Source organism: Macaca thibetana, chromosome 10 (assembly GCF_024542745.1).
Source record: "Macaca thibetana thibetana isolate TM-01 chromosome 10, ASM2454274v1, whole genome shotgun sequence".
Taxonomy (NCBI): domain Eukaryota; kingdom Metazoa; phylum Chordata; class Mammalia; order Primates; family Cercopithecidae; genus Macaca; species Macaca thibetana.
The window spans coordinates 59,711,614-59,783,702 of record NC_065587.1 but is presented as its reverse complement, the minus strand read 5'-3'; the positions used below and the strand labels follow the sequence as shown (position 1 = coordinate 59,783,702).

Below are 72,089 nucleotides of genomic sequence, written 5' to 3'. Positions count from 1 at the left end.
TGAAGCTGTCAACTTTAGGAACACTGCATTCAAACATTTTCTAAGTTATTTTATTACCATCTTCTTTAATACTATACTCCTTTAGAGAGAAATATCACTTTCTAATACTTTTTAAATTTTTCTATGTTTATGAAGTATTAGATAAATGTTGAATATATGCAAAACAAACACACAGCAAAAAGAACGGCCAAAGAAACCTTTTGGCTTGCTTCTGCTGCTGTTGTCTTCTTGCCTTTAAGCTTGTGTTCTCTTCCTAACTTCTTAAACTCAAAATAATTTTTTGTCAACTTTAAAAGTTTTCTGCTAAGTATTCTGAATATGTTTACTGGGGAAAATTTTTAAATAAAAATCATTGTTCAGATGTCACTCATATCAATCACTCTGCAACAGCTGTACAGTAGAAATAATTGCAATCTCATGCCCTGTACTTGAAGGATATGAGGAGAAAAGAAAAAACAAAATGCATTATTTTTAACAAGACTCTGCAAGCGTCCAGCATTTCCAAAGACTACCTTCTGCCCATCAGTTTTTCCAGAAATATCAGTGACTATTCTTCCAACAATGTTTTCCATTACACAACACCCACATCCCTTGTAATCGTCCCATCCTTTTATTACCATAAGCATTACCCACACAATTCCACACTCAACTCATTTTTACCACATCTATTGTTACACCAGACACCCAACCTGGCAGAAGGATCAGAAGGAAGGTTGACAGGATAATAAAATCAACAAAGTGCAGACCTGAGTCACATCAATGCCGGTGAGTAATGTGGGGCTGACCTGCTGTGACCGTGTGAAATTTACAAGTGTCTATATGGGCAGGTGTTCCCAGTAACATCTACCCATACAGACTTTGCCCATATAAATGTGAGGTCTGCTAGAAAAAAAAAATTAACAAAGGGTAAAAACAAAATAACTAAGTGGAAGATGGATTTCATGGGACTCCAATTGTGAGTGTCCCAGATTGAGAAAGCTGACATTTAGCCATCCAGAAGAATGCACTCAAAATCTTCGTTAACTTTTGGACCTTGTCACCTACTTAGAACTGTAGAACTTAAGGCTGTAAAAACTATATTCTCTTACCACTAAGCCATTTTCTTGGTAAGCATTTTACCAACGTAGGAAAGAAAAGCTAACATCTTTTCTCTATCATCTCCATCTCCTCCACGTACCCAGGAGCCTCAGGAGCACCAAGAAGCTCAAAACCCTTGTCCTTGTTCAACTACACTCTTTCCTTGCTAGTGGTGAAGTGCTCTGTGGCACTTCACTAGGAATTTGGAAGAATTAATATTAAACTTTGCATTGGGGGCCATTTTTATATTTTATCACACTGGCTGCAAGGTGATTTCAATAATCTAAGCCTATTGCTTCTCTAACAGGAACAAGTACCAGCTAGAGATTTTTCACATACGTGTCTAAACATAGTTTTACAATACCTCATTTTAAGAATGTAGAAATTGCTCAGAGAGCTTACTAAGGCTTGTATAAAGTTTTTTATCATCCACTTTTTTTGTTTTCTGTAGACACAAAATTGCCCCACTCATACCTCTTTAAGGAAACACATGCTGTCTAGCTGCAGAAAATACAGTCAGTGGAGGTGGAGGGCATCCAGTTGTCTGCTTCTTCAGAGCCTGCCTCACCTGTAGCAAGACATCTTGCCCAAGGTCCCTCTTTTTGCCAAGGCAGCTACATGCAGTAACTAAGCAAGATTGGAAAATAAAGGCTTGACCACTTGGATCCACAGTGTTACACTCTCAGGGCTGGTACTCACTCCAGAGCTCTCTGCTGGATTGGCTTGGCGTTGTCAATTCTCTCTAGTAGTTTGACTTCTCCCACTGTTTATTCCTTCTCAACCTCTTTTCCTTCATATGTGTTGATTTCTGATAAACATTTTGCATCCCACCCTTTATCTTGATGTCTGCTTCTGGATGCAAACTGCTAATACCAACACAACCATTTTACTCTTTTTCTTTATTCAGATAAAGCCTAGAATCTATAACTCAGTGTGGCCCTAGCAAGGAACATACAAACAGTACGCAGGTGAATTATTATTGCATCTAGCTTCAGCTGGTACTACTCAAACCCCGGTGTCCCAGATCTCTGGGCACAGGCTTCTACCCTAGAGAGTACATGTCTGCTTTCACCCCCAGGTTTTTCTCCCAGGTTTTCAGTGACTGGGCTACTGAATTCCCAGCTTCTAAACTCTTGATTTTCTCATAAATGAGTCCCAAGTATCTACTCAATATGATCTTTATAATGCTCATTATCTTTTTTCAGGGGTCCCAAAATCAAATGTCTGCTGGGGATTGTCCAATAAAATTAATTATCGAAGCTGTTTAGGTATAAGACAAGAGACAGTAAGCTGCTTGTTTTGCAACTGAGCATAACACCTCACTACTTCCCCATACACCGTGGTGTGATGGATATAGCCTTGAATGATCTAACCCTTGCCCACCTCTCACATATTCCCCCTCCCCTCATTCAATCTTCTGCAGCCACAGTGATCTTCCTGCTTCTCAAATAAGTCAAGCACGTTCCAGTTTCAATGCCTGTGTGTTTGCTGTTCTTTCTTCCTGCAATGTACTTACCCTCCTATTTCTCATCCATCAGATATTATCTTAACTATCACCCCCTCTGGGAGCATTTTCCAACCACCCTGTGTAAAATAGGCCACATACTTCCTTACCCTGCTATTTTTTATGACATGTCTATTACTTTATTTCATCAGACTTCTTCTAATTCATGATTAATGAACGTGTTTGTTTACTTAATTTCTGTCTCCTCCACTAGACTGTAAGTTCCAGAAGGGCAGACAACATTTTTTTTATTCAACATATATTCCTATGGCCTAGCACAGTGCCTTGTCCATAATTTTTGAATCAATGAATTTATTCCTGCTCAAACTCTCTTCTCCAGGCTCCCCATCAAACTTCATGGTGGCACCGCCATGTCCAATCCACTTTCCCAGGAAATGCAATTCCATCTTCTTCAAATTGTTGTATTCTGGCCCAGCACGGTGGCTCACACCTGTAATCCCAGCACTTTGGGAGGCCAAGGTGGGTGGATCACCTGAGGTCAGCAGTTCGAGACCAGCCTGGCAAACATGGCAAAATCCCGTCTCTACTAAAAATACAAAAATTAGCTGGTGGGATGGCTTGCGCCTGTAGTTCCAGCTACTTGGGAGGCTGAGGCAGAAGAATCGCTTGAACCTGAGAGGTGGAGGTTGCAGTGAGCTGAGACCATGCCAGTGCACTCCAGCCTGGGCTACAGAGTGAGACTCTGTCAAACATAAAATAAAATAAAATAAAGTTATCTTTAGCCCCTTCTCTCCATCTTTTATGCTACCACCTTAATTCAGACACTCGTCATTCCACACTTACACAACTACCTCACTCTCCTCATGGGTCTCCCTCGTTCTCCTTTCTTCCTCTCTATCCTCTGTACTCTGTCAGAGTGACCTTTCCAATATTCAAATCACTCCTAATCTTAAAACCTTTCTATGGCTCCCTGTTGCCTACAGAATAAAGTTCAAACTTCTTAGCATGACATGTGAGATACTCTGAGATCTTACCTTGTCTTCCCCTCTGGCTTGATTTCTCCATCTTCTCCAGCAGCCCCCACTGCACAACCTCTGAACATTTTCCCCTGCCTCTCATCATCCTGTCCATTCTACCTTCTAAATACCTCCCCTCAATTTATTCACTGACCTGCATCTTCACAGCTATCAATCTCATTCACCCTTGGCCTGAGCAACCACACATCCTTCTCTCCAACTGCACACTGCTGTGTCCAATCTATTTTTTAAACATCAGCGATGAGCTTTTAATCATAGAAATATGTGCCTCCTCTCCTCCTAGCCTAAAATCCCTCCATGGAAACAGGTTGAGGTTTCTGCATGATCTGGCCTGTAGGTATTCCTTTAACCTCTCCCAGGACCACTCCCTGCACTCAGACCCACTGTCAAGCTCTTTCTTATCCCAGAGTCTGTATTCCTACTTACCTGGGGACACTTTCTCCCTATGGCTTACCACCCCTTTCGTTTCATAGCTCAATATTCTTTCCTAGGCAAGGCCAAGATTCCCTGAATGATGTCTCAAAGCTCACTGGATTTTTCTTCTTCAAAGCCTTTATCCACCCATATATAAGTGTGGGATATGGGCGAAAGAACAAGTTCGTAGAAAGGATACAGTGAATTCTGGACCATCAGTTCGAGGAAAGAAGGGTAGGACTGCGTCGCTGGCTGTAGTATTCTGGAGGTTGGTCTTTGGGCTGTGATCACGCTTCATTCTAAAGGAGGTACTGCTGGGATGTTAACAACAAAACCATTGTTCTATTTTTTCATAATTTTTAGGGCTTTGATATATCAGAAGAAGGCTGTAGCATATGATCAACTCAAAGTCTGGAAATAATTTTGATCACGGGATTTTTGTTGTTTATTATTATGTTTTAAGTTTTGATATAAGCGTCATCTTTTTTTTAACCTGTTAAACAAAGGATTTTCTCATCAACTCCCCTAACCTTCCTAAACTACAGATGCAATTATTCATTCATCCATTCATTTGCTCAGCAAACACTCATTAGATGCCACATCCTTTCCTAGTTGTTGGAAAGGAGTCAGAGGCATGAAGTAGAGTGAGGTCTTAAGACACTTTGACTCTGGAGTGTGGAAGAAAAAACTGAATTTGCATCCTGGGTTTTAGAAAGATCATAAAGCAAAAGAAGGTCAAAATTTTCCAGTCCAGAGTAACAGATAACCAGTAAGAATCCCATCTGAAGTGGAAGGTTGGGCAGGGACCAAAGATGCGTTTCTGGGGGCAGAATGATTCAGCTGGAGAGAGCCTCTTGGAGCTATTTCAGCCATGCCAGTAATTTAAAAAGTGTCTCCTTTTGGGCTTGGCAGGTTCCTATAAAGAAAAGCATGAGATCTAGGCCCACTAGATAGTGGCATTTGCTTCTAGGTGAGTATCGTATTCCCAGCCTGATTAAAGTCAATAGCCAATAATATTGAGACTAGGCCACTGCCAAAGGAGAATGTGGGAAAGGATTAGGTAAGGTGTTAGAACCCCTGCAAAGGTCTAGCTGTGACAAAGGACTAGCCTACCAGACAGCGACACAGGGCAGATTCCCAGATCTGTGGACTTAACCAGCAGGACCTTTGTCTGCCAGCAATGCCTAAGACTCACCCCAAACTGGACTGATTATCATCCATCAATTCCAAGCTCCAAATAGCAAACTGAGACTGTGAATGAGACACTTAGCTTTGAGCCAAATGGGCTCCAGCTGAGGCAAACTGAGGCTGCAATGGAATGGCAGGGAAAATGGAGTTGGCACTGTCTATATCCTACTGTCCCCTGGCTTTCTCATCTTCCTGCATAACCCCTGGGGGGGGGAACCACCATCCCTGTGAATCACAGGGCTACTGCCTCCATCTGTTAAGGCCTTCATTCTGTCCTTTTTAAATATCGCTGTTAATACCCCCTCGTGACACTGTCTTGGTCCTTTACCCTTTTATCCAGATATTATTAAAAACTAGTGTCAAAAATGGAATTCTCTCAAGATCTCGTAAAAGTCAGCTGTGAGGCCCTGTTACAGAGGAGCGCGGCCCTGTGACTAGGAGTCACTTCCCGAGTCGTGATTTCTGCATCCCACAGTGTTGCTCTTCAACCCCATGATAGAAAAGCCTAGAGCTTACTCCCCTCACACCCTCACACTGCATCCTTCCTGGGCTTGAAACCATTCTTAAAAGAACTGCACTATTTTTTTTTAACATTCTATATGCTTCACACTTACTCGTTTCATATTTTTATACATAAAATCCTCCCACTCTCTCTCCATCCCAACCTCACTACCTCCCTCCACAAAATACTTCTTTTACAGACATTTTCAGAACATCAGGGACGTATCTTGCCCTGGGATGCTGATGAATGGCCCCTTTAAGACTCACTGAGACACTTTGGTGCATGGCTTAGAGTGCTCTGAAGGAGTAGTTTTAATTCAGCAGTTTTGATGTGGAAGCAAAAATATATAAAATGGCATTATATTGCTGGGTAATGTGTTGTAGCACTATGAATTTAATCCACAGCAGCCAGGCACACAAAAGCATTACATTTATTATTTTTTCTTTCTTTAACCTTTCTTTCTAAAAAAAAAAATCTTTTATTTTAGATGTAGGGGTACATGTGCAGGTTTGTTATATAGGTAACTCATGTTACAGGGGTTTGACGAACAGATTATTTTGTCACCAAGGTACTAAGCCTAGTACTCAACAGTTATTTTTTCTGTTCCTCTTCCTCCTCTCACCCTACAAATTAAATCTGATTCTAACATGGTTAAGTGAAAAATCAGTCTCTATTATATTTAGTGATCCTTTCATCTCCCCAAAGTCATGAAGTAATAATAATTATTTTAGCTATGTAATTATAGTCAGTTAAACATAGTTAACACATAGCACACTGTGGTTCAGACACCATCTAAGTGTTTCATCTTTACAAACTCACTTTTCACCTCAACTACCCTAGGAGGTACCATTTTTACCCATTTTATAGATGAAGATGTTGAGGCACAAAGGTCTTCAGTCCAAGCTCACAGGGTACACACAGAAGCTGACATTTGAACCCAGAAGGCTTGTTCTAGAATCTCTGCTCTTAATAACTGTGGAAAATAACAATCCTAGCACTTAGAGGTCACCTAGGAAAGGGAGAAGGGCCTTGTCCTTAATCAAATGTGTCTGCCATAGTTAACCTTAGTCTCCTGATCCATGGGGTGGCTGCTATGCCTGAATGCTCTTATGGCCTCTGGCCCCTCATGGGTCCTCCCCCTGATCACAGGCTCAACACAGGGGTTTGGCCCACTTCCCTCAAGGCTGTGGGTATCCAGGTTTCCTTGCATCCCATTGAAATCCTCCATCCAGGACACCATGTGCAGTTAGGGTATGGATCTCCTGCTCACATGAAAACCCCTCATTACCAAACTTTCCCTAATTCACATACCAGTCCTTTAAACTGAAGCTTCAGTTCCTCCCATCCTCACTTCTAAGCACCAGTCTCCAGATTCCTTCCCTTTGAGACAATCCAAAACAATCTCCTCGAGTGAACCTGAAGCATGAACTCTGTTTACTTCCTTTCTGCTAGTTGTGAGTTTGGGGAGTGGAGGGTAATGAGCTCTCTGTTTCCTGGAGTGAGATGGAGAAAATACCTGATTTATTCAGCCATGGTGAATGCACAGTACTTTTTCCTCATCATCTTTAACACTGATGTACATGGAACAGTCCTCTTCGACCCATAGCATACCCCTGATCCCCTCACTGAGCTCTTCCTCTACCTCTCACCTCCATCCTATGCCCATCCCATCCTCACCGAGCCTCCAATCACCCGCCACTGCCCCCTTTCTCCTCGGCTCTTCCCCAGCCCTCACATGCACCCTGTATATTTGAGAGAACTGCAAGCATAGCTTCTATCTTTTGAAAACTGAAATAAAGGAAAATGATTAAACAATATTCTGCTTTTTTTGATAAAAATTTTTATTTCAGTAACCAAATAGTTGAGGATAAGAAATATCCCTTTAGAGAAGTGTTACAGATTGTAAATGAAGGCAGGACGAGAAAATATCACCACTTTTGTGAACCCTAATGAATTAATCCATCTAAACAATGATCAGGAATGGTTGCCAAAACCACCAAAAAGAGAAAAGGAGATACAAGAAGGCATTCCCTGCTTCCTAGCCAAATCAAACCATTCCCTGCTTCTTGACCAAACCAAAACAAAACAAAAAAGCACACAAAACCCCTGAACCTTACAAGTCTCTAAATCGATGCTGTTCAATACAGGAGACCCCAGCCGCATGCAGCTATTGGTCACTCGAAATGTGGTTAATTCTGAGAGACGCTATAAGTTTAAAATTCATACTGGATTTCTAAGATTTCATACGAAAAATCCCAAACCTCAATGATTATCATGATTATATGTTAAAATGCTCACACTTTGGATATACTGAGTTAAATGAATTGTATTATTTGTAAAATTGGATCTCTCAACCACATCTCATGCCTCCCTTCTGCCTGATCCTGAAGCCTAATTCTGCTTCAGAAGCGTGAGTAAGGATCAAATCAAGAAACATTATTACTTAGGATTGGGGTAAAACTTGGCAGCAAGGTGAAGTTCAACATCAGGGTCAGGTTTGATTTTTTTTTTAAGTTAATAATGTATCAGGTTATTTCAAAATGTCCATGCTTCAGAGTGGCGATGGACAAATACCATGTGCTCATAGGCCTTATGATGGGTAGGAAGAAGTGGAGACAAAAGGAGAAATCTTGAAGAAAGGCTCCAGGCAGCATGAAAAGGCCAATAGGAATGATTTGGACTAGCCAGGCATGGTGGTTCATGCCTGTAATCCCAGCACTTTGGAAGGCTGAGGCGGGCAGATCACTTGAGGTCAGGAGTTTGAGAACAGCTTGGCCAACATGGTGAAACCCCATCTCTACTAAAAATACAAAAAAAAAATAGTCTGGCATGGTGGCGGGAGGCTGTAATCCCAGCTACTCGGGAGCCTGAGGCAATGGTGGAACCTGGGAGGCAGAGGTTGCAGTGAGCCAAGATTGCGCCACTGTACTCCACCCTGGGTGACAGAGGAAGACACTGCCTCAATTAAAAAAAAAAAAATGGAGTGGTTTAAACTGTTCAGGCTGTACTGGCATCTGGTCTTCCTGGTAGCCTCAGCTAGCTTTGGCCTTGATTTTATCTTCCCACTTCCTCAGCTGTGTTCTGCACCTCTGTCTCCTGCTCACCCTTGCCATAAGGAATGTTGCTTGGATATTCGTTTCAAGACAACTATAAAATTCAGAAGGGCCTACAGAGAATTATTGCTTGGTTTGAACATCACAGAGCTAAGCTCAGTAGTGGGGTGCAGCTGTCTAGGATTTGACTTTTAGTAGGGAGAGTGTGATGGATGTGCTGCAGCATCACCCAGCCTGGCTCTGGATTCCTTCTCCATCACTTACAGAGTTTCTAAATCAAGTCCTGCATCAGCTTGCCCAGACTTGTGCAGAGGGTAAGTGACAATGATGCCTACATAGTGCCTCCTATAGTTCCTGGCTCAGAGGTGGTTTTACTATGATGCTCATGAAAATTAAGGTTAAATTAAGGTTCAGGGACCCTCATAGTACAGTGACTCCTTCTTAGTGCCCTTGGAAAGTATTTTTAGCAAATTTTATTAATGATATGGTATCTTTCTCAGAGGGCTTTTAAAATGTGCTTAAGCTCAACTCCCCCACTCACAAAAAATGGATCTGCAACTACTCTGGCGCATTTGAGTTCTTAATAAATGTATCTGTGTATTCTGTCCTTGCTCGTACCCGCCCCTTTATCTTTCCATATTACTCTTTAGTGCACTTCTGCAGGGTCCAAATGTACCTTCGATTCCCATTGTCTGTCTTCCCTAGGTCCTGTTTATGTTAGTGGTAGGCAGAATAATGAACTGTCAAAGATGTCTACACCCTAATCCCCAGAAACTGAATATGTCACCTTACATGACAAGAGAGACACTGCAGATATGATTAAGTTAAGAATCTTAAGATGAGGTGCATTATTTTGGCTTATTCAGGTGGGCCCAACCTAATCACAAAACCCTAAAAACAGAATTTTCTTGGCTGCCTTTAAAGAAAAATGCTCTGTTGTTAGCTTGAAAGAGTGAGGAAGTGGCCACAAGCCAAGGAATGTGGGCAGCCTCAAGTAGCTGGGAAAGGAAAGGAAAGAGATTCTCCTGGACAGCCTGGAGAAGGAATGTAGCCCTGATGATAACTTTATTTCAGCCCATTAGGACCCATGCCAGACTTCTGACCTCCAGAACTGTAAGCTAATTCATTTGTGTTGTTTTACGCCACTACATTCCCAGTAATTTATTACATCAGTGATAAGAGACAAATACTGCGTGAAGATCTGTTGTTCTCTTTTCATTTTACTCTTTCTGCTACTTGTTTATTGATCTGCCTGGTGATCTTTTTATTCTTTTTACCTCATTTTATTCTTTTACCTCCTGGTAATTGTATCTTTTCTCTGTAAGTCATGCATAAAAAAACAAACAGGGCTTTCTCGCTGGCACTATCCCTTTCATATAATTTGTTAAGAGTCCTCCTCTGAAAGGGATTTGCTTAAAGTCCAATTTAATTAGATTTAGCACCCTGATATATTAAAAATCCTTTACCATGAGGCAGCTCTTGCTTATGGGAATACACCCTGAATACACCTGAGAAGCTCAAGGTGTTAGTCTCAAATTTTCTATTTTATACTCGTGTGACCTTTGGCAACTTAACTAACCTCTCTGAGTACAACTTAACTAACCTTTCCTAGAACAAAAGACTCACAATATATTCATTTCCATTCCCTTTATTGTGTTTTTGAAAGATATTCGTCCGCCCAATGCAAGTGGACACTTGACAAGACCCTGAATTGAAAGCTCTGTTTGTGTTTTCCTCCCTTGTTTATAGCTGGTTTTATGACTCCATCTTAAACGTGCATGTAAGGCTCGTGTAGATGCCGATGGTGAGTGATGGGGGTCTCTGCCTTTTAAGTAAAGCATGCTTTCCTAGAAGCTCAGAGTAAGATCTACTTAAAGTTTGATACCTCACAGCGATGGTGACCTGAGGGTTGCATAAGAATACCTATGTCACCAACTAGTTGCAAAAATTAAATGAGACTTATGGAAATTATAGGGTCTGCACATAGAAGGCTCTCAATGGTGAAATCACAAGTCGAGGAATAAGCATGTCACTCTTTTTTCTTTTTTCCAGAAACTTGAGTGTATTTGAATATTTACAAAATCATCCCTTTGCTTTTGCACTGGCAAACTGCATTATCTGAATCCACTTAGTGGATACTCTAAATGAGAGTCTGTATGCAAAAGCACTTTGGGAAGGTAACAAATGCTAGATGTTACTGTAAATTCAATTTTTAAATTATATATTCATTTTTATAAATCTTTCATTCCCAGAATAGAGGCACCCTATTAGTAGAGCATGAAATGAAATGGTATGACATGCTGGGAAGATAAATGTTTATTTGTGTTGATCAGTTCCCCCCCCCATGATATCTGAAGCTCACTCCTGAGATGCCAGGGAAGCTTTAAAGAAAGGTTGAATCAAACTTGCTTCTGTTTTTTGTCTTCCTAAATGAAAAGGAGATGAACAACAGTGAAGTGTTTTGTTATTTTTTTCATTGATGTGTCAGTGTCTCGAAGAGTTAATGGTGAGCAATTGTAAATATTGACATCCAGCAGGCCAGGAATCAAACCCCAGACCTATCTCTTGAGAGATAATGGGAACATGGGGTAACAACGCTAGAGCTAAACTTTCTTTAACATAAAATGAGAATAATAGCCTTAGATTTTCAAATGATGTTGAAAGAGTGAAACGAAATAATTTCTGTTAAAAAAGGTGTGTGGACTCTGCACAGGGTTGTTCTGTGGATATTATATTCTTCTTTACTTAAACCTCTCTAGTCAGACTATTCCAACCAATACATTATTTGCCAAGCATCATGGAGACAGGGGTGAAGACAGTGCACTTCTTCCAGCCAGTGACAATATAAGCTCAACGTCTAGTGGGAAAACACAATGAGTAAACCAACAAATATGGTCTAGTTATATGAACGTTTGATTTGAGGTTTCCTTTGTTATGTCCACCAGGAGATCATTTCCTAGGGAGAGGGCTTGGGGAGATCAGCAGATGAGAGACCAGGGAATCTGACCCCCCAGAAACAAACTGCAGGGTCATCAGAGATACAGTCTCTACAGAGTTTTCTCTGATTTTAGCATCATGATCCTTTCAGCAAGTTCAGAATCACTTGGAGGAAAGAGAAGAAGTTATTGTCCTCAAAACTAACACCATTCCCTGAATTAGTTCATCAAATCTTGTTGCACATTTGCTTCTCTGAAAGAGTTGTATTATAAATGCACTTCTCTGGGCCCCAAAGTGAAAGATCAGCTTTGGTAGTTCATAGTGGTATTCTAGCACCTGCATGTTAAACGCCCTCCCCAGGTGATAGTAATGTGCTAGAAAGTTCGAGAGGCTCTGTCTTGAATTCTGCAATATAGATGTGTCAGATTCTTTCATAATCCGCACAGACATGTGCCTCCTTTCAGCCATTTGTGAAAAAGCATCTTTGCCTTTGTTGAGCAGCACGTGGTACATCTTTGCTGAGTAGCCCTGTGTTTCTGCTCTTGGCTGTGGAGATTACCCAACTGCACTCAGAGTTCTCCAGGTTTACACAGTTTCTCCAACTGTGTTGAAGTTTCTGCAAGTACATGCGAAGTTACACAGAGATGTGCCAATTTCCCTGGTTGTATGCAAAGTCATACAGATGTGTACAGTTTTCACCACGTGTGGGTGAGGTTCTCCACCATCTGAATAGGCCCCCAACTGGCCTGTCTCTTCCTCATCAGGATCTTCTCTCACTTGGATTCAGGAACGCATGCAAAGGGTTCCCTTTTATCCTTGCTTTATTGTCTACACCTGCATTTCCCTGCCTAGTGTGTGCCCTTTGTGAAAATAGCTGTAGTTCTCACTAATTTCCTCCAGAAAATAAAAGCTAACCCATTGCCTTGCCCTGCCTCAACTGCAGATCAATTCACCTCTGAATTTCCCTGAGGATGCTGTTTTCAGATTGGTGTGCACAAAAGCAGAAAGGGGAGTGCTGAAATGGAGGGGAACCCCCTCCACATTGTTCTGTAGCTATTTGGGTTAGTCACAACCCACAACAAGAGGAAAATGAAAGTCCTGGCTGGGTCTGGGATGCCTCTGTTCACTAGTTTGAGGAGAAAGCAGCACTTACCCACCCTGCCAGTGAACTGGGAGGGAGAGCGGGTAGTTAAGCCATTGGTCTGGAAAAGCTCTCTGGAAAAGGCGATCACAGGCTATTAACCTGGCAATGGATTGGCAGCGCATGTTCCACCCACCAGCTAAAGTGCCAGAGCTTATTAAGGCCCACAATACTTTCCACTGGCTGAAGTAGGTAGTATTCCAACTGGAACAGGGGAGAATCTAAGCTTAGAAACAATAACAGCTAAAAACAATAAATTAAAACCAGAATAAATAAGACATCCTCCACAGATTGAGATCTGATGTTGGAGCCTCAATGCCCCCGCCTGCCGAGGACTCCTGGCTTCTCAATGAGGCAGACAGAGCTGAGTTTTCCCAGGAGTCTTAGGAGTTTGCACAGACATAAGGACAGAAGAGGAAAGCAATCGCCACCCTTAGGAGTGATCTACAAATAGTGTCCCAGGATAAGGACAGGGCAGGTTCTTCTGTTTAGCATCTAGAGTCCATAGGAACAGTAAAATGTTTAAATCGTGGATGCCATTTGTTTTTCTAGACAAAGCCTTTTGCTTTCATCCCAGGATTTCAAAGCCCCTCACAGCCATTAATTAGTTGTAAGCAATTCAGGCCTGTCAACGTTTCACACCTAATCAAGAGCTGATATATGTCACCCCAAGGGATCTAATCAATAATTCCTCTGCACGCTCTCCTTTCCTATACACTTCTCCCAGGTCAGTTATTTTTTATTTTTTATATATTTTTTAAACTTCAAGACTACCTCCCCCTTCTTTTTTTCTTTTTTTCTTTTTGCCCTTGCACTATCTGACTCCCTTTCCCTTTTCTTACCCTTCCTTTTCTGTCTCTTCTCCCAAGGTTTCTTTTTTTGCCTTCTTATTTTCCCTTAATGGAGTTGGGAGGAATCTGCAAACCAAGGGGCTTGAGACCGAGATATAGAAGCCCATGAGTCCCAGGTTTTCACAGAGAAAGCCCCAAATGAAGATGGGTTCCTGGCCATGAATTTCTATTTCTCATGGGACATGCTTATCTGTGACTAATTTGTCTCCCTTGGCAGACAAAACCACTGCCAACGTACTGGCTTTAGTAAAGCTGTTCAGGGCCCTGATTTCCAAGGAAAGTAAAAAAATCCAGCTCTGTGTTTTCAACAGGCTCGAGCCCTCCTCATGCCCTCAATAAGGACAAAATCCTGTTCCATTGAATAAATGACTTAGAGCAGGAATGATAAGCCTGCTGCACAGGTCTATTACTCTCATCTCCATGCCATGCAGACATCACTAATCAAGCATAGCACTTTCCCCCACCCCAATCCCACCTTCACGTCCCTTCCACAGCTATCTCAGACCCTGAATTCCCCTCAAGAGGAAATGTGAACCCTCCTTGCCATCTCTGATGCAGGGCCTCTCCTACCTTGCTACTTACCACATCCACAGTCCATCCTTCATTTTTTGTTTGTAAATTTTAAGCTTTATTATTTTTTGACTTTTTACTATATATAATTATTTAATATAATGTTTAATGTAAAATACTAATATACTAATATTTTATGTTATTAAGCATAATTATAAAACTAATACCTATTAACTTACTAACCTAAAATAAGAACAAGAATATTACTAATAATTTGCATTTATTGAAAGGTTTGTCCCCACCCATACCACTGCCTTCCATCCATGAATTAACACCTATCCTGAATTTTGTGTTTATCATACCCATGCTGGCATATGTGTGTGTGGGTGTGTGTGTGTATAATAGGTATACACCACAGGTAGGCACATAAGTATACCAGAAGTATCCATAGGTATACAAGCATATGAATATACAATTTTAGCACATGTACTTGTGTTATATTTTAGTTTAAGAAATTATTTTCTACACAATGGTAAACTAAATCAAAGTGATGTTGTCACTTCTGGAAGAAAGAACATAGTAATTGCCAGTGTTGAGCTCTCCAGCCTTGTTTTTCTGCTGCATGGAGAACCCTGAAGGCTTATGTCGAGATGTTAGTGTCAAAAAAAAGTTAAATCTTCCATCAACCTGTGACCCTGAGTGATATCTACAAAGACTAGAATCCAATCCACTTCCCAGCAACTCAGGTTGGACATATAGTCTGAGTAAGACTTTGTTTTTTTGTGCCACTGAAATGCGAGGGTTGTTTCCTAATCATAACCTATCCTATCCTGACAGGTATAGTAAATGTCTCAGCACACTTATTGAATTGCTCTTCTCTTTCTCAAGGGTACAGGATACGTCCTTTCTCACAAATCAACTTTCTATATGTGTGTGGGTCTGTTTCTGGAATCTTGTTTTGTTCGACCAGACAAATTGTCTGTCCCTGAACAAATATTATACTACCTTAATTACTATGGTTTCATATTTGTATTTGAAAAAGCAAACCCTCCTATCTTATTCTTCTTCAAGAATTTGCCTTGCTTTGACCCTTTGCTTTTCAAAATAAATCTCATAGTTTGCCAAATTCCATGACAAATCCCATTAGATTTAATAAGAGTATTTCTAGATTTACTTTAAGAAAAGTTGATATTTCTGACACTGGCTCTTCCGATCTAGAAACACAGTATGACTCTCCATCTTGTCTATTTTTAGCTATTTCAATAAGCTCCTAGACTTTTCCAGGCATAGTACACACATTTGTTGTATTTATTTCTATGTGACATATTTTGAGTTGACTTCTAATTTTAATGGTGAATGACAGTTTTAAAACTTACATATTCCAATGGTTTCCTGTTGGTGTATAGAGAAGAAAACAATTTTTATTTTTTATTTTAAAGCCAACTTTTTATCAACTCTCTTATTAGTTCTAATAATTTGTGGATTCTTTTGATTTTCTAAGTAAACAATGATATCATCTGCAGGTGATGCTAGCTTGGTACCTTCCTTTTGAGTTTTTATGTCTTAATTTCTCTTCCTTGTCTTACTGCCCTGGCTAGGACCCCGGAGCCATGTTGAATATAAGTGATGACATTGAACTCGTCTTTTCCTGGTCCAAAGAAAATGATTGTCAAACTTGACCATTAAGAAAGTTACTTCAACTAACAAAAGAAAATCCAAAGATGGAAGTAGAAAAGTTTTATTGCTCAATCTGTAATAAAGTAATGAATAAAGGCATGGGACATCTGTGACCTTTAACATCACAGTAAAGAGAGAACAGACATTATGTGACTCCCAGTAAAAAAATATATAACCCCCTAGAATCTTTCCTGCCAAAGAGATTGGACTTAAATCTCTGTATCCAGCTGCCAATATACAGGAAATGCAAAAGATAAGGAAAATGTTGAGCTACACCATGAGGATGCACTCAGCAAAATCCAGGCTTTGAATGATTCTATAGGTTAAAGGCCCTGGGTTCTTCTAGAGATAAGTTATAAAGAAAGGAAAAGATGCAGGGGGACCTAGAGATTTTAAAAAGTTAAATGATGTATTATATGCTTTCTTTAAACCAAAGTGTCCAGTATGAGATAACTGTAGCAAGAAGTAAAGATGTAGATAGTGATAAAAATTAGAATAAGGGTTATCATTGAGAGGAGAGCAAGGGTTGTTATAGAAACAGGGCACATGGTGGGGCTTCCATGATGGCTAGCAAAGTTATCTTTCTTGAACTAGGAGTGGTGATTGATTACAAGGATGTTTTCCTCATTAAAAAAAGGTCATTAAGTTGTACATCTTGGGTGGTTTTCAGTATTTTTATTTTATTCTAAAGTACAAAATAATTATTTAAACATAAAATTGCTATGAATAGATTACCTATATCAAGGTGAGGAAGTTCTATCTCTATTTGTAAAGGTTTTTTTCTTTAAATGAAGGATCTACATTTAATTTTTTCATATGTTCTTTGTGTATCTTTTGAAATGGCCATATGACAGGTTGTTTCTTCTTACATGTACTGATGGTACATGTAAGTACATGGCACTGATCCATGTACTTACATGGGTTACATGTACTGATATGCTAACATGTTAAACCATTTTACATTCCTAAAATAAGAAAACAGCCATTTTTTTCTATGAACTACATTATTTAACCACTGCTAGATTCTGTTTGCTAAAATCTGCATTCTTGTGCATGAATGAGGTTATCTTCTACTGGCTTTGGTATAAAGGTAATATCAGCTTTAAAAAATTAGCTAAGAAATCCTCCTCTGTTTCTAAGACTTTGCATAAGATTGGAATTATCTGTTCCTTGAAAGATTGGTGAATATCACTTCTAAAATCATCAGAGTCAGGGATTTTCATCATGAAAAGATTTTTAACTTATCTTCAAATACTTTAATAGTCTTATGTTAATAGTTATGGTCTAATTAAAGATTTCTTACTTCTTCTTAAGTCAATTTTGTTGTTATATTTTCCTAGGAATTTGTCTTTTGTATGTTTTTTGGTGTATTGGCATGTAGCTACTTACAGTATTTTATGACCTCTCTTTAATCTCTTCCGCGTCTATAGTGTTCTCCCCTCTACTATTTAATAATAGTGTTTCATTTGTGTTTTCTCTCTCTTTTTCTTTGTCTTTACCAGAAATGTGAATTCTTATTAGCTTTGTCATAGAGCAAATCTTTGGTTTTGTTATATTCTCAGTTCTGTATTTGTTTTCAGTTTCGTTTTTTTCTTCCATATGTTCATCTTCTTTCTGCTTCATTTAATTTGACTCTATTGTTTCTTTTGTAACTTGTTGAGCTAAATATTAAGGTTATTTATGTTGAATTTTTCTCATCAAAAAAATGTAATACTAGCAAATGTTGCTACATCTCACAATTTTGACATTTAGCATTCTAAGTAATTTCATATTTTTAAAATGATTTTCTTATTGATACATACATTAATAAGTGTGTTTTAAAGTTTATATCTTATTACTGCCTTTTAATGTGATTCTGTTTTGTCTAGAAAAATTATGTTAGATATCAATTTTTTGAAATGTTTTAAAATTGTCTTAGGGTACAGTACCTTTTAATAAATATTTCCTGTGGGCTTGAGAAAAATTCTTACTCCTTAGTTAGCTGTGAACATTAACAGATGTTTATTCTCCTAATTTTTTTAATTCTATATTTTTATTAAGGTTTTTGTTCATTTTATCTATCAAAAATTGAGTTGAAATCTTCCATTACAGTGATTGGCTTGACCATTTCTTTGTCAAATCTCATCAATTTTCTTGCATATATTTGGGGATCTTTTATTATGTATGCATTAGTTTAGAATTATTATACTTACTAGTGATTTGAATCATTTCTCATTATAGTATAAACTTCTCTGTTTTTCATAATATGTTTTGTTTTAAACTCTATTTTGTCTTATATTAATGTAAGTACTCTAGGTTTTTTTTTGGTGGGGGTCAGTCTACTTTACTTGAAACAATTATGTGTCGTCAAGTTTCAGTTGTGTCTCTTGGAAGTAGTACATAATTGGAGTTTTTCTTAAACATCCAATCTTAAAATGTCCATTTTAACATAAATGCTTAATATATTTAGTTTATTGAAATTCTTGTTATATTTGAATTTTTCTACCAGTTTGATTTCTTACTGATTCATTTTTTCTATTTTCCTTTGTTTTTTCGTCTTTTTCATTGTATTGGCTTTTATATCTTTTGCATTTTACTGTATGTTTTTTCTTCCTTCTATGTTTACCTACTGGTTTAGAATTTATGAACATTACCTATAGGGCTTTAATGGTTACCCTTGAAGTTTTACATTTCAAATATATTTAAATTATATTTAGTTAGATATATTTAAGTATATAAATATTAAAGATAATCAATATATTAAATCCTGTAACTAATAAAATAATATTAAAACAGTTAGAGTTCAGCTTTAGTTCTTTCAGATTAAATGCTATTCTTGCCCACTGTTTAAACCTTGTCTTTTTAAACCTCCAAATTGAGCATTATTTTATAGTTATTTCATGGGATAATCACATTTGTGTGCATATATTTTATTGGTTTATACTGGCATGCATATTTATAATTTTATTTGTTCAGTATTACTTCTTACTTCACAGACTATCCTCTGGAATACATATTTTTTTCTAAAGTACATTCTTTATCAGTCTCCTTATTGATAGCCTATCAGCACTAACCTTCCTTAGCAATGTTTAATGTGTGTGCTTGTTCTTAAAAGTGCCTTTATTTCATATTCATTAGTGGCTGGTGAAAATGCTCACACATGATCAAATTCTAAAGGCAAAAATCAAGGCAGAGCTTGATATTTAAACAAGATAATAGGTGCAATAAAAATAATGCAATTTTAAATATGAAGATAGAGGGACGGTTTAAGTTCTTCCTTTGGCCTTGGATAAATTATTCAGTAATATTCATTAATTTATGTGTGAAATAAACATATGGTGTGTATCTGCTAATTGCTTGGCTCTGTCCTAGGTGTTCATGATTAAAAACATAAGGCATGGTTTCTGGCTACAATGAGCTCAGTCTATAAGGAGATTCAGACACATTAATCATAAAGTTAAAAGATAATTTTGTAATGGGGATATCTATTTATAGTATCTTAAGAAAACGTCCTTGGGAACATCTACCTGGGTTTGGGATGGGGAAGGTTGGTGAGGGTTGGCTTCCTGGAGGTCATGTTAGTAGAAGAGAAAAACGTATGCCTAAAGAGGAAAAACAGAGAGAAGAAAAAGAAAAAAGGAAGAAAAGAGAAAAGTCCCAGTAACAAAAATCTGAATACCATGCATAGTTAATTAATAACATGAAGGTGGGGCATACATTTGAGGTTGTAAGATGTTAGAGGTTTAAGCATGGGCCAGGTTATGAAAGGTCATAAATGCTTTGCCAAACGTTTTGGACTTTATCTCGTAGGTCATGAAAACTCATTAAGGAGATGAAACGGTAATGACAGGGTCATATTTATGTTTCAGATTGTTGACTCCAGTGAGTGTGAAGAGGCCAGATGGGGGTTGGAGAGACAGGGCTTGTGTCCCATCTGGCTCTGAAACCATTTTATAGTCCAGGCAAGAGCTGATGAAGACTAAATGAATCAGTGATGTTATTGATGGACAACAAGAATATAAGAAACAAATTCTGCAGATGTTACTCACCACGTAAGAGGTGAGTAAAGGAGAGAAGAAGTAAAAAACAATTCATTGATTTCTAGCTCTGGTATTGGATAGATGGTATAGCCACTACCCCATCAACAAAAAGAATTTAAGAGGAAATGCAGTTTTAAAGAAAAAAAAGTTGAGTTTATTTTAGAATATTTTGGATTTTAGATGCCAATGTTCATTAACATTGAAGTCATTGAATCTGAAATTCTGATCTTCAAGCTTTAGCTTTCTAACACAGGAAGGCATTTATATAAGCCAACCCTAGGGCATAGCTATAGCATATAATTCTAATAGAAGATTGGGGTTCTAAATTTTTGGTAAAATATACCTCATAACAGACTCTAGAGTATCCAAAGCCAGGCCTCTCTGCACTCTGAATCCACAGGGCAAGGAGGGAAGCATCATGCTGGCCAATACACATGCAGTATTTTCTTTCTGTCATAGTCTCTGGTCTCTAAAAATTGAAGTTCATTTGGCTTAGATGGCCTAGTTTAAGGTTATTTCCTTTACATACACCAGAGTCTAAGGTGGCACATGCTTTATCAGGTGTTTGTGTAGGCAGGGACTTTACTTTAATCAGGCTTCATAATGAGTCTTTACCTATCTGCTTAGGAATTATGTGTGGCCCACAAAACATGGCCCAGGAATTATTTTAAATTCCTACTTTGACATTCTCTGCAATGACTATAAACCCTTGTCATCAGAACAAGTCAAGCCATTCTCTCTAAGACATGGAACATACTCTGTAAATCAATCCTACTCATTCATACACTGGAAGTTACCCAGACCCCTCTTAGTTATATCAGCTGTATGCTTATCAGAATTTACCCGAAAGTTTCTCCATGCAAAATTCCTCCCCATAGAGTTATCCAAGACCAAACGATATGAGTTCTATATTTCCCCTGGAGCTGGAATCCGAGTGAATTACCCTTAGATCTTCACTGTCATTGAATTCTCACCTCTGAAAAAAATCCCTATGTTTCCAAGGTCACCCATGGAAATGTTTTTCTAGAAGAACCAGATATGTGACTCTTTCACCTTTTACCTTTTGGAAACCAGAGCAATGCAATAGGAATGGTAATTTTGATGCTCTAACCAAAGTTTTATCAGACTGGCATTCAATCAAGGATTTAACCACTTAAATATTGTGCTTTGATAAAAGTTCTGCCGAGAATTTGTGATTATTGGAGTTCTTTTACATGGTACTTCATAAGCCATTACATAAGACACTAATTATCCAATATTTCTACCAGCAGGTTCTCTTGTACTAATTAAATTAACATTGAAAACTGCTAACATCATTGATTAAGGGTCCAAAGCAGTGTGTATCAGTAACAATTAGGACAACTTCATTTCGGGCAAAAATCAAATCTGCCTTTCCCTTTATCACAGGAGATTAATTATCATCTTTTCCTAAGAAACCAGGCTCTCAACTAACAACAAAAGCTCTTGTGATTTGTCTACATTTTGGCCTCTAATTATGGAGTTTGAGGATGGTAGTCATCAGGTTCATGGAGTGGTTAAGATCAAGAAATTTGACTTCAGATTTGGTTAAACGTATTCAAATCTCAGCCTTGACACATAGCAGATATATAATCCTGAGCCAAGTATGACCTTCCATTGGGCTCAGTTTCTTTTTCCACTGTACGGTGATAAAAATAGTCTTTACCTTAAAGGGCTGTGATGATCTCTAACTGAGGACAGCCTCGTAAAAGAGTTAATTATCAGCGTGACACATGAAAAGGGCTAAGTAAATGGTGGTTATTGCCATTATCAACTGTGTTTCTCATTCTCTTGTGCTAATGATTTAAGACACTTCCAATATCTCTTCCAAAAACCTTGAAGTTGGAAGGGGATGTTGAGAAGATCACCTTAACGAATCTTTAACTTTACTGAAAAGCAAAAGTGCTGACATTAATAGGATCCAAGAGAGACTCTAGTGGCTGATCATTATACCTGGCTATTTCCCTTTCTATAAAAATCACATGAATAACATTGAATAACAAATAACCATGGAAACTTTATGGTCAAAGATTTCAGAACTACTGTGAAAAGGAGGAAAAAACATGGAATTCCATATTTCCAGCCCAGTCACACTGTGGACAGTCTTCACCTTTCTTTAGAAGTTTTGCTCACAAATACAGAGAGCACCTGTGGGTGATTTGGACCCATTGTTTCTGAGAATTATTCTCATAACATCAATTTTTAAAAATATATATTTAATCTATCACTCTCTTTGTGCCAGACATCGTGCTAAACATACCTGCATTATCACATTCTGTCTTCATATGAAGGAGGTATTACCATTACCTCCAAGGAAGTGTAATTATTCTCATTCTATAGGCTTATAAACTGGACTCAAAGAGGGTAATGGTAATTAACTTTTCCAAGTTCACCCAGATAGTATATGATCAAGGTGGAACTTGAATCCACATTGTTCACTTTCCAGAACCCACAGCCGTAACCACCATGCACACCACCTCCATGGGTGAAGACCCTCTTCTTTCCTGTGGGCATCCTTAGGAGACAGAACACCCAGGAGCTCCTGAGTACCATTTTTTTTTTCTGGACACTCTGATGCCTGGGATTTTTGGTGGCAATTCAGCCACCTTTGGATCAGTTTGACATTTTCATAAAATTCCCAGTAGCCCTATTGCAAAACAGTATAAATGAGCCATCATCCAAATTCCCCAATCCATCCCTGTACCTCACTCCTTAGAATTTGACTGAGAAGGTAGCTGCTACTACTATGTACCCAGAAGTTTGCAAATTAATGTCTTCTTCTGATCCTCCCTCATTCTTTCAGAGACCCTCTCTCCCAAGCCCCAATTATCAAACTTCGTCTGAAGCCTCATTTCCAATTCTCTTTTCACTAGAAGTTCCGAGTGTCTCCTAACCCAGCCTTTTCCAAACTGACCTACCCTCTGTAATCCCCAAATCTCCCTTTTCTCTCCACTCTGCATCAGACCCTTTGTAGGGCCCACGTTCCTCAGATCCTCTTTCTCGGAGCCCACATTCCACACTTGCATTGCAGCTCAGCCTCTCCTTCTGTGCCTCCCCGTCCACCCCCTTACACTCTCAGGCCCTATAACTAAGCACTCCATCTAATGGACCTTCTTACTTAGCCTCAATGTTTGCTTTCCGATACATTGAATTTATAGAGTGTTTGCCTGAATTAAAATGAGAAAGTTTAGAGCAAACTGAGGCTTCTCAGCTGCTAAGCTCCATCATGTACTTTAAATAAGGAGGAGGGGGAGCATGTGTGGAGGGGTGCCTGATGCATTCACCTACCCCTGAATTACCATCTCGACCCAGGCTGCTCACCTTCCAACCCAGCTGGTGCCTACCTGTCCCTACTCACCTCCCCCAGCTAAATTAACAAAGCAGTTACTGCTCATCTGCAGAGCTCCCTCTAATCGACTCCCAGTGAAATAATATTTGCTTTTCATGCCTACTTTGAATCCCACTCACTTTGTTAAAAGATTGCCTCTGGCTGTCTCTGCTGGCTTAATCTAATAGTTTCTAGTTTATACAAGCAAAGCATTTTCAACCACCTATATAAATAACTTAAGCAGGAGAGGACACTTGTGCAACCCCAGCGCAGGGCTATAGGACATGACAGATCCCACAGTGACTTTTTGGCCAGTCTCCTCGGGCAGCACCACCCGCTGAGTGGGAGCAATTACTATATTGCAAGAGGCTGACAGGACAGTCTGTCTGTCTATAGAAAGTCTGATGGGGGAAAACTATTCCTGTCTGGTTGCTCCAGTGCAGGTGACCATCCTTAGTGCCTTGGTCGCCTCTATGCCCCTCCATACTACCTGAGCCATGGTCTCAGAGGACCTGTTCAAAGTAGAGAGGAACTAAATCAATCTATTAGTTTTCCTTTAAAAATCGTAATGCAATCAACTTTGCTTTTAAAAAATTGTGGTAACATATACATAAAAGATTACCATAAAAGCTTACCATCTTAGCCCTTTTTAAGTGCACAATTCAGTAATGTTAAGTATATTCATAATGTTGTTCAATCACGCTCCAGAACATTTTTCCTCTTGCAAAACTGAAACTGTGTACCTGTGAAACAACAGTTTCCCATTTTCCCCTCCCCCCAGCCCCTGAGAACTCCCATTTCACTTTCTGTCTGTATAAATTTGACTATTCTATGACCTCATATAGTAAGTCATACAGTCTTTGTAATTCTGTGACTGGCTAATTTCACTTAGTATAATGTCCTCCAAGGTCAACCATTTTGTCACAAATGGGGAATTTCCTTTGATTTTTCAGTTGAATAATATGTCACTGCATGTGTAGACCAATTTGAGCTTCTCATTCATCTGTTGATGGATACTTGAGTTGCTTCTACCTTTTAGCTATTGTGAGTAATGCTGCTATAAACATGTGAACATGGCTGAACACATATATCTTTGAGACTCTGCTTTCAAATCTTTTGAATATATACCCAGAAGTGAAATTTGTGAATCATATGGTCGTTCTATTTTTAATTGTTTGAGGAACCAATCTATGGTTTTTCCATAGCTGCACAATTTTACATTCCTACCAACAGTGCAAATGGGTTCCAATTTCTCCACATTTTCTCCAACATTTGTTATTCTCTTCCTCCTCCTCCTCCCTTCTCCCTCCTCCCTCCTCCCTCCTCCTTCTCCTTTCCTCCCTCCTCCTCCCTCCTCCTTCTCCTCTCCTCCTGCTCCTCCTACTCTTCCTGCTCCTCTTCTTCTTCTTCTTCCTCTTCTTCTTCCTCTTCTTCTTCTTCTTCTTCTTCTTCTTCTTCTTCTTCTTCTTCTTCTTCTTCTTCTTCTTCTTCTTCTTCTTCCCCTCCTCCTCCTCCTCCTCCTTTCTTCTTCTTCTTTTTTGATAGTAGTTATCCTGATGGGCATGAACAAGTTTTTTTTTTAAGTCTATTTTGAATTTAAGTAGATTTTTAAATTCAATTTGAAGTATATCAAGACTGAAATAAGAAAAATCAAAAGATGGTCAGGTTGAGGATGGGGTTTCTAATGGGGTTGGGTTGGGTGAAGGGATATTTCCCCTTTTGGGTAGCATCATCTTCTAAAACAGGGGTTGGTAAACTATGGACAGATGCAGGCTGTTTTGGTAAACAAAGTTTTACTGGCAACAACTCATTGTGTTTGTATTGACTGTAGCTATATTTACACTAATAGGGCAGAGTTGAAAAATTGCCATGGACACTATAGGTGGCCCATGAAGCCTAAAATATTGAATATGTGATCCTTTACAGAAAAAATCTTGCCAACATCTGTCCTCAAACATATAAAATTACATCTGGATCCCCGTATCAGGACTCCCATAATACAGTTTCTTAATGCCAGAGGATTAAAACCCAAGTACAACCTCAGAAGAATGGATCCCTCCACATTCATATGTGTGTGTGCAGGGAGTGGGAAGGTGGTGGGGGTGGTTGGGAGGGTACATCATTGCGTCCCATTTAGGATCAGAGGAAGTAGAATCAGAGATTTTAGGAAATGCAGAGAGGGGAAATTAGTCTTCAATTGAGGAAGTAGTAAAGATTTCTTGAGAGAGCTGGAGCATGGGCTGGGCTGGGGGAAATATCAGGTTTGGATGGGCAGAGAGAAGAAAGAAAGTCATTTCTGGTGGTATAGCAAAAGGAGATTGATGGTCTAGATCAACATGCAGAGGCAGCAGATCTCTCTATATGACAAAAAAAAACCGTAGAGAGCTTAGAGAGGGTGTATCTGGGACATGATGGGGAGAAAACTGCAAACACACAGGGGATCAGATCACAGAGGCCAAATCATGTAGCACTGGGCATTTGGCTTTAGCCTTGAGAGTAAGTGATCTGTAATATGACCTGATTTTAGCCCCCATCACCTTACCTTTGGAGACTAGAGAGAATGTGGTTTAGACTCCTAGCCATCATCCCTTTTAATTCTTCAGACACCCTTGGGTTAGGAGTTAAGGATGTCTTGATTTTTCCAAGCAGTTTGGACTCTCAGTTCCTGCTTCCACTGAATTAGCTCCTTAATGTTTAATCTATTTTTTCACACAACACCATTCCATTTGGGACACTGTCACGCACTCAATGCTTTCACTCCTCAAAATACCATGTGCCCAAGAGAAGTCTGGATGATGATGACAATAACAATAATATTAATATTAATACTGGTATATCTCAGAAATATTATGGGTTTGGTTCAGATCACCACAGTAAAGCAAGAATCACAACACTGTGAGTCACACAAATTCTTTGGTTTCCCAGTACTTTTAAATGTTATGTTTACCCTATACTGCAGTCTATTAAGTGTGCAATAGCATATGTCATAGATTATGTGATTCAAGTCCCATCTTCAGGCAACACTTATAAATCTAGTTATCTTGCTACTTCCCCTTCATCTGCAGTTACTTCCTCCACTGAAGCATTGTGTCTAAAAATACAATGTACGGTCGGGCATGGTGGCTCACGCTGTAATCCCAGCACTTTGGGAGGCTGAGGCGGGTGAATCACCTGAGGTCAGGAGTTCAAGACCAGCTTGGCCAACACGGCGAAACCCCATCTCTACTAAAAATACCAAAATTAGCCAGGTATGGTGGCAGGTGCCTGTAATCCCAGCTACTTAGGAGGCTGAGACAGGGAGAATTGCTTGAACCCGGAAGGTGGAGGTTGCAGTGAGCCGAGATCGTGCCACTGTACTCCAGCTTGGGTGAAAGAGTGAGACTGTCAGAAAAAAAAAAAAAAGTAATGATTATCTGGGCCTTCAGCAAGTTGTCATCTTTTTGCTAGTGCAGGGTCTTGCCTCAGTGTTGTTAGCTGTTGACTGATCAGAGTGATGGTTGCTAAAGGTTGGAGTGAGCGTGGCAATTCCTGAAGACAATGAAACTTGCTGCATGAATTGACTTCCTTTCATGGAAGATTTCTCTGCAACATGTGACACTGTTTGATAACATTTTACTCATAATAGAACTTCTTTTAAAAGTGGAGTCAATTCTCTCAAACCCTGCTGCTGCTTTATCAACTAAGTGTATGTAATAGTCTAAATCTTTTTTTATCATTTCAGCAATGTTCACAGCATCTATACCAGAAGTAGACTCCATCTCAAGAAATCACTTTCTTTGCTCATCTATAAGAAGCAACTTACTCCTTCAAGTTTTTTCATGATATTGTAACAATTCAAGTCACATCTTCATGCTTATATTCCAGTTATCTTGCTATTTCTACTACATCTGCAGTTACTTTCCCCCATAGAAGTCTTGAACCTCTCAAAGTCATTTATGAGAGTTGGGATCAACTTCTTCCAAATTTACATTAAAGTTGATGTTTTGACCTCCTCCATGAATCAGGAATGGAGATCTAGCATGGTGAATCCTCTCCAGAAGATGTTCAAATTACTTTGCCCAGATCCATCAGAGAAATCACTATTTGTGTCAGCTACAGTTTTGCAAAATGTATTTCTTAAATAATAAGACTTCAAAGTCAAAATTACTCCTTGGTCCGTGTGCTAAAGAATGAAGGCATGAAAACAACATTAGCCTTGTGCATCTCCATCAAAGCTCTTGGGTGACTAAGTACATTGTCAGTGAGCAGTGAGATTTTAAAAGGCATCTTTCTTTTTTCTGAACAGTAGGTCTCAATAGTGGGCTTAAAATATTCAGTAAATCATGCTGTAAACAGCTCTGCTGTCATCCAGGCTTTGCTTTTCCATTATAGAACACAAGCGGAACAGATCTAACATAATACTGAAGGTCTCTAGCATTTTCAGAATGGTAATGAGCATTGGCTTCAACTTAAAGTCACCAGCTCCATTAGTCTCTTATAGGAAAGTCAGCCTGTCCTTTGAAGCATTGAAGCCAGGCATTGACTTCTCCTCTCTATTAATGAAAGTCCTAGATGGCACTTTGTTCTAATGTATTTCACCTACATGAAAAATCTGTTTTTTAATGCAGCCACCTTCATCAATTATATTTCCTAGACTTTCTGAATCACTTGATGTAGCTTCTACATCAACTCTTGCTGCTTTGCCTTGCACTTTCATGTCATAAAGGCAGTTTCTTTCCTTAAACATCATGAACTACCTTCTGCTAGCTTCAGTCTTTTCTTCTGAAGCTTTCTCCTCTCTCTTAGTCTTCCTAGAATTGAAGAGAATTAGAGCCTTGCTCTGGATTAGGCTTTGGCTTAAGGAAATGTTGTAGCTGGTTTGATCTTCTATCCAGCCCACCACAACTTTCTCCATTTCAGCAATAAGCCTGTTTTGCTTTCTTATCATTTCTGTGTTCACCAGAGTAGGACTTTTAATTTCCTTCAGGAACTTTTCCTTTGCATTCACAACTTGGCTAACCATTTGGCAAAGAGGCCTAGCATTTAGCCTAATTCAGCTTTGGACAGGACTTCTGCACTTGGTTAAATCATTTCTAGCTTTTGATTTAAAATGAGAGATTTTTCCTTTCACTTGAACACTTAGAGGCCATTTAGGGCTATCAATTGACCTAATTTCAATATTATTGTGCCCCAAGGAATAGGGAGGCCTAAAAGAGAGACAGAGAGAGAGAGAGAGAGAGAGAGAGAGAGAGAGAGAGAGAGAGAGAGACGGGGCAATCGTCAGTTAGTGGAGCAGTCAGAATACACACAGCATTGGCCAATTAAGTTCACATGGGTGTAGTTTTGTGCCCTCAAACAGTTACAATAGTAACATCAAAGATGTCTGATCACAGATCACCACAACAGATATAATAATAATGAAAAAGTTTGAAATATTGCAAGAATTACCAAAATGTGACACAGAGACACAAAATGAGTGTATGCTATGTAAAAATGGCTCTGGTATGTTTGCTCAATGTAGGGTTGCTACAAAACTTCAATTTGTAATTTAATAATATGAAGCACAATAAAATGAGGTATGCCTATAATAATAATTGTAATAATATACTCCAGGAACTGTTCCAAGGATTTTGCATGCCAACTTACTTTCAACAAACTGGTGTGTGTTGCGTTTATTTAAACAGCGCTGAAAACCACTTAAAATTGGATATTAGACAGTTGGGTCACATTTTCAAGAAGAACTTTGCTTCATGCCTGGCAATTTTTCCTAGGTGTCTTCTTTTCTCTTACATTTTCCCCCTCTCCATCCCCCTGTCTCAGAGATTCCCGAAGTCCTGTTCACTTCTCATCGAGGGACTCTTAACCCTTTTTGTATATCACAGTCTTTTTTCAGCATCTTGCCTGTGGTCTTACCTTCTACATCTAAACCAAGATGTCAAATAATCTGTCCTAGATCTCCCAATGTCCCCCTCCATAGGGAAACTCAGAGCCAGCAGGATGATGACAAATATTTAAGCAAGGCATTAGGAGGCACATTTTCCAGGGTATGCAACATGGATTTCAGGGTAAAAGTAGGGCCACAGGATTCCTATGCCAAAACTGAGAAAGCAAGCACTCAGCTTCTGACAAATGGAGAGGGGTTGGGGAGAAGAAGAATGCAGCAGGTATTGACTGCTCACAGTGTGCTCCGGGCTGTGCTGTACTTTATATGATAATTTTGCCTTCAGGAAAACTCAATGAAGTTGGTACTACTATCCAAATAGCAGAGCTGAGTAAAATGAAGGTCACAGGAATTAAGCAACTTCCCCGAAGTCACACATTTGGCTAGTAACAGACAAGGGATTTTAAGTGTCTGCTCTTTCCACTGCATCATGCTGTTATACTTTGTCTAGATACATATGAAAGAAAAGATTGCTTAAACGCTCAATGAATGGACCTTAATTTGCTGTGGCTATCATTGTGACCTTTAGTGGCAAACACCACGATCTCTTATTCTCTGTGTCTGACTCATATTTTCACGCACCCTCATCCTCATAGGAGCATGTGCATCAACTCTCCAACAGGACTTAATAGCAACAATTTTCAACAACATTTTTTTCTAATTTCCCTTTGAAAATCAATAAATGGTTAGTGATGCCATTAATAGAGTGAAAGCAGATTTCTCTTTATTATGAGAGTTGACATTTGTAGCATTTATCACACACATACACACATACACACACACACACACACACACACACACACACACCCCAGAAACAATAAAAATAAAGACAAAGAAACCACTGAGTTTATGAGACCCTAAATACTTGGGTTGAAATTTTTGCAGCCCAAAGAGAGGGTAATGCAGTAAAGAGTTCTAGCTCATGGGTCAGAAAGTCCTGAGTTCAAGTTCCAGTGGCATGTCTTCCCACCTCAAAGGATTATATTGAATATTAATGTGCCAGGGCATTTAGCAAGCAGCACATAGCCCATGGTAGACAGGAGATGCTGTATCGGGGTTAGTCACAGATGCAGGTGAGCTGGTCTCCTGTGACACCTCCATTTTTGGGGGCCCAGGATGTCTCTCCCCTTCTATGCAGTTCAACTCCATTCCAGACCCAAGTTATCCCACTGCTACCCTCTGCCTGGTCAGCAGCCAGTCCCTGGCCCTGATTCTTCTTCCTCCAGTTTGTGACTCACTAGGTGACTTCAGTTCCATTCTCTCTAATATTCCTCTCCTTTCATATTTATTATAAAATTGTCAGATGTGTCCCAGAAGTGATTTTTAAATGCCCAAATCTAGCTTCTGATCTTTCTGAAACAACCCCTGATTGAATATGAGTGACTTTCTTTCTTTCTTTCCTTTCTTCCTTCCTTCCTTTCTTCCTTCCTTCCTTCCCTTCCTTCCTTCCCTCCCTCCCTCCCTCCCTTCCTTCCTTCCTTCCTTCCTTCCTTCCTTCCTTCCTTCCTTCCTTCCTTCCTTCCTTCCTTCCTTCCTTCCTTTCTTTCTTTCTTTCTTTCTTTCTTTCTTTCTTTCTTTCTTTCTTTCTTTCTTTCTTTCTTTCTCTCTTTCTTTCTGAGAAGTCTCACTCTGTCACTCAGGCTGGAGTGCAGTGATGGAATCTTGTCTCACTGCAACCTTCGCATCCTGGGTTCAAGCGATTATCCTGCCTCAGCCTCCCAAGTAGCTGGGATTAAAGGGGTGCATCACCACACTCAGCTAATTTTTGTATTTCTAGTAGGGATGGCATTTTACCATGTTGGCCAGGCTGGTCTCAAACTCCTGACCTCAAATAATCTGCTCACTTTGGCCTTCCAAAGTGCTGGGATTACAAGCCTGAGCCACCACACTCAACCTGAATATGAGAGGCTTTAATTTTAATGATGAGCAAAGAAACACTTTTGGAGAGATTATTTTTGCAGCCCGGTTCTGGGGAAATGCATGACTTCTGATGATATTTCAGATATACTGAGTATACAACAAATGTCAGATGACTTTGAAGGGCCAAGTTCTCCCTAGTAATAAAGAGCTTACTCAGCCACACCTGGAGAAGGCTACACAGATGTCAGAATTTGATCAAATAGTAAGATTATTACTGAATGATCAGATGTGGAGGGTTACTGGGAAAGAAGATCCAGGTGAGATCAGAAGCCACAAACTTTGAAGGACATGCACCACACTGGGGCAGAGAAATAAATAAGAGACAAAGTCAGCCCAGAGTAGAAGGGAGGAATGCAACAGCATTTACATCCTCTTGCTTGCTTTGATTAGAGTGAGGTCTGAGACTCTCCCTCAGCAGTTTCCCTTCTGCTACCCTAAAATCAGGACAGAATACTCCAGGAAAGGACCTAGTGACCTCCAGACACATGCTGAATGAATCTCCTTCCCTGGCTCATTCCCCAGCAATGAAGACACTTCTAAGTTAGAGTCTACATTCCCAGCTGGGACAAAGTCATGAGGTACCTGCCTTCTTCCCACTCAGAATCTACTATTTTATATGTGTGAGGGAAGGAAATGGGAAAATACCACCCCAGCCCTGCTGGGAGGGATGCTGAACTCACTGAGCTCATAGGATGTACCCATATTAAAGACAGTCAACTCCAGAAAACCCACCACCAAGTGTTAGCAAGGCCCCGTTCCCCAGCAGTGCCACCCCAAATTTCTAGCATTTAAGAGAACCTCCTTCTCCTATATCTTGGTTTCTTGGAAAAGAGTACCAACCTGCCAGATGCCTTTGGCAAGGGAAAAGGAAGAAAGAGGTGAACTCCGGGGGACAAACATGGGGAGGTTGGACCTTGGGTATTCGAAGGGCCACATGCAAATCTAATGCAAATGAAGTGGACCCCTAAGAGAGAGGGTGCTGTTGAAGACTTGCTGTGCACGTGTTGGAGTGGCACCCAGACATCTCAGCCTCCCCCTCTTTCTATACCTGAACAACTAATTGGAGACAAGTAATTCCAGCAAGACTGTGTCATAGTTCTACGACATGCGGACTAGAGAAAGGAGAGGTTTCCCTTTTCTCAGAAAACGCAGGTCAGTGATTTACTCAAAGAATTTTTATCAAGGAAACCTCTTGACCCGTCAGCTGATAGGGTACACTGAAAAGAGAAATCTTTCTGTTCTATGCATTAGCCCCTACCTTAATCCTTTCCACCAAGAATTTGGGTTTTATTAAAATGATTTACTCTGCTATTATTTATTTAGTTATTTAGTCATTTTTTGAGATGGAATCTCACTCTGTCACCAGGCTGGAGTGCAGTGGCGTGATCTCAGCTCACTGCAACCTCCGCCTCCTAGGTTCAAGCAATTCTCCTGCCTCAGCCTCCTGAGTAGCTGGGACCACAGGTGGGTGCCACCACCCCCAGCTAATTTTTGCAGTTTTAGTAGAGACGAGGTTTCACCATGTTGGCCAGGATGGTCTCAATCTCTTGATCTCAGGATCTGCCTGCCTTGGCCTCCCAAAGTGCTGGAATTACAAGCATGAGCCACCACACCTGGCCTAGCCTGCTATTTCATGAGCCCCTCTTACCAGTCTTCCTAGCCTCTAGAACAACAAGCACTGCAAGAAAGAACCCAGGCCTCACTCCATGTCCTGAGGCAAGAGCTGGCCAAGCTAAGACAAGACCAGCACAGCTCTTGCCCTAGAGCTCCCAGCATAAATGGAGGTGCTGATTCAATGGGTCACATGGTCCATTGAGGGTGACACTGGAGCTATGTATAAGGTATAAAGGACGATATCTGAATTAGACCATAAAGGAGCAACCATTTAGGTACCGGTAGAGGGGACAGTGGCAGCAGATGTCTGAATGTTTCAATAGAAGAATTGACCCCTGACTTGAGTATTCAATGATGAGTGTCAGCCAAGCAGAAATAGAGGATTAGTATTTCAGATGAAGCAGAAATATCACAGAATGACAGAACAGGCTGGGCACATGATGGGAATCCCCAGAAATCAGTCTGCCTAAGGCATGAGAGAGATGAAATTAGAGATGTCCCTGCAAGCTTGATCACACAGGGCCTTTTAACCCAAAGAAAATGATGTGATTCTTGGGACAGTAAAGAGCCACTGACAGTTTCAGTAGCAGAAGAACCTGGTAAGAATACTTCATTTGTGATTGCACAGGGACACATCTGGAAGCCAGGAGAACAATTAGGAAGGAACCGTTGGGTTCCAGGATAAAGATGTTTTGGGTCAGGACCAAGAGGATGGCAGTTATATTGCAGATGAGGAGATGGGTGAAGAAATGTGAGAAAGAAAAGAGGGGGATCAGTGATTGCTTTGGTATGGAGCTGAAGATGAGAGGGAGTTGGTGACTTCCAGATTTCTAGCTTGGAGGAAAGAGGATGAGGCAAGGAAGGGACATGGGTGCAGGCAAAGAAGGAAAAAAAAATCAAGAACTCATCATTATAGTGTCAAGTATTCCTTCTGCCACTCCTTCTCTTCCTCAATCTCTGTCTCCCTCCACACCAGTCTCTTTGCAGGGCTCCAGCCTGTGTGAGGGGCTCTGAATGCTGGTGCTTTCATAACTGATGAGGCTGAGTTAAAGGCAGCTTCTGGCTGAGATAGCTCCAGCTGTGGCCACAGAGACTCATAGGATTGTCCAGAAGGGAGAAGCTCCAGTGAAAGGCGGAAACTCTGCATGCGGTCTCTGACTTTCAGAATCTTCTGGTCCAGAAGTCCTTCTGTCAGGTGGCCTTGGCATGTGCCCAGAGATCCCAAGGTTTCCAGAAATCACAAGAAACATCCAAGAAACAGTTCTAGAGAAGTCTGTGGATTGCTGTTCTAGTGGTCAGATCCAGAAGTTGGCTACGAGAGACAAGAATAGGAAGAAAGAAAATTCCTCATCATCAAACCAACGTCATAATCCAGAGGACATGAGCACAGCAAGGAATGACACCTTCCTCTAGGATCCCTTAAAGGATCTCAGTGTCACTGAGCTGATCAGTGTCCTTGGGTGGTAAGAACAGATGTTGTGTAGCACTTTGGAGTCAGCAGTTTATATATATATATTTTCTCTTTTTTTTTTTTTTTTTTGAGATGGAGTTGTCCAAGCTGGAGATGCAATAGCACGATCTCGGCTCACTGGGACCTCCACTCCCAGGTCCAAGCAGTTCTCCTGCCTCAGCCTCCTGAGTAGCTGGGATTACAGGCGCCCGCCACCACACCCAGCTAAGGTTTTGTATTTTTAGTAGAGACAGGGTTTCATCATGTTGACCAGATGGTCTTGAACTCCTGACCTCAGGTGATCCACCTGCCTTGGCCTCCCATAGTGCTGGAATTACAGGTGTGAGCCACTGTGCCCCACCCAGTAGTATATATTTTTTAAATCTCATTTCAGACTAGCTCTGTGACTTTAAGCAAGTTGCTTTTCCTTTCTAGGACTAATTGTTTTTACATCTGCAAACTGGTGATGATGATCTTTATTTCACAGAGCAAAGGGTAGGTGAAATGACAATACAAGGCCTGGTCAATATTAGGTGCTCAGTAATTATTCATTCAATCATTCATTCATAACATATTTATTGATTTCTTCTACATGCCAGACATTGTGCTTGGTGCTTGGGAACAAAACAGAGAAATATTTTCACCTAAGTAGAGCTTTATTCTAACATGTGCATGTAGGGGAGGATGAAAGAAAGACAACATTCAATAAAGCATAGTATGTAAATTATTTAGTTTGTTAGAAAATGGCAATTGCTATAAAGTGAAGGAAAAGTCAAGCAAGGTAGTGGAAAGGGCAGCAGGAGTGACCTTGAACAAGTCATTTTATTTGCCTGAAAGTTTTGTTTCACTTGTAAGTCAAACACAATAGTACCTACCTCACAAGGCTATTGTGCAGAATAAGTGAGTGCAAGTCACCTAAAATTCTACCTAGACCTTGATAGATGCCCAATAGTGATAGTTATATCATTGTCACAATTATCATCATTAGGTTGCAATAATAATTGGGTAAATCAGACCTCATTTAGAAGGGGCCATTTGAGCAAAGACTGGAAAATGATGAGGGAGCTGCGGGGTGTAGGGTCTGCATCCCAGGCATGGGACCACTCAATATCAAGGCCCTAAGACAGGAGCAGGGATTTCAGGAAAGCTGTACCACCCGACTCCACCGGGGAAATTAGAAGGGGCTCAGAAAATCATCCCCTCTGAAAGACGTTGAGAAAGGGGAAGAAGCAGTTGGAGGTTGGGTGGCCCCAAGAGAAAAGAACTTTGGAGAACTTGGCTGTTGCTGAAGCAACAAAAATAAAGACATAGAAGTTTCTCCCAGCTGCTGTGAACTGACCCTGGAACTTAGAGCCAAATTGGTGGTGATAAAGTCAGCTTCATGTTTGTGTGCCTGGGTTTCTGCCTCCTTCATGACCACGTGCATCTTTGTGTACAACTACGTTTATTTGTTATCTTTCGTGTTCGTGGGAATAGGACTGTGTCTCTGACGTGTGTGCGTGTGTGTATGTGTGTGTTTGGTAATTTGGAACAAAAAAATTCTCCTCTTTCTAAAGAGATGTACATACAATAGAGGCAGTAGAGACAGAGTCGTCATGCTTCATTTCATATCCATATTTGACTTTCAACATTAAAGTTACTTACCTTTGAGGGCCTTAGGCTTTATCCCATCATCCTCTCACAGGTGCAATACTTGTCAAATGTCTAAATGCACCACAGTCTCAGGCCTGCCCAAAATTTAAATAATCATATGAGATGGCATTTATGGGGCATTGAGGATAATGAAATCACCCATTCACCCAAAGTTCATATTGTTATGTGTCTACAGTGCCAGACCCCAGGTTAGGTTCTGGGAATATAAAAGGGGGCCATTGAAGGTTATAGGCTTTGGAAACAGGTTGGAGTTTGAGTTTCAGCTAATTCCCCTTACTGCTTGTGTGACTGTGAGCAAGTCACCTTATTTCCTCTAAGGGTTTGCTTCATCTGCAAATCATATACAGCAATACCCACCTCCCATGAGCTATTGTAAAGAATAAATGAGTACAAATTACCTACAAGGTAGCTAAACCCTGATAGATGCTCAAGAGTAATACTGAAGATCATCATGGTCATCACCATTTCCATTATTACTGACCAAAGTTTCTGCCCTCATGTGGCGTGCATATTGGCAGAGATTACAATTCCACTGCCCCAGTCTCTAATCCTAGATCTTTCCATGGCTTGTTCTCTAGCTTCATTTAGGCTATTATTCATAAAACCCTCTTCAGAAGAGTTTCCCTGACCACCCACCAGCCTGCTTTTATTTCTTTACTGCACAAATCATTTCCTGTAATTCTGTTATATGTATTGTTTTTGCATACTTGTTTGTCTCCTTCAGTCAATTAAGCTTCATGGAAGAACAGTGACCTTATCTCTCTAGTTTGCTCTAGACTCAGATGTGAATTTATCTTCAGTACCTAGGACAGTATTTGGTACAAGAAGGTGTTCAATGGGCATGTGTTGAATGAATGAGTCTGTGAATGAATTAGTGAACCTGATTTGTGCCATTACAGAGCCCTGGAAAAAAATGCAACTCATTCTGCTGAAACCAAAGTATTCCTGTAAAAGGCTTCACAGAGCAGAGAGCATCTGAGCAGGGAGACTGGCAAGGGTTCTCTGGCAAATGTATGAAGGGGCATGAGAATAGCTACTAATTGTGACTATATCTTGTGAAACAAACCAAGATCATCAATTGTGTTCCCAGTCTCCCTGGAGAACACTGTTGAACCTTAACACTTGCCCTAGGAGTGTGTGGAAAAGAAGAAAAACCCCAAATTTATGACTGTGCATAATCCCCTTCAGTCTTCCAGAAGCATAGGTCCAAACTTCATTTGCATATAAATGGTCATAATTTTTTAATCATAGATAAATGCCATTCTGTTTGCTTGTCCTTGTGCCTTCCTTGATAGAGAAACAAGAGTGACTTATGATTCATGAGGAACAGCAATTAAAACACATATACATACAACACTTCCTTACTTCTTGCATCTCTTATCACTCCTTTTCCCTCCAAGTGACAGAAAATACCATCTCAGTTGAGAGGTAGTGGTTACACAGTGGATTCCCATGGTTTCTTTCCTAGGTTCTTCACTCACTTTCTGTGCAATTGTGGACAAGTCATTTCACCTTTCTAGACCTCAGCCACATCATTCATAATGAGTAAAACAAAATCATGAAGGTTTTTTGCATAGCTTACAAGAACTGGTGCACCTAAAATACTAACATAAAGCAAGCTCTCAAAATGAAAGTTGTGATCATTTTATTAGTATTATCATATTGTATGAAAATACATAGAGATAATTCATTTCAAATCAGCAAGAGAAACCCAAGGTCTTACTCTCAGCAGAGAAGAGAGAGAAATAAAGCCACCATATAGGAATGTTGATACGGATTGTACCTCGATGGTGGTCATTTTGAGAATCTCTGTATTTCATCTCAGAGAAATCTTAAGTTGGAAAATAGTGTAGGTACTACTCAAGAGAAGACCTGGTCCCTGAACCTTACTAACATCTGACATTAGGAAGAAGATCAGCACTAGAAAAATCAGTCGTTATCGGACAGACATCTATTTGATGCTTGTTTTAAAGACAACAGTGTTGGTTTCTGTTTCAAGACTTTTACTCTTGTTCTGAGATCATCTGTGGGAGAAAAAGGGCAAAGTGCAAGTGGGGGTGGAAGTGACACATATCGGGTCCTCCTGCAGATGTTTTCTTGCTTTATCTCATCCCATTTTCACACTACCCTCTGAGACAAGATTTATTATCCCAATTTGCAGATGAGGAATTTGAGGCTTAACAAGGTTAAGTAATTTGCTCACATCTGCTGAAGGAGAGCGTAGACTTGCAGTCAGACATCCAGAATACTTTCATTTATAACACATCCTGTTTTACATGGATATTGAAGATGTGGGGTTATTTTTTAGCCCCAGTTTATGGACCTCTCTTGCCAGAGTTATTTTCCTAAGAATCTAGAATAATTTGTTTGACTGTATATCAGGCTTCTGTGGATGCAAAGCCCACTAGCACCACGCACTCAACATTTCCAAAACTAAATCCAACATCTGCCCACTCCCTCATTTCCACGATCTCTCTTCCCAGAGATCGGCTCCTTTTACACTTTTTTCCAAATCATTGTCTTTCCCTATGCATCACTCTAGACTTCTTCTTCAACTCACCTCCCATCATCACATAAGTCACTAAGTCTTATCTAATATTCCTTTGAAGGTATGTCAAGTCCAACCCACCAGCTCCAGCTCCAGTTTCTCTATTAAGTCGATTTATATCTCACTTGAAGCCGGTAGGTGTAGCCTCCTCTCTGGTGTTCTTGTCCTGCTATTTATCACCCTGGCCCATCCTTTTTGTTTGGCCAAGTTTATTGTCATAAAAACAAATGTAATCATTGTGCCACTCCTCCACTGCTTCTAAACCTTTCTGTCTACATGTTGAAGATCAAACACCTTAGCAAGTCACCTGCAATATAACTCAACATTATGCTCTCGTCTCATCTCTTACCAGCCCCTACAGAAAGGTCTAATTATTCCTCTTAAATGTAATGCACTTTTACTCTCTTGTATTTTTCCCATTTTAAGGAAAATCCTACTCTGATTTCTTGTCTGTTAACAACTATTTAATCTCCAAAGCCTACGGTGAATGTCCTATCAATCTCACCAAACTCCCCCAGTCAAACTCAGCTCCCTCCCTTGTCAGTACTTCATGCACACTGCTGTCATTGGCCCTACCCTGTGATCATTTTTACATACACCTGCCTCCCTCAGCATAGCAGGAGCTTCTTAGAGATAAATTTTTTTCACATTTTTCTTTGTCTCCTTAGTATCTAGCCTGAGAAGTTTCTGACAGTGAGAATTATAATGCAGGTATCATTTTGCATGTTAACACTAAACATATCATAAACATATTCCCACTGAGCTACTCAGTCTTCCTAATTATCCTTTTAATTGCTACATAATATTTCTTCCTGTTTATGTTCTATAATTACCTAAACATTCAATTCAAGTCATTAAATTCAACAAACATTACTAAGTACTTAACATGTGGCAGGTACTATGCTAGATGCTGGAGACACCAAGAGGAGGAAGACATGACCTCTTCCCCCCAAAGATTGTGCATTCCAGTGATCATGTGATAAGGGCTATACTAGAGATATATCAATGAATGGATTGAGAACACTGGGTAGGAGGAGTTTTACTTTTCCTGAAGAAGTTGAGGAATGTAAATTTATAAGTGATATTTTCTTTGAGTTTTAAAAGTTGAATACAAACCTAAGAGAAGTGGTAAGAAAACAAAGAGGGAGGACAAGAGAAAAGATAAATTACTAAGACCTCACAGTTTTTAAGGGGCAGGGCTAGGATTTCAATACAAACGGTCTGATTCTAGGACCCCACTGTTATCCCTTATCTGCTGGTAGATTCCTACCCATCCAACAATGCTTTGCTTTAACCAGCTCCACACTCTTTCTCAGTTGTTATTTATTTATTTATTTATTTATTTATTTATTTAGCTACAGAGTCTCACTCTGTCGCCCAGGCTGGAGTGCAGTGGCGTGATCTCAGCTCACTCCATCTGCCAGGTTCAAGCAATTCTCCTGCCTCAGCCTCCCGAGTAGCTAGACTACAGGTGCACGCTACCATGCCAAACTAATTTTTTTGTGCCACCACACCAAACTAAATGTTTGTATTTTTAGTAGAGACGGAGTTTCACTATGTTGGCCAGGCTGATCTCTAACTCCTGTCCTCAGGTGATCCGCCCACCTTAGCCTCCCAAAGTGTTGGGATTACAGGTGTGAGTCACCACGCCCAGCCTCAGTTCTCTTTTTATTCAGCCTTTATGCATTGCACAGAGCTGGGGCATAATAGCAAATTTTCTCCAACCCACATTTTCCTTAAGTTTGATAACTAGAATTTTGCAAAATATTTTTTTTTGTTTTACAAAAGGAGTTCACTAATATGATGCATTCTCATCCTTTGTTCCTGTTTTCTATAGGAATTGCAATGTTACCAAGGAAACAAGATTCTAGAGCAAATTCCTGGTAAATATTAGGTTCTCAAAAGATATTAAATGAAAAAATGATCAACCAATGGCTAAATGTATGAGTTTGGCTGTGTGGAAAGTAGAGAAGAATTAGTAGAATGTGAAAGGCTCATATATAATGTACTTAATTTACTTAAAGCATAATGTAGGTTACATTATGAGATTTGCAGAAGTAAAATAATAACAAGAATAACAACAACAATAACAATAAACAGACATCCTTTAGTATCTTGGTACCTTATCAGAAGCATTCCTGCTTATGGAATCAGAAGATCAAAGAGTATTAAGAGCTATGATATCATCCCTACCCTGTGACTCACTATTTAATCTAAGAAACTCATTTAAAAAGGGGAAAACAGCAGATACTATACGAACCATTTTCTGTATTATTAAAAGTCTGGAAACAATCTAAAATGTCCACCAATAGGGAGTGGTTAAATAAATTACAATATGTGAACTGGAAGGAGTATTATAAAGTCATTAAAATGGTAATTAGAAAGATTATACAGCCACATGGAAAAACATTTACTGTGTAATATTAAGGGGGTGGGGGAAGCTGAATATAAAATTGAAGCTAGGCCATCAATGCAGTTATGGAAAATGTATGCACATGAATTAAGACACCAGGGGAAGAGGCATGCATGTGACCAGCTGTTCTATACTTGCGTGTTTTTCCTTGAAACATGTCCTTTAATTTACTGTGATGTGTATTTTCTGGCCTGGCTTATGCTCTCCAACCTCTAGGGGGAGCTCAAGGCTTCCCCTACTCAAGCCTCTTCTATCCACCCCTGGGAAGATAGAGGAGCTCTCCAGAAGCCTGAGGCAGTGAGGTACCCAGGGCTGGGCGGCCATGGAGGACTTGAAGGTATTACGAATAGAACTGAACTGAAGCAAATCTTCCCTGGGCCTTTTTCTCCTGCTCCTTTCTGTGTGTAGTCCTTGACCCCTCTTTTAGAATCAGTTGCTTTCTTGGCGTTTTCCTCTTCAATGCATGTACGTATTTCTGTTGCTACTCTCCTTGTCCGCTACATTAAGAAGGATCTAGACAGTCTTTCATCTGGGAAGTAAGGATCGCTCATAGCCTGCTTTTTTAAAGAAAAGCAGAAATTATTCTATACATTTATTTGCACGAGCAAAATGATAATAGTAAAGATATATTTTTATGGACCCATAATTTCTAATTTATTTTTTTAAAAATGAAACTACCTACGTTTCCATCAATAGTGTACTGGTTAAATAAGTTAAGGTACATCTTTGTAATTAAATACTAGGAAGATATTTTAAAAATAAAACATGCGTATGGATTGATAAAGTTCTTCAAAATATAGTGTTCAGAAGAGAGAAAAGGCAAGATGCAAAATAACCTCTGTGTGTGTGTGTGTGTGTGTGTCTGTATGTGTGTGAATAAATTACCCGAATGATCATAATGAAAAACATTTGTCTACATATCCTAGAGTGGATAGGTACTTAATATGTAATAATATGTGAGAAAATGATAAAAATAGTTACCTAAGTGGAATAAAAATTGAGAGAATGACAGAAACTTTTGCTTTTTACCCCATATTATGTTATATTATTTTATTTATTTTCCATGTGTACATATTAGTTTTTTATTTATTTTTTTATGGAATTAAGGTAGGACTTAAGGGTAAGGAGGCTGAGATAGGTGACTCTGAATCAGCAGATTCTTTATCTCCCAAATATATCACAGTGAGCTGGGCTAGAATATATGTGTGTGTGTGTGTGTGTGTGTGTGTGTGTGTGTGTGTGTGTATATATATATATATAAAGAAATCAGATAGGGATTTGGGCCCAAAGCTAGAACATACACCTACCACTATTAGCACTATTATTAATACTACTAATATTACTGATGAAGTAACAGCAATAAATTTAAAACAATAAATGTATTTAATACTGATAAATTAATGTAAAGCAAAAGAAACAAACATTTAAGGTTGAATACTTAAACAAAAATGTATAAAATACTTTACTGCTTATTTTTAATTGTGAAAGGAGAAATTTCACAAACAAGTCCATTTTAACCAAGTTGCATTTTGACCATTACAAAGGAAATGGAAAGTCCATTTAAAGTAGGACAGGGCTAGTCCCTGCCTGTGGTTTCATACTGGCTTCCTAATAAACTGTGACCCATTACAAATGAGATTGAGCTGGCCTTGTGCTTTGAATTTTTTTTTTTTTTTTTTCCTCAAATGTCTGGTCTCCTTAGATTTTTGAGCCCTGTTTTTCTTTTGCTCTCCATGAGGTTTTGAAGTTCATTGATTTTGCTGTTTTAAAATATTGCTTCTGGATAGGGGTGCTTGGGGAGTGAGGACTGACTATGGAAGCCAAAGGCAGAGAGATGAGTGCAGAGACATTTACAGTCAAGGCCAGAGTCCTGATGTGGCCTTGCCCTAAAGCTGTGCCCAGCCTAATCTCTTCCATGTGTAGTCTCACTGGGGAACTGTAGCTTCTCAGGCTTTCTGAGGAAGCAGAAACTACAATGAGAACCCAAATCCTATTCTTCCAGCAGAACTCAATCATTAGAAGAAAATGGAATGTGGAAAGCATGTCACATACCAAACAGGTTTGCTTTGCTTAGGCAGCCACAGCCAAAAGAGTCACATCTTCACATCAGTTTATCTCCTGCATGTGTGGCCCAGGAGTTGCTACTCAATACCACCCCTGGAGAAGAGCATGGCATGGAACCAGAGCTAATCTAGGTCTTTTATTTCTTTATTGCCTGCAGATTCCTTCCGTACCCAGGCCTGAGACAGAGTCTGTAGGGATGGAACACAGATGTGAGGGCAAGGGCTCCCATATCCTGGTATACAAAGCTCAGCCTAATGGTCTACATACCATTATTACTCAGTGGTTCCCAGGGCTCCCTCCATAGATGCCATGACAAATGGTTTAGTGTAGAGTGATGAATGGTGATATTCCTCTCCATTGGGTTAGTGTTTGAATCTCTTTGTTCAAAAACAAAGTTGGTTCTAACCATATACCAGAAGTCTTCATCGTTCAACATTTCTTATTTGGAATTTAGACCATCTCTTTCCATAAAATTTACACTATTACAAAAAAGGGGTTAGAACCACAGTATAACCCAGAAAAGCAGTTTGAGTTACCGTATTTTATAAATGCATAGCTAGGCATAAACTGCAAGCCTGCAATCAAACAGCCAGCTTCAGAAGGTCTAATAATCCCTGTGGTCTAGAACAAAATATTGAATTTTAATGTTCTTTCTGCAAAAATGGGGTTAGTAACATCAACCCTCTGAAACCACTGAGGCAATTAAATCAGTGGATGTACATGAAAGTACTTGGCCTAGTGCTGGGAGATTGTACCCGAAGTATGCTTCCCTGTTGCTTCCAAAAATTCCTAATATACTGAAATGTCATACATACGTTTAACTCTAGCTGCTTCTTAAGTCACCAACAAAAAGGCAGTGTTAAGAACACTTTTTGTGCTTGAACCAATTTGCCATAAGTAATGTCTCGCAAGCCTCCAGTGCCAACTGACTTATCACTAAGCTTATCCCAGATGAGACTTTGCAAATCTCTATTTATAAAATGAATACCTTGCTGCTAATTTATTTTGGGAGGGAACTTCATTTGCCTTCAAATAAATATGCTGTGGGTAATTGCTGTATTTCCATCATTCTGCAAGTCTCTAGCCAAAAGGCCACATGCTAACCTGGTACCTATATGTTGGGTGGAATACTTGCCCCAGATGATACTAGCACTGGATCTTGGGGCATTTATCTGATGTCTCTGAGCCTCAATTTTCTTACATGAAAAATAACAGTTATTATATTTACTGCAAAGTTCTGTGGAAAGATTAACTCATATGATGCACATACATGCCTGGGCCATATGGCAATTATTACTGTTATTCTTGTTATCTACTATTTCATGAGACTTTATTTTCAGCATCATGAAAGATGTGACTGACTCCTACTTCTATTTGATCATTCTCCTTTGCCATGCATACCACAGTTAATTGAATAGTGCAATTATGAACATTTAAGGTAGATCTTTAAACCCGTACAATATTCAACACAGAGCATTGCGTGTAGTAGAATTAATGAACATTCGATGACAAGTCCATACGATTCAGTCCATACACCCCTCAGTGTGTCCAGTTTTTTCTAGAACATCATTGACAAGGAGTCTTCAGACCCATGTCTGAATACCCCCAGCCTCCAGAAACTTAAAACTACTTCAATTGCAATTGCATTTATAGTGGGTTTACCAAATGTGTGACTTGTGAAGCCATCTTCTAACCCTACACCTATGGCAGTTTACATGCATTGATAAAGGCACCAAAACAGTACCACAGAATCCTTAGCTCCAGCTAGATTACCAAAAAAAATCAGAGTACTCTTCATATTAGAGAAGTCTGCCTTTCAGTGAGTCATCATCTGTTTCTTTCTACTTCTTTTCTTGTGGCCCTAAAAGCTAGACAGAAATAGTCTGATTGTTCTCCTGCATGAGGTTGCTTCAAAGAGCTGCAGGCAGCTTCTCGGTGTTTCAGATCCACCCTCAGCAGGAAATACTCTTCTGCAGCCACCACACACGTATTCCAGAGATGTGAATAAGAAATAGGGGAATTCTTCACAATTTGTTCATGAAGAGGGAAAAGGAGAGGCCTCTTGGTCTCTGAGCTGTTATTAAAATAAATATCATTGGCTAAAAGGCCAGCAAAAGTTTCAGGACCACCCAGGCAAATGACACTTTTCCAACTCTACCATATCATCACTAATTGGATATGCTAACACTTTCTGTAGCATTTCATAAAAAAATGTTTCAAGACCAAGTGATAAGATGTCTAAACAAGCTTATCTTTGGATGCTTGCTCCGGTTAGTTCTGAGGAAATACCTACAACAAAATAGCAAAGGATTTTTCTCTCCTTTAGTCCCGGGTGGGTAATTTTCTCTCTCCACCCACTTCTCTGTGTGTGTGTGTGTGTGTGTGTGTGTGTGTGTCTCCCTGCCCCTCAACGGGAACACAGTCAGATTTTGCTATACTTCAGAATCATGAAACCTCTTGAAATAGCCATAGTTCAGGGCTGAAGTGTCAAATTCAGACAGTTTCACTTGAATTTGCCTTGGACTGAACACTTCCCCAGAGAGATACAAAATTACAAAGATCATGTTTTGTGGATTTACTTCGGGTTCAGTCAGAATGTGTTGTAAAAGGTTAAACTTTTTTTTTTAATAGCAATAGTACCCATCTTTCAGAGTCCAGAGACGCCCTCTATTTCTGCCTCGAGATTTGCCTTCTTGGGGCAGAAATAGAGGGTGTCTCTGGACTTCTGAAAGGCAGACAGAAAGAAGTCACATTTGCTCAAATCTGAAAAAACAAAATGGACATTTTAATGAAATTGCCGAAGAAAAAATAAAAGTGCCTACATATTTTGTCTACATCAAACTATGTGCTCTGTTCTGGAAAACTCAGCTTTCTTGCCTGTAAAAGAGAAACTGTCCATTGCATTTATTGTTCCATCAACTTCATCTTACCTATCTAAGGAGATAAACAACCAATGTTTACACCTTCCATAGCTACTCAAAGCATTTGGCCCTGAAAAGGTGCTGTGTTCATTTCCTGTTTCTGTTCCAACAAATTAACTCAAACTTCATGGCTTAAAGCAACATAACTTGATTATTTTACTGTTCTGGAGGTCACGAGCCTGAAATGGATCTCACAGGGCTAACACCATGGTGTCGGTAGTGCTGCATTTCTTCTAGAGGTTTTAAGGGAGAATTGATTTCATTGCCTATTCCAGCATCTAGAGGTCTCCTATATTCCTTGGCTTGAGACCCCTTGCTTCATCTTCAAAGCCAACAGAACAGCATCTCCAGGTGCTGCTGTGTAACCTCCTCCTTCCACTTATAAGGACTCTTGAGATTATGTTGGACCCACTGTGATAATCCAGGGAAATCTTCCATCTCAAGATTCTTAATCACCTCTGCAATGTCTCTTTGGCCATGTAAGATAATATACTCAGGTATATTTGGGGGACAGGTTTAGGGGACTGAGACATGGACATCGTTGAAGGACAGCATTGCCACAAATGCTAAGGTAAGATCATGGGCTGGACCTAGATTTAGAAAATAAGGCAGGCAGATGAAGGAGAGAGCCCTTGGCACTGGTGGAGAACTTGCCTTTTGCCTGACTCGTTATTTTGTCATCATAGAGTCCAAGTAAAGTGGGGAGAGGAGTCCCATTTCTAAGATATGGAAACTGAAACTGAGAGAGTTTGCATGGTATTTCCAAGACTCACGGTTATTCCAAAGAGATCAAAATTGAAGCTCTTTCCATAGCACTATGCCCCTGGCTACACCACAAATATTACATGGCAGATGTGTTTAGCAAGGTTTTATGATGCAGAGCCAGGGCTGTGCACAAATATTAACTTAGAGTTGGTGACTTCTCACAGCTAAAGGTTATTCCTCAAAGGTGAAACTTACTTCACAAAATAGCTTTGCTCTTTAGTGGGAAGTAAGCGAAAACATTTTTGTATTTTTGGCTGAGCCAAAAGAAATGCTGTTTTCAAAGAGTAAGTAGTTTTCACCTGTGCACACTATATTACATTTCAGTACTTTAGAGGTGGTTTCTAAGGAATATCCAAAAAAATCAAAAGGTAAAACGTTTTCTATATGGAAAATTATTTTAAATCTTTTAAGTAAGAGGTTAGTCAGGGGTGAGAGAAGCCGTGTAGAGTTAAATAACTGGTATCCTATTCCCCGTGCCTTGCGTTTCTGAGCCAAATTGTATTGAGTTTTAAAAGAAAGAGTCTTGGCATTTCCGCAAAATTTGGAAGAAGGGAAAAACATCTCATAGAAATGCTGCTAGAATAAATCATACTTGGAGACTTCTGGCCAGAGAGAGCAGCCCTCTCCATCCACCCCAAATTAGGCTAAGAGGTTTTCTTTGAAATAAAATGGACCTTTGAAATTCTGAATTATTAGAGTAACTGAAACTACATATTTAGAATTCTGAGTAAGGCCAACAATCATTTCAGGCTTTTTCTTCATTTTTGTATTATACAATATGGTCTTCTGCATCATTCTGGGAAGAGGTGTGGTAGGCAACATTTTATAAAAACTTATTTTGCTTTAAAAGCTTTACATTTTGTTTCAATGCCAAATTCAAATTTGAGCATCTGAGAAAAGCATCTCACTTCTGAAAGTTATTGATGATTTTACAAATAAGTCAATATTTCACTGATTTCAATAATAAGGCTGAAAGCTTGATTACCACCTGGCCCATTTGCTACACAACATTCAGCGCATTCAAAGGCCAACTACAAATTTCATTAATAAGGAAGAATGCATATTTTAGGTGAACTATTTTAGGTTAGAATAAACTTATGAAAGCATTAGAAAGATTAAACCTGAGGGGCTTATGATCACAATCTATTATGGGAAGGATGAGAGAGAAATTAACATTTAAAAGTATCTTCTAATTTCTCTTATTATTTCTGTGATCCTTACAATAATGCTTTGAGATAGACAAAAATAACCCTTTACGTAAAGAAAGTGAGGCTAAGAAAGCTTAAGTGACGTTGCCAAAGACACTTTTGTAAGGAGATGGTCAACTTTAGGAGACCTCAGCTTCCAAAAATATCAAGAAATATTTTTCACTGCCCCTAGCACAGATATATTCACTCTACCCTCATCAGAGCTGTGAGGTTAAAATCCATGAAAGTACAAAAGCCTTTTATCAGTTTCTTTCTTTTTTTTTTTTTTTTGAGACAGAATCTCGCTCTGTCGCCCAGGCTGGAGTGCAGTGGCCGGATCTCAGCTCACTGCAAGCTCCGCCTCCCGGGTTCAGCCATTCTCCTGCCTCAGCCTCCCGAGTAGCTGGAACTACAGGCGCCCGCCACCTCGCCCTGCTAGTTTTTTGTATTTTTTAGTAGAGACAGGGTTTCACCGGGTTAGCCAGGATGGTCTCGATCTGATCCGCCCGTCTCCTCCTCCCAAAGTGCTGGGATTACAGGCTTGAGCCACCGTGTCCGGCCTTATCAGTTTCTTTACTTGTTACATTGGAATATTCCATTTGGATCAGGTATGTTTCCAGGCTGGACGTGAAGATGATGTGAAAATACAATGATCCGCAGGTCCCCTATGCAAGGGTTCAGCACTCGGCTGGTAGTTAAAATGCTGTCACTCTGAAATCTCGTGTGGCTTTCCCACATGTACCCATGATTTCTCCAACACTCTCAGATGGTCCATCTCTAGCATTTGAACTAATATGTTCAAATTAATTGGCCATATGTAATGATCAATTTAGTTAATGTCGAGAACATCAACTGAGAGATTATTTCTATCTGGTGCAGGTCAACCTTTGAGCATGCTGATGAAAACAAGGAAGGTCCTTCTGTGGAGAGAAAGTAGATCCCAGAATCAGAAACCAGGAACACACATTCCTACATTCCTTATCCCTACAGACCAATGCTATCTCATCATATACATACTAAACTGTAATGCATTAGTATTAGGTTATTATGCATAAACAATATATTTTTAAATTAATTATACTTTTTAAAACTTCTTTAAGCCTTATTATACCTATAGACAGTATATTTGGGCTGCCGTAACAAAATACCAGACTAAGTGGCTTAAACAACAACTTTTTTTCTTTTTTTCCCCACAATTTTGGAGGATGGAAGTCCAAGATCAAGTTAACCTCAAGGCTGGCTTCTGGTGAGGCCACTGTTTCTGGCTTGTCAATAACCATTTCACCTCTGTGTCCCCACATGACTTGTCGGCTTGTCCTCTCTGCATGTGAAGAGAGAGAGATCTCTGATTATTTCTTCCTCTTCTTACAAAGCTACCAGTCCTATTGGGTTAGGGCTCCACCTTTATGATTTAATTTAACCTTAATTAATTCCTTAAAGACCTTACCTTCAGTCACATTGAGGGTTAGGACTTCAACATACAAATTGATAAATTTTTGGGTCGGGGAAGGACAATTCGGTCCAAGACAGATAGATAACTAATCCTTATTTGGCTAGCTAGGATGGATGTCCTCCTACAAAATTTGCTCCATGACATTTGCTCCATGCCTGGACATTTTACTTTAAAGGGTACGTGAAATGTGACTAATAACCCCTATTTCTTGGAGTTGTTATGAAGATAAATAGATGTGTTTAAATTACTCTTTTTCTGACTGACTGCTACTAATAATTATGATTCAGATAAAGTATCACCTCTTCCAATAAGTTTCTCTTGGTTCTTGCCCCTACCAAACTGGACAAAACACCTTTTCTTTTATTTTTTATATTTTATTTATTGAGACAGTCTCAAGCAATTGTCCTGCCTCAGTCTCCCGAGTAGCTGGGATTACAGCCACATGCCACCATGCCCAGCTACAAAGCACCTTTTCTGTGCACCCCTCCTCAATACTTACACTACATCATACATCAATTATATCATTAAACTATAAGCTCTTTGAAAGCAGGAATAGTATGTAATTAATCTCCAGTTCTTCAGCAATCATTACAGTCTCTAGCACACAGTCCACGTTGAATGAATAAATGCAAAAAAATACCTACTACTGTATCTTGAATGCAATATTAATGCAATTTTATGTTCGGAAAGCACTAATAATTCAGCGAGTATTAACTACTAAAACTATTTTAGTTACCTCAAGTTATAGAAGGTTTAAAAATGATTAAAACAGTGGGTGTGAAGAATCTTATGTTTCACTTTTATAATGACTTGTTATTTTTGAAATTCACAGCTTGGATAGTAAAAGAAATGAAAGAGTTTCAGTTCCAGTACTTTCCAGGCTCTACCACAACATTGCCTAATGCAGAATTCATTTCAGACAATTCTCCTTTTCGAGAGTTTTCTTGACCTCCCCCCCTGGGCAAAAAAAGTAAAGGTTTTTTTTTCCTATTGTCACTGCTTACTAGTCTTGAAACATTAAACATTATTTTTGGAAATCTAAATGGGAGGTTTTGGCCCACAAAGGCAATGTCCACTGTCCAGCAAGACTGGCTCTAGGAGGTGAGGCTCATGGCTGTGTTCAAATCAGCAATCCAAGCCCAGAAATATTCTCAGCAAAGGGGCAGCTCTGGGCGTACCTTCTTAACAATCTGTGTCTTTTCATGGAAAAATCGCCTTTGGATCTTATGATATATTTATTGAATTTTTCTTTCCCTGTGAAGGGATTCCAAATCTTTCAAAGGAATCTGATGGCCTTAAAGGATGTATTCCTACCTGATTTTCCAGAAAGTTCCATAGACTCACTCTTAATAGATATACCCAGGGAGATTAGGTAACTGACAAGTTCCGAATGTAGTCAGGTTAGCATTTATCCCAGTTGCAAGTCTAGGATCCCATATTCAGAAAAGTTTGTGCCATTTAGCAATGAGAAAATACACCTGCTAGGTTCACTGTGGAATTCTACAGCTTTAAAGGGCAGAAGGCGGAGATTCCCAATCTGGGCTCTAAATTGGTATCATCCAGAGAGATGTGAAAAATATTGATACCACTCCAGAGATTCCTGTTTAATTAGACTAGCAGCCTGGGCATCAAGACGGTAACAACTTTCCAGGTGTTTCTAATCTGCAGCCTAGCCTAATAACCTCCGCTCTGAGGTCTGAAACTCTGTTTTTCATCCCTGGATAAACATTGGAATCTGGGGAACATCCCAATTCTTATCCCTTCCATCTAAGTCAGTGATGCTTATACTTTATGTCAGAATCATCTGGAGGGATTCTTTTATTTTGTTTTGTTTTGTTTTTGTTTTTTTGAGACGGAGTCTCACTCTGTCGCCCCGGCTGGAGTGCAGTGGCGCGATCTCGGCTCACTGCCAGCTCCGCCTCCCGGGTTCACGCCATTCTCGTGCCTCAGCCTCCCAAGTAGCTGGGACTACAGGCGCCCACCACCTCGCCCGGCTAATTTTTTGTATTTTTAGTAGAGACGGGGTTTCACCGTGTTGACCAGGATGGTCTCAATATCCTGACCTCGTGATCCGCCTGCCTCAGCCTCCCAAAGTGCTGGGATTACAGGCGTGAGCCGCCGCGCCCAGCCTGGAGGTATTCTTAAATAGAGATTGCGGGCCCCAACCCCAAAGTTTGTAATTTGGTATATCTGGGGTAGGGCCTGGGAATTTGCATTTTTAACAAGTTTGCTTGTGGATCTATGGTTACAGGTCCTAGGACCCACTTCCAGAACCGCAGCCGAAGATATGATGTATTTGGTTCAGGGAACTTTGTCTTCCTAGACTGAAAAATATCCGAAATCTATACCTAAGTGCTATTACCAATTACTCAACCCTGGCATTGCAATGGAGATTCGCCATCACTCCAGTTCGAGTAGTGCCCTCCCCCAGGGCTACCCAGGGTGGTGTTGTAGAGTGGGCAGAACACAGTACAAACTTGCTTTCCACTCCTGTCTGTGCCCCTTAGTAATACATAACTGTGAGCACGTTGTCAGCCTTGGGTGATCAATTTGTACTGGTTTATGTAGACCTTTACCAGTTTAAGCACTAAAAGTCTCACATCCTGGGAAATCCCTCAGTTCAGGGAAAACCTAAATGGTTAGTCATTCTATGCTGTTTCAACTGTTGTTTAACCAGTGGTAAGAAAAGCCAAGTTGACTTTGAAGAGTCCCTTCAAGCATTTGAGATAGTACATGCAAACCACCTTGTGTAGAGCAGGTGCTTCATAAAAAAAAACAAAAAAACATGATTATGCCTATGACATATTTTAAGATGGATTGTGTAGGGAAGGGAACGACATGTTTAATTACCAGTATACATTTGTAGTGAAGATCATGCAAAGCCTTTGGTTTGGCTAATGCTTTTAGAGCAGTGGGTCTCAACTTTGGCTGCACATTTAGATTACCTGGGGAGATTTCAAACAACCTCTTCCAAATACCCAAACCACAGCCCAGATGATTAAATCAGAATATTGGGTGTTGTAACTCAGACATGAGTATTTTTATGAGCTCCCTAGTGATTTCAACTTGCAGCCAAAGTTGAGACCTTCTCAAGGTGTGGTCCCTGACTGGCAGCATCAACATGACCTGGGAACTTGCTAGACATGCACATTTTCAACACTCTCCCCTCCCTACTAGTATAATTGGGATCTTTGGGGCTGAGGCCCAGAAATCAGTGTTTATCAAGTTCTACCTTGCACACTAGAGATCACACTTTGAGTAACACTGAAATGACACTTTCTGTTGCTCTACTAATGTGCTTATATTTATTATTGGCAAATATTATCTCTTTCTAGCAGTACTAGATAAACTTTTTTATAGAATTATTTTAATATACTATTCGGTTCTATTTCAAATTTTTTTACTTAGGATTTTTGTATCAATATTTAAAAGTTGTTTTGACGTCTAGTTTTGATTTTGTGCAATCTTTCCCACATCTTAATGTCTATGATATCCTAACTTGATAAACTAATTGGAAAGCTTTTCTTCTTATTTTATGTTTTGAACCAGTTTGTATAACTAAAATGATCTGTTCCTCAAAAATTTGGAATTAACTGGTGAAAACACACTTGGCTCCATCACCATTGTTGGAAGTAGATTTCTTTTCACAGTTTTTGGTCCATAAACATTATTTCTAATGTTATTTTTGGCCACCTATATTACCTGGAAAACCATCCACCTTGAAATCTTTTTTTTCAAACTGTTAGTTTGGGAAATAATACAACATTTTCTTAAATTTTTAAAAATTATTTCAATATGTGTGTCTACATCTTTTTCCAAACTCTAGAACTGGATGTTTAGTGCATGAATTTAAGTTATGTACTAAATTTATTAGTTTATATGTAAATACCTGAATATATGAATTTTCCTAGGAGAATAGCTATGGCTGACATCCATAAATTTTCATGTTTTATCATTATGAATTTTTGCTTTTTAGAAGGTGCTGTGATAGATTAGCAAGTTCTAAAGGTTCTTTGGGCAATGGAAAATAAGACATTTCTTTGTTTTCACTGCACAAGAGATTTACATATGAATATACTTCATGTTTATAAATGAATATATGTATATCGACCTACAAGAAATCCTCTTTCCTTGTCTAATGCTCTAATTTTTAATGTATTTTATTAGTAGAAAAATGATTAGCAAAATTTCTAAACTACAATAAAAATAAAATGATCCTTTTTTCAATTAAAAATTTTAAAACCTTTGTTATTTATGTTGCAGAAACACTTGCTTTTTAATTTTAATTTGCATATGTCTGACATGTTGAACTCAAACATCTTGTTATTTACTATTTTAGATAATTGTTTTTCCCAAAATTTATGCATGCTATTTGTAGAAAATTTTACAAGTTATATTTGTCTGTTTTCATGCTGCTTATAAAGACATACCAAAGACTGGATAATTTGTAAAGAAAAAGAGGTTTAATGGACTCACAGTTCCACATGCCTCGGAAGGCCTCACAATCATGGCAGAAGGCAAAGGAGGGGCAAAATCACATCTTACATGGCAGCAGGCAAGACAGCGTGTGCAGGGGATCTGCCCTTTATAAAACCATCAGATCTTGTGAGACTTACTCATTATCACTAGAACAGCATGGGAAAGACCCACCCCCGTGATTCAATTACTTCCCACGGAGTCCCTCCCATGATGTGTGGGAATTATGGGAGCTACAATTCAAGATGAAATTTGGGTGGGGACACAGCCAAACCATATCACAAGTATTTAAAACTATTTTTTTAAAACACCATGGTCCCCACCCATTGATGCCACTACTGTTTGGGATAAACTCTATTTATACTTCTGTAATCTAGGTATTTCTATTTGACTGAACAATGACTCAAGAAAAATTCAGAATATTAAGTAAATTTCTCATCACATATTTTTAATCACTTCAGTGCATTTTATATTATGGTTGTTGACATTTTAATCCTGCACATATCATATATATTGTTTTTAATTTTTTTAATATTTTAAATAATGCTGCAATGAGTGTTCTTATGTATTCACATCTGTGTACACACATAATTGTTCTCTTAGAAAAAAATGTCCAAAATGGACAATCACTGGGTTAATGAATACAAAACATATTGATAAATTACTGTACTGAAATATCTTTATTTTAGCTACGTTTCTTTTAAATAGCAAAGAGTTGCAGTTTTATATTGCCCCAGGTTGAAAAACAGTAATTTGCTTTGTAAATATTTTTCCAAAGTACATTTTTCCTTTTTCCTTTTGTTGTTATTGGTTTCTGACTTTGTTTTCATTTTAGTGTTTGGTGTTTGCCCATTTTGCATTTTGTTACCTTTCCTTTTTGATTCTGTATTGTTAATTAGACCCTAGATCCTTTTATCCCCTCAAAATTCAGAATATATTTTATTTCAAGTATTTATACATTTAAACTACAGCACTTTACCAGCTCCTAGTCCATACAAGGACCAAGACAGCTGCTGCCCTAGTTCTCAATCTGGCCATGAACTTCTTGCATCACAATCATTTTGGAGGGATTATTAAAAATTCAGGTTCCTAAGCCCAACCATCAAACCAGATGAATCATAGACACTTAGGGAATGTGGCCCAAGAACCTGCATTTTTATAAGTATCCCAAATAAATCTTAGACACATGGAAGTTTTAGAATTTCCATTTAGGTTTTTTTCTTTTTTTTTCTGGCAGAACAGACAAAGATCACACCGAGGAATTACAGATAAACCCCACTCTAATGGTAAGCAGCATTTTCAGTGATTCTATTGTGCTCCGATTACTTATCTGAATTAAAATTAGACGGATATTTGGGGGATGGCTAAATGGAAACTCTGAGCACTGTTTCTTTAGTGGCTTTTAAGGATATTCTGTGTCTTCTTAATGAACCTCTGTGAATGACCTCAGTCCTGAGGAGAATTAGGCTGTTTCAAACCAACCACTTTCCTTACTTTTCCCAAGGACTAAGTAACTATTAGAGCAGACATTAAACCATAACCACCACCAGCTATACCCAATGACTCAACTCAGGTTATAATTAGGGGAAGGAAACGCCAGTGGGAGGCTGGTGGGGCTCAGAGGAAGGCAGTTTGCTGGAAGGAGGAATGTTCCAGGTCTTCCTGCAAAGGACAGCTGGCCCTCCTCAGCAGTCAGCACAGGTCAGTGTCCACAGGCACTGCTGACATCCTTAAGCCACCTGGGCCCCTAAGTATCCAGAAATACCTGAGTCTTAGAAGGACAAACAGAAAGACACCCAGATACTACAGAATATTTTTAAACTGGATGATTGAGACTTGTTCCATAGGTAACATCAAAAGGGAGAAGTGATAGACCCAGGATATCCAATATTTGAGGAGATTCAGGAAGAATTAGTGGGTTTTAGAGCTAGGAGTAGCCCTGGATAAGAAGCCTCCAGGTATAGCAGGAACAATTATGGAGTCAAAAACTAGAAAGTGTCTAACTTCTAAGATATTTCACGTTAAATAATGTTAACATAAAGTTAACTCATCAGAGATGGGAAGATTGGGAATTTGGTGTGGGGGATGGTGCAAAAGAAAAGTCCTGGAAAGCCCTTAGTGAAATGAAAGGCTTCCATCATCCAACCTCTGCTCATTTCTCCAACTTCAAGTCCCTACAGGCTCTCTCCTCTATAGGGAGAGATCTCTCCCTGTAGGATCTCTGTCTCTAGAAGTTTTCTTGCTATAGGTTCTCTCCCTAGAAGGTCTTTCTCTATACAACCTCCCCCTATAGGGTCACTCCCTATAGACTGTCTCCCAATAGGATCTCTCGCTATAGGTTCTCTCATAGACTCTCTCCCTATGGACTCTCTTCCTAGATATCTCTCTATAAAGTTTCCCCCTATAGAGTCTCTCCCTGTAGACTGTCTCCCTGGAAGCTCTCTCACTGTTGGCTTTCTTCCTAGAGGCTCGCTCCCTCAAAGGTTTCACTCTAGAGGGTCTCTCCCCATAAGGTCTTTGCCACAGCCACACTTCCTTAAAGTCCCTGACAACACCTGCTCCCTCTAGTATTGTACTCTTTGTTGTACTATTCCTTCAACCTAGGTTGTTCTGAGTTTACTTACCATTGTCTCTACCCTGCTTTGAAGACCAACTCTATTATGTATGGAATGCACATGAATGGACACTTCCATCTAGTGTGATGAATATCAGACTCATTAACAAAAAGGTGCACAATGTCTCATCATTATATATATGTTTTTGAGACCCAACAAGGATTTTAGTTTGTATCAAGCCATAAAATCCAGTTTTTCCTTTAATCAAAGAGGATGTCCTATCCTCAAATATTATTCTAGGTTTGAATAAGTTCCCCATCACTTTCAGGGGAATGCAGTGGTAATACATTCCCAATGTGAGCTGCCTTGGATGCTGTCGTGAGGAAAGAGCCCTGTGCCTTTTAAGGGAGGAGCCAGGATGGACTGGGGACAGTGAACACACAGAGCCGTCTGCCTGGAGTTGGGGCCAAAGCACAGGACCTTCCTTTGTAAATGTGTCTTTATGAATTTGTGTCAACTGTTCCCTGACCCAGAATCACCCAGTTAAACAAACCAGGGATTACCAAAAACCTCACACAAAACCAAACCTGCCAGGCCCTTTATCATCTTTGAGACAGTCTCTACCTGTTTACATTCATTTAGGTCCTGATAAAATGGTAGTGAAAAAAGCCTTCCTTCCAGGACTCTCAGGATGCAGGGATTAGCTCAGTTTTCCCTTCAAAATGATGCTTTCCAAACCATATGAGCAAAGTTTCCTTTTCAGCAGCCCATTGAATTGCAAAAGAAACCAACCAATGGTCCATGTCACTCATAAGCTATTCTAACCTCAAATACTTGCCCCAAAAATCATGGCTGGACAAATTTGAAATACCCAAACCTGGATTAAGCCTGTAAGCTTCAATTGACTCCAATTCAAGCCCAGCTCCTTAGTTTTATCATGGATGACATTACATCACTGCATTGCAATGAAACATATAATCAGAAAGCCAGACTCTACTTTCCTCTGGGCTTTTGGAAGAGTAATTCCTTTTTAGGGACAAAAATGTGAGCTGTGACCTTCTTTATATTGTAGGTCAAGTATCAAACCAAGCACTCATCCTTTTAAAGAGAGTTTGCCAGGGAACCAAGTCAATGCCTCACTTGCTGACTTATTCCCCACCACCCAAATAAGTACTTGGGCAGGGTCGCTTTGCAGAAACTACCTTGGTGAGCAAACCCCTTTCTTTTCCCATTTAACCTTATTGGAAAGCTCAGGCATGAAGAGACAGACATTGAGAGATCAAGTTTCAGGGACTGTCAAGGTAAATAAAGCATCAGAGGTTGGGAATATAAGAACCCAGTGCCTGGGCAACAAAGGGAATCAGAAATTACCTTCGGGACATACAACCTGGGAACACAGCACAAGTCTCAGATTAGAATATGGACACAGAGAAACCTGTAAGCACAGTACAACAGAACTGAAGTTGGAGGACACAGAGTGAGACCATAATTGGGGAAGAATCAGGTGTTCTAAGGAATGACATGAACCACAAACAGACCCTGGGAGATCCAAGCTCTTCTGGATGTGAATCAGCCAACTCCTTCCAGAATCCCAGCTCAGGGCCAAAGCTGGGGTGTGTGCCTGGGCAGGTCTGAGACCACAGGCTTGAGCATGTAGACCCATGCACAAGGAAGACAGGACTCTAGGGCAGGAAGCCAGGCTCCCAATACAAGCTCAGGCAACAACTGCTCCCTTCCCAAAATGGGCATCATAAAGCCAGGTGAAAACCTGTCATCCCAATAATCCTTCATGATTTGCAAGGAGAGACTGTGTTTCTACGATTTAATATGAAAAGAATGTTTTAAAATATGCAAATAATTCCACTCACAAACAGTTAATAATTTATTATAATCTTTATTTGCTAATAATTTGAATATTATGAACTGCAGCATACTGCAAAGCATACTGATACTCTTCTCTAAGAACTATAGATTTATTCCTCTTGGAGTTGTATTTTATTTTACTTCCCAGAAAAGGAGCAACTCAATTAAAGGATGAGAAACCAGCAGCTCCATGTCACAGTTTTTCATGTCAACAGGAGCTGGCAGAGGTTTTCTTATCTGTGAATCTAGTTTAGTTTAGGTCAATAATTAGAGACATATATAATTTAGACCAGGTACTGTGGAGCTGCTAGAAATGTAAGGATGAACTGACGCATTCTCCAGTTGGCAAATCATAGCCACTGGCTTGGGCGAATCATTGTTGAACATCTGTGGCCTCCATTGTACCTGCCCTCCCTTTGAGAAAAATAGGCATCTTTCCTCACATTGAGACAGGAGCACATTAGCAAGGGAAAACGCTGACATGTATTTACTACATGCCAGGCTCTGTGTTAAGTGCTGTACACACATACTGCCCCACTTCACCTTCATCGCTGTGAAGTAGGTTGCCTTCTGTTTACCATGTTTTTGTCATTGGTGCCTAGCAGAGAACCTGATCCATAGAAGAGTCAAGAACTATTTTTGCAATAATAAATGAATGAGTAAAATCATAGCATGCCAAACTATTTCTATATGAAATTTTCAGTCTCTCTCTAACACAGCAAAATTTAACTACTGATTTCCCTATTCAGAAATTTTAGGACCAGGCATGGTGGCTCACACCTGTAATCCCAGTACTTTGGGAGGCAAAAGCTGGAGAATCACTTGAAGCCAGGTGTTTAACACCAGCCTGGCCAACATGGTGAAAACCCATCTCTACAAAAAAATACAAAATATTAGCTGGGTGTTTGGCACGTGTCTGTAATCCCAGCTACTCGAGAGGCTGAGGCACAAGAATCGCTTGAACCTTGGAGGTGGAGGTTGCAGTAAGCAGAGATCACACCACTGCAGTCCATCCTGAGCAACAGAATGAAACTCTGTCTCACCAAGAAAAAAAAATTATTTCAAAAGAAATTTTAGTTTGGAGAGAGTGAAAATCTCCACTAAAATTATATATATATGTGTGTGTATATATATGTCTATATATAAAATTATATATGTGTATATATAAAATTATATATATAATTATATATAAAATTATATATATAATTGTATATAAAATTATATATATATATTTATTAGACAGTAGGAGTAGAAGTCCTAGTCAGCTTTCCCTCTGTCACCAGGTAAACAAGGCAGTGTATGTGAAGGATTGGAAGTGGAAAACATTGTGTTGCCATCTGTCCTCTTTCTCAGTCCAAATGCAAGCTCATTTGAACTCATTAGACCTACCACTCAATCCAGCAATGCCATTAGTGGGTATCTACCCAAAGGAAAAAAAGATACCTGCACTCCTATGTTATTATTACAGCAATATTCACAATAGCAAAGATATGGAATCAAAGTAAGTTTCCATCAGTGAATAAATGGATAAAGAAAATTGGCATATATACATGATAGAATACTAGTCAGGCATAAAAAAGAATAAAAATATGTTTTCTGCAGCAACATGGCTGGAATTGGAGGATCATTATCTTAAGTGAAACAAACCAGGCCTACAGCGACAGACATTGCATGTTCTCACTCATAAGCAGATACTAAAAAAATAAAAAAGTGTTTTCATGGATGTAGAGTGGAATGACAGATAATGGAGACTCAGAAGGGTGAGGAGGTGGGAGGGAGAAGGATGGGTTAATGTAGTACAAGGTATATTATTTGGGTGATAGATATCCTAAAAGCCCTGACTTGAAAACTACACAGTCTATGCATGTAACAAAATTGCATATGTACCCCATAAATTTGTAGAAATAAAAAGGAAAAGAAAAACACATAAAGTTCATTCTAGTAACTGCTACCTGTTTGGCACTGTTCTAGGAATTTCACATACTTTCAGAAAAACTAGTAGTTTTGTCTTCCTTATATATATCAGGAACCAGATAGATCTATGTTTCCTTTTTCCTTGAGTCCAAAAAAAAAACCATTTATTCCAGCTGCCTTATACATTAAAGAACTTCTTTTGAAAACATTGGCAGGATACATTAGAAGGGGCCAGTCCTCAGCCCATATAACAGTGAAAGATGATGCATGCCTACAGCAGTGCACCATAGGAAAATATAATTAGTACATGCAGGGCACAGAAAATAATAGCGTACAGTGTGCAGATCAATCAGTGAAATGAAGAGGTACCTAGAAGTATTGCTGGGCTGTGATTAGGAATGCAGAGTGTGGGGGTAACCTTTGATGAGGTAAGATCAAGAGGACATATAGCATATGATTGCAGCTATGTTTTATGAAATGTAGGAATTATATTTTACCCTAGATCTCAAAACATACATAAACCAACCACAGAGCTTTCTTGAACATGGTAGAGCCCACAGCCTCTCTATGTTCCCATCTTCCAGCTAGAGGATAGCAATAGCTAAGTTTAAGTCATAGGAGTGTTCTAGCAGAGTTTCCTGGAGGCCAAACCTGGAGAATATGCAGTTTATTTAATTTTTTTAAAATGGATATTCAAGGAATCTCTTATTTGAGCAATTTAATGTCATATCTTCCACAGAAATTGATATTTGTAATTCTTACACATCATCAAGAGAATAACTCATCAATGTGTTGGCTGAATAACTCAAATTATAATATAATTCACTTATATGTTAACAACTGTTAGATGCCAGGCACTGTTCTAGATGCTTTGCACGCATTGGGGTAAGCTAATGACTCTGGCTTTCTTACATGTTGAGTTTGAAGTACCTGTGGATTTCCAGATAAAGATTAATTTGCTATTTTAGCACATACTAATTGTAAACCTAAAATGAGCCAGGCACTATTCTAGGCACCGGAGAAAAGAGGTAAAAAAAAGATGGTTCCTGTAAAAACATGCAATCTAGTAGGAAAGAGAGACCCAAAGCTTTTTGGAATAACATGGGGTAAGCTCCACTATAATAATAAAAATGACAATGGTGATAACAATTATAAATGCTGTAATTTATTTAGCACTTACTCTAAGATAGACATTTTATGCAAATGAGCTCATTAAATATTATTTAAAACTCTGTGACGTCCACATTCATATTTCCAAATGTATAAATGGAGAAACTGAGGCTTAGATAAAATAAACAACTCCATAAAATCCCTACTGGTCAGTAACGGAACTTGGATCCATTTGACCCCAAGGCTTGTGCTCCCTCTTGCCATCCTGTATTACCCCACCATTCCCACCCCCTTTTGATTTTCCAGAGTTATGAATGCAGTACAGTTAGGGTGCAGAGGATCTGGGGGCCAGACGGGTAGGAATAGAAAGGCTTCCTAGGAGGGCAAAATCTGAATCAAGCCTTAAAAAAATAACTTGGCATTTGCATTTGCTAAGCTGTGAAAGATGGGTACAGGTTGCAATGAAATAGTACAGTAAAGATTTGGGATCAAAAAAATTTCTGCTTTGTTTAAGAAACAGGGATTAGCGCAGATGGAATATAGGGTATGTTGAAAGAAATGAGAGAGATGTGACCAGAGAAACACATCAGAACCATGTCACCATTGTCCCAGAGGACCAGCTGTGTTAAAGAGCTGTGATTTTATTTCATAGAGATGATCCACTGGCCCCTCCCCTCTGCTCCCCTCCCCTCCCCTTCCTCCCCTCCCCTTCCTCCCCTCCCCTCCCCTCTCCTGTCCTCTCTTTTTGAGACGGAGTTTCGCTCTTGTCGCCCAGGCTGAAGTGCAATGGCACGATCTCGGCTTAGCGCAACCTCCCCCTCCCAAGTTCAAGCAATTCTTCTGCCTCAGCCTCCCAAGTAGCTGGGATTACAGGCATGCGCCACCACCACACCTGTCTAATTTTGTATTTTTAGTAGAGACAGAGTTTCTCTCCCTGTTGGTCAGGCTGGTCTGAAACTCCAGACCTCAGGGGATCCGCCCACCTCTGCCTCCCAGAGTGCTGGGATTACAGGCATGAGCCACCGCACCCGGCCAAACCATTGGCTCTTTCTAAGCAGTGGAATAACAATGGTTCATAACTTTTAGAAGATGGGGTTATACACTCATCAAATCGATTTCCCTAGAGCCTATTTCAGTATCTGGTACAGCGTAGATGTTTAATAACCGTTGTCTACTAATAAATATATATTTTTAAATTCATTGTCAGCAATGTGGAAGATACACTAAAGAAGGAAAAGACTGGTGGCAAGATATAAGCCAGGTGGTAAAATCTAAAAGAAAAGTCAGAGATAGAAAAGAAGTTGATATGGGAGAGACATTTGAGGTAGAATTGACAGGTCTTGGAGACAGCATGACTGTGTGATCTCAGAGAGAGAAAGTAGTTGAGAACAACTCCCAGAATTCCTATTTGTGTGTGATCCTCCATGGGGCATACAGAAGGTGGAGTCTAGTTGGGGATTTTGAGTTCGAGTTGCCTTCGGAACATGACTGCGCAGATTGCGTCCTGAAAGGAAGTGGCAGAGAAGAAAAATTCAAAATGACTACCAATAGGTTGCCCTCTAGAGGCCTCAGAGTTCCGGGGGCCATGGATGCATGGCCACGCAGGGTGAGCAATTGTGATGACAGAACAGAAAGGAAATCCAGATAAGATAACTCAAAGGAGAGATGAGCTAAAAATCAGCAACACGAACCATCACAAGTGGGTAGTTACGCTCGGCAGGAGATCCAGGCAAAGCCAGGGCAAACTTCTTAGCCTTTTCCTGTGGAAATTTATAAAGCCCAGATTGTAGAAAACGTCCTGATAGTTTTGAAGCTGGCATTTTAAGTTGGAACGTCTTCTCAAAGTAGCACATAACGGTACAATTCAATAACTCTGACCATTGTGGAAAAATGCCATGTGCCAACAGCGATTTTCCATAATTTTGTTCAGAAAATCTGAAAGAAATGCAAAAAATGGATTTGCAGCCCTGGCAGCAGGCAGAGAAACAGTAGCAGAGGGCTGCAGGCCAGTAATTGATGTTTCAAATATCACTGAGTGCTTTGCCTGTAATTTCAGGGGAGAATGATAATAATTAAAAGCACAAACTTACAAGTCATTTCTGAGGAGGAAAATGCTGAATGCACTTAAAGTGAAGGGGGTTTGTTGAAATGCTTAAGTTTTTCCAGCGAGCTTTCAGATATGCAATGATTAGTTTTATGTTCACAGAGTGACTTTCTCCTCAAATGTTCCAAAGTGCCACAAAATGGAATAGATTATTAACCCATGGGATTCCCTGGGAGCCAGAGATAAAACTATAGCCATATGATATTCCCGCATGTTCAGACATTACTTGATTGTACTGGCCTTTGTCACAAACAGCACAGTACATTCTTTAAAAGGATGAAATGAAACCTTTCCTCCTTCACCCGACTGACTTGGGGCTTTACTATGAGGCAGATTTGAGCTTGAGTCTGCATCCACCCTTACTAGCACTGTGACCTTAGGCAGGTCACTCTACTCCTCTCCACTTCCATTTTTTCATCTGAAAAACAGATAGAACAACAGCACTTAACATCTCATAGGGTGAGTATTGAGGATTACCTGAGAGAGTAAAACAATCAATATAATTTCCCACTTAAAATCCATGTTCAATAAATATTAGCTATTATTGATACTATTATTACTGCTAAAATGACAAAGGCACACTATTTTTATAATTATTTATTTTTGCTGACAGAATGCAATTTGCTCAACTACAGGTTGTCTAAATTTTCCTGATATTGTAAAACAAATAAACAAACAAACAAACCAGCCAGAGACTCAATTGAGCAGCATAATAACCCTTTCCTGAAAGGAATCCCCCACAGTTAATTAAATTCAGGGATTCAGTTTTCCATATCCCAGACCCTATTACCCATCGTATCACAGGCCCTGGCATGCGGTGAGCACTCTATAAACGTGGAGTCCATATATTTCTGAATCGGTAAACAGTTTTATCCCTCCTGAGAGGTAAGGGCCTCTGGTGCCTAACCACTTTCTGATGACTAATATTGTGCTTGTGCCCACACCAGTTAGCTGTGACATCTGGATTTTTTTCATGTGCAAACTCTCTTCTTTCCAAGCACTGACCAAGAGTGACTTTCTGCAGCTTGGCTTGACAGATGAGATAACTAGCTTAGTCTTTTCAGACAAAGCTGTGGGTTGACAGGGATATTGTAATTAACAAGTAAAGTGAACACACGAAGCACATGCTGTGATTGTAATGCCCACCATTAGCACTGCACTAAATAGAGTCATTTTGTATTTTTCTTTAGTACCATCCACCTCTTACTGGCCTATCAGAGTGAATTTTGTTCTCTGGACCACGTTGATTCATTCACTTAGGCTTTCACAGATGTGACCTTACCTGTTGGCATGATTCTGAATGTAGACTAGTGACCAGTGGGAGAGGCAGGACATTTTACTGTTGTTTTTCCTCCTCAAAACAGGATCTTTTATGTCCCCAGAAAGCAATTTACACAAGATAGACATACTACGTAAACAGAGAGAAATGTAAGTTAAACAGGTGGCTTGTGTCAGCCTGAAAGGTGATACTGCCTTAACCAGCATGGCTTGGAGGCAGAATGAGGGGAGTCATGATGAAGTTGTGATGCTGCTTCTCAACTCCTCCTAAACAATATGTTGGTAATGTAGTCCCACATAGCTTTTTGTTCAAGACACACCTTTACCCAAATGCAAGACTAAAGTCTCTCAAAGAACCTATGGCATTTTGCTAATTTAAAAACTCTAGATATGGAGTTGGGGGGAAAGGGCTGCATTTTCTCCCTGGAAACTGCAACACGAGTAACTGAGGTTCACTGGAATAAACAGCACATTCAAGGAAGTTGAAGACCTGCCAAGAAATAGTGAGGCAAGAAAAGAAAGAGGTACCAGACCATCTTGTTGATTTCAATTTGCAAACAATAACAAATAGAATTATTTATTTCTAGTTGAATTTTCTAAGCCAAATTCAGTTACTTTGTAATCACAATTTGTGTAAAAATGAAGGTTGACTAACCACCAATGATGAGAAGTTAAGAATTAAGAATGGCAGCATATTTATTTGGAAAAAATGAAATACGGAGCAGAGCTGCAAGAAAACTCTCAGAAAGGTAGGACTCCCTGGTCGGTCTACCTTGGTGACTTGGGTTACCTTAGGAACACTCAAATTAGATTCACATTCCTGGGCCAAGGGATCAGGTGTTTCCAGTTAAGAGTCAAGATCCTTGAGGTCTTCTGTAGACATCTCCTTTAAATGGATGACCTTAGGTGAGGGATTTGTCCAAATGTCCATTTGCTAAAGTTATGGGGTTTAAACTACTCCAGACTCTGAAAGACATATACTAACGGAATGAAGAGAACAAAGTGCAACTTAGATAGCGTTGCCCTAACCTGGTTGATATCAGAGTAACCTTCACATATTATTTAAACAGATTATGAGGACTCATTCAAGACCAAATGGGTACAAATCTCTGAAGGAAGGGCTTAGGAATCTGTATATTTATAAAGGTAATTCTGACATGTGGCCAGCCTGCTGTCAGATTGGTATTTGGGAAAACATTCATTCCCTCTGGTTCTCTCTCCAATACACCAATCCAGTCCTAGAACTATATGTTAGTTTACTTTTCCCTGAATGTTATATAAATAGAATCATAGAGCACATACATTGTCTAGCTTCTTTCACTATGCATACTTATTTTGACACCTATCTGTGTTATATAGAATGTATTAGTGGCTCATTCTTTTTATTAGTAAGTAGTATTCCACTTTATGGATTCCAGTTTGTTTATCCACTTATTTCTTGATGCACATATTGTTTTTTCTCATATCTAAACTACTACAAATAAAGCTTCTATGAACATTTGCATACGAGTCTTTGTATGAACCTATGCTTTCATTTTTCTTGGATAAATAGGAATGGTATGGCAGAATCATGTAATGGTTGTATATTTAACTTGTTAAGAACCCCTGTGGTGTTTTCCAAAATGGTTATACTCTTCTTTATTTCCTCCAGCAGTGTATGAAAGTTCCAGTCCTTCCACATTATCACCAGCACATATGTGGCAGCCTTAGAAACATCTTACATGGCAGGATGAGGAGCAAGTGAGAGACAAGAGAGAAGGGCTACACACTTTTAACAACCAGATCTCATGAGAACTCACTCACTCTCATGAGAACAGCACCAACGGGATGGTACTAAACCATTCATGAGAAATCCACCAACACGATCCGATCACCTCCCACCAGACCCCTCCTCTGGGGGATTACATTCAAATGAGATTTGGGTGGGGACACAGATTCAAACCATATCAGGTTTCATATTGAGGTCTATAATCACTTTTGAGGGTTTTTTTATATGGTATGAGGTATAAATAAAATTTTATTTTTTGTATATAAACACTCAATTGTTGCAGCATCACTTGCTGAAAATACTATCTTATCTCCACTGAATTGCTTGTGCACATTTTCCAAAAGTAAGTTGTCAATCTTTGCATGGTCTATTTCTGGCTCTCTAGGCAGTACTATTGATTTATTTGTCTGTCTTTACGCCACTGCTACACTGTGTTGGCTATTGTAGCTTCATAATATATCTTAAAAGCGTATGGTATTAGTGCTTCAACTTTATTCTTTTTCTGAGTTGTCTTGAATATTTTAGGTGCTTGGCACCTCTGAATGAATTTTAGAATCAGTTTGTCAATGTTAACAAAATGATCCTGCTTGGGATTTTATTAGGATTCCATAAATTCTATAGCTCAATTTGGGAAGAATCAACATCTCAACAGTATTGAGACTTCTGACATATGAACACAATATGTCGCTCATTCAGTATGTATAGGTCTTTCACATCTTTTGTCAGATTTACCCCATGTGTGTTATATGTTGAAGGTGATTATTGATATCATTTTATTTTATTTACCTATTTTATTTATTTATAATTGTTTGCTTCTAGTATATAGAAATACAATTGATTCTGACATTGTTCTTGTTTCCTACAATCTTGCTGAACTAATTTATTGGTTCAAATGACTTTCTGTAGATAGGATTTTCAACATAATCATGATAATTGTGAATAAAAACAATTTTCCTTATTCTTTTCAAATGACTTTCTGTTTGGAATTTTTAAATGTATCTTCATGAGGGATATTGGTCTGTAGTTTTCAGGTATCAGAGTCATGCTGCTTCATAGAATAAGTTGGGAAATGTTCTCTCCCTTTAAATATGATGAAAAAGCTTGTGTAAAATTGGTATTGTTTCTTTCTCAAATATTTGGTAGAATTCACCAGTAATACCATTGTGGTCTAGAGTTTTCTTTGTGAGGATTTTAACTACAATTTAAACTACTTTACTAACTCTAGGGATAATTTGGGTTATCTAATTATTTGTGAATAATTTTAATAATATGTGTTCTTCAAATAATTTGTACATTTATTGTAATTTTTCAATTTATAATCCTTCTAATATCAGTAGAATCTTCAGCAATGTCATCTTTCTTATTTTTTACATTGGCAATGAAAGTCTTCAATATTTTTTTCTGATTACTCTGGCTAGAATTTTGTAAATTTTACTGATCTTACCTAAGAATCAAGGTTTGGTTCCACTGATTTTTTTTCTATTGTTTTTCTATGCTCTATTTTGTTTATTTCTGCTATCATATTTATTTGTTTACTTATTTATTCATCTGTTTATTCTACATTTAAATGTTTATTTGCCATTTTCTTAGGTTGGAAGCTAAAGTATTGATTTGAGACCTTTCCTCTTTTCTAATATAGGCATTTAATTCTATTAATTTCCCCCAGGTACTTCCATTGTGGCATTCCAAAAATTGTGATATGTTGTGTTTTCATTTTCATTAAGTTTGAAACACATTTTAATTTCCTTTTGATTTCTTCTTTCAGCTTTTTTAGAAGTGTGTTATTTTATCTACAAATATTTGGAGATTCTATAAAAATCCTTCTGCTACTGATTTTAGTTTACTTCCATTGTGTTCTGAGAACATACTTTGTATGATCTAAATCCTTTAAATGTATTGAGACTTGTTTTAGCATAGGATATCTTATTGCATATTCTGAATGCCCTTAAAAAGAATGTATATTATGGTACTGTTGAGTAGAGTGCTCTATAAATACCTATGAGGTCAAGTGGCTTGATAGTGTTATTGAAATCTTCTACATACTTACTAATTTCCTGCCTATTTTATTCTATCAATTTCTGAGAGAGTAGTATTAAAATCCCCAACTATCATTGTCAGCTTATGAATTTCTCATTGATGTCCTTGATTAGTTTTTATTTTATGTGTTTTGAAGTTATGTGTAAGGGCATAAACATTTAGAATCAGATTCTCTTGATAATTTGACCACTATATTATTATAAAATAAAAATTTTGTTTCTGTTAATATTCTTAGTTCTGAAATCTACTTTGATACAAATACAGCCATTCCAGATTTCTTTTTATTAGTGTTAACATGTTATATCTCATTCCATCCTTTTTATTTTAAATATTTGTGTCTTTATATTTAAAGTATATTTATTTGTAAGTAGATTACAGTGGGTTCTTTTTGTCTATCCAATCTGAAAACTACATTTTAATTGGGATATTTAAATTATTTAAATTTAATTTGATTACTAATATGACTAGGTTCAAAACTATCATATTGTTTTATAGTTGTTACATATCCTCTTTCTTTCTTTTGTCTATTTTTTCTACTTTCTTTGAATGCATTGAATGTTTTTTATTATTTTCTTTTCTTTCTTTTATTGGATTACCATTAGCTACAACTCTTTTTTTTTGCTATTTAGTGGTTTCATTAGAGATTATGGTATACATCTTTTAACATATCACAGTCTACATTCAAGTGATATCATATCACTGCATGTATGATATGAGTCTTATAAGAGTACATCAAATTTCTCTTCCCATGTTCTTTAGAATATTGCTGTAACACATTTTACATATATATATACACATATATATATAAAATAAGCCCCCAAATACAATCTTTTTATTTTTGTTTAAACAATCAATTATCTTTTAATAGTTCAAGTTTTACAAAAAAAACTCTATCTATCTATACAGGTTCTATTTGGGTCTTTTTTAACATCTTCCATATCTCCTCTTACATTTTTGAACATCTGGAATACAGTTATAGTAACTGTTTTGTTGCCATTTATCTGCTAATACTAGCATTTTGTCAGTTCTGGGTTGGTTTCTAATAAGTTTATTTTCTCATTTTGTTCTTGCTCTTTGAATGCTTGATAATTTTTGAATGAATGCCAGGCATTGTGTGTTTTATGTTGCTGAATGCTAGATATTTTTTGTATTCTCATAAATGTTCTTGAACTTTGCTCTGGGGTGCTTTAAGTTACTTGGAAATTATTTTATCTTTGAGGGTATGGTTTTTAATATATATTATGTGAGACCAGAGCAGTGTTCACTGTAGTGATAATTACTCTCCACCACTGAGGCAAGACATTTCTGTGAACTCTGCCAAGTGCCTTATGAATCTTGAGGTTTCTGGTCAGGCTGCTAAGAATAATCAACACTATGAGCTTTCTAATCCCTTTTGGTGGTTCTTTCCCTGACCTCAGGTACTTTACACACACACACATATACACACACATTCATCCATACTCAGTTTAATACCTGAGGGATGCCTTTTTAGATCGCTGGAGTGCGTATTCTCTTAACAGCTCTTTCTTCTCTGATATTCTAGCCCTCTTGGCCTCCCTGGAGTCTCTGCTCCATGTCCTCTTCTCAGGGAGCCCACCACGCTCTTCAACGTGGCGAAACCCCACGTCTACTAAAAATACAAAAATTAGCTGGGCATGATAGCAGGCACCTGTAACCCCAGCTACTTAGCTGGCTGAGGCAGGAAAATTGCTTGAACCCAGGATGTGGAGGTTGCAGTGAGCAGAGATCACACCACTGTGCTCCAGCCTGGATGACAGAAGGAGACTCTGTCTCAAAATAAAATAAAATAAAATAGAAAGAAAGAAAAAGAAAAGAAAGGAACAAAGAAGAAAAGAAAGGAACAAAGAAGAAAAGAAAAGAAAAAAAAGAAGAGAAAGGAAAAGAGAAGAAAAGAAAAATTCATAGGAGTTCACAGGAGTGCACTACTGTATACATGTTTGTTTCTATTTTTGTCCTTCATGACATTAAAAAGTTGGAATTTTCCTTCTCTAGTTTCCCCAGACTTTACTCTGGACGTACAAATTAAGCAACTCTTTAGGAAGCTACTGGTCCCTCTGGTCTCCATTTAGAAAGTTGATGTGGAGTGTTTCTCTCTTTGCTGGTGAAGTTTCTAGAACTACCCATCTTAAAAGTCTTTATTTACTGGTCATTTTTCCTAGTGGCCACCCAATTTGTTTCTCTAAATGAGATTCCCATATTTGTGCTTTTTATCTGTCTGTCCTCATTCAACAACTTTACAGTTCAAACTCATCTTTTTATTTACCCATATCCCTGGAACTACACAAACTGACTTTTGCCAGCATACTTTCATGTGAGTCACCTCCCAGTTGCTCACTACCAATGTTAACATATGAAACCAGAGTTACATTATCATTTTCCCCACTCCAGTCACATTGTATTACAGTCAAATTCACACGTAATTTTATTTTTGGGTTTCCATTGCATCTGTCTCTGGCCTTGACCTTAGAAGGAAAAATAATTATTCTTGATGTGTATTTGGTACCTGCTGTGTCTTTTAATAAAATTTGGAGAAGAATGAGGAGTAGAGATTAAATAAAGGCGGAGACATCTTCTTTGGATGAGAGTGTTCAATGTTAAGAAAAAGACAAAACAAACAAAAAACAAAAACAAGATACAAGATCCAAGCATCAGGGGTTAAAGATTTCTATAGTGAAACAAAGGCACCTTTGGTAAATGGTCTCATTTAGAAACCATCACTAGGGAATCACACCTTGACTTCACACTTCTTTCCCCCCATTCACTAGGACACTGGGCCATGTACTTATTATGTCCCCAGAGAACAAAGACATACGAAACTGCAAACAACTCAGCAAAGTTGCTAAAAATAATTATACTTCAGTAGATTATTCTAAGCAGGGAGGGAGAAAAATGTACTTAGCAAAACCAGAAATCTCCAGTAGACACTGGAGTAGAACTGAACAAAATTTTATATAAAAATAGCATTTGGGTCCCATCTGAATTTAGTGATAAGGACTATAACAATACAATACAAATGTACCTCATGCAGCATTTGTCATCTGACTCTGGCTCTCGGACACTTTATAGCATTAGATAATGCAGTTACATGGGAGATCTAATAGCAGAGGAACAGGAAAATTAAAAGATTTAAAGTCAGGTAGGCAAAGAAGTATGTCAAATAAATTTACAAGAGAATTGGTACACTGACAAGGCCCAGATGAATAAAAAATTCATGTAAGAAAGAGATTATTTTAGGATGACAGGAGTTAGGTCCAAAGAGCATCAGTAGGAAGAAGGAACAGGAAAAAAGATGCAGATACCACACCTATGCGTGGACCATTCTCTAATCACTTCACACACCCCATCACATTTTGTCTCTATAGATCTCTCTAATGTACACATCATCATCTTAACCTTACACAGGCAAAAAAAAATTGATGTTCAGGGAGTGAATGCGAATTTCCCAAAAGTCAAATAACAAGTGCCAGAGGCAGGATGCAAGCTAAATCTTCTAACCGATGGTTGTCAAATTTTAGTGCTCGTGCGGACACATGCATGTACACACAGACAGAAACACACATCTCCTGGGGAGTTTCTTAAAAACTGCACCTTTCCAGGCACCCCTCCTCAAATATTTTGACTCAGCGGATACGGGATAGGAGTCTGTAAGATGATCAAGGGATCTGGGGGCTGATGAGGGAGAAAGATATGACTATGAGAAGCAGTAACATACAAGTTTTTTTGGTGGCACTTGCCCAGGATCACATGAGAGGGGAAGTGTCTCATAGCACAAGACTGTCAGAGGCTTATAGGGAAGGGGCCATCACCCAGAAGAGAAGGACGGACAGGGGGCTACCTG

General features: G+C 39.1%; 1 long non-coding RNA gene across 1 annotated transcript; it reads left to right on the top strand.

The window, feature by feature from the left end:
- Positions 1–41,008: 41,008 nt before the first annotated feature.
- LOC126963910 (uncharacterized) lies at positions 41,009–69,805 on the top strand. The gene is made up of 3 exons (XR_007729257.1): positions 41,009–41,072; positions 54,839–54,887; positions 69,774–69,805. It is a non-coding gene; the product is annotated as an uncharacterized LOC126963910 (long non-coding RNA).
- Positions 69,806–72,089: the final 2,284 nt, after the last annotated feature.